A 60,948-nucleotide genomic window follows, 5' to 3' on the forward strand; every position below is an offset into this window, starting at 1 on the left:
GCTAGCTAAAATATGACACTTCTGGTATAACAGACAGGATACTTGACCTGGAGTCTGCTGGAACAGAAATTCTAGTCACCTGGAAGTACAAAATCCTAGACCTCTGTCTCTATATGTCTCTATGGCAAAGCCCATGAAAAATCTGGGGAACTTGGTCTTACATGCAAAATTCTGTCCTATCACTTGTATCTCATTCTGCTCTGAAAACCAAGTGGCGTAAAACTTGGAAGATAGTTGGAATAGTGAATAGAGTACTGGGTCTGAACTAAGGAAGAACTGAATTCAAATATAGCCACTGACTTAAGTGAGTCACTAAAGCTCTGTCTGCCCCAATTTTCCTCAACTGTAAAATGGAGAAAATACAATGCAAAGATATGGGAAACAGCTGATCTAGAACACATCAACAGGGAGATGGGGAATGCATGAAAACAGCTGGTTTAAACCATATAGACAAGAATAGGGTGATCCGGAATGCCAAGACACTTTAAACAGCTGATCTAGAACACCAAGAACATGGGGGAGTGAGCTAGAACATGAAGATCTAGAAGGCGAAGAGAGGCAATCTAGAATGGGAAACTGGTCTTCAACAACAAAACAAGTGGAATAATTGATATAGAACTCCAAGAGTGAGGCAAAGCAATGTAGAATGCCAAGACAGGGAAAGTGACAGATCTAGAACACCAATGTCTAGGAAAACTGGTGATCTAGAACACCAAGACTGGGGAAACTTGTGATCTAGAGCACAAACACATGGAAAAGTGATGTAGACCATGAGACCAAGGAAGCTGGGCTAAGTAGATAGCTAGGCCACGTAAACTGGGCCCTCTAGAAAACCAGGCCACAGAAGTCGGGCCATCTAGAACACCAAGACTAGGGAAATGTGTGATCTAGAACTCTAAGATGTGGGAAAGTGAGCTAGATCACAAGATCACGGAAGCCTAGCCATCTAGACTACTAGGCCACATTAACTGAGCCAAATAGACAGCCAGGCCACAGAAACCAGGCCTTTTAGAAAAGCAGGACACAGAAGAAGGGCCATCTAGGCTACCAAGCCATAGAATAAAGATTGAACAATTTGGAGGGGGAGGTGCAGACTTGGAACTTTAGAGTGTCGGACTAAGGAAATCAAAATGAAAACAGGTTCTTTGGTTCTTGAGGAGGGTGGATCCCAGTAGAGAAAAAGGACAAATCAGATCCAGGGGGATTTAAGACTGAGACTGATTGAGGAAATGTATCAAGAATAGTGTGAGAGTCTTCGACAACGATATTGTATGAGGATGTATTCTGACGGAAGTGGATTTCTATGACAAAGAGACCTAACTGAGTTTCAATGGATAAATGATGGACAGAGACAGCTACACCCAGAGAAGGAACACTGGGAAACGAATGTGAACTATTTGCATTTTTGATTTTCTTCCCGAGTTATTTTTACCTTCTGAATCCAATTCTCCCTGTGCAACAGGAGAACTGTTCAGTTCTGCAAATATGTATTATATCTAGGATATACTGCAACATACTTAACATATATAGGACTGCTTGCCATCTTGGGGGGGGGGGTGTGGAGGGAGGGAGGGGAAAAAACAAAACATAAGAGAGTGCAAGGGATAATGTTGTAAAAAATTACCCTGGCATGGATTCTGTCAATACAAAGTTATTAAATAAAATTAAATTAAAAAAAAAAAGAATAGTGTGAGAGATTTTCAAAGGTTAATCAATAAAGAAGGATTGTATGGGATAAACTGAGTGAAGCCCTCTTACAGGAATATGGCCTTGAGACTTTGCAATAACAAGTTGAGGTAGAGATAAAAAGCTGCAGGTGTTCAATTGTCTTGGATGAATATTTCCTCTCCTGTTACTCCCCACATTTTAATTAGCATTTAAGTACTTCTTTTAGAGGTGATGATGGCTTTGGGAATCCAGGTAACAGAATTCTTTTATTCAAGAATATCTACTTCTACAGCAGTTCTCCTGGGAAATTTGAATTATGAGTTTGTTATTTACTCTTTTGTTTCTTGGTTAGACTTCTGTGTTTAGGGTATAAGCCTGGACTCCCTCAGACTATGGGAGCAAAAGTGAGGGGTGATGGGGGATTCTGGCCTATTTAATCTTGTGTTTTCCAGTTTGTGCTTTGCACTCCTCTATTGACATCTTGTCTATTGGGAGTTGCCCTTTCTTAGAAGACTGTAATAAATCCCTTTTTACTTTTTCTTGCCTCAAGAGTCTCTGATTGTTTTTATGGTCGCTACTGTCCCACACAAATCTATAGATCCCTTCTTGAGTAATATTTTTAAATATGTAAAATATAAAGATTTTTAAAAAATCAATTCTATTTGAAAGTTCTTTTAATTGCAAAGACCACCGTCATCCCAGCCTCACCCTTCCAACCCTTTAAAAATTTCTATTCTATTACCTAGGGGTTGCTCTCAAAAAGAAGGGCCCCGAATCTTAGTTTAGAAGCAGATCCCCTTTTGAAATGCTAATTGACTGACTAGCTTTTCCCACTGTCTGTAAGTCACACTTCCTTAACTAGGACCAGAGGAATTTTTGCATATTTTTTTATGCCTGGTTTCTAAACAGAGGACAACCTCAGATCCTGGCAGATTGTAACTTGTAAAAATGCTAATTTCTGGAAGTCATGAAAGCCCCCAAAAGTAACACTGAGAATTCCATGGCTGGAAAAAAGGAAGACTCATATATTTGTGCAAATTGTAGATGGGATCTTAGCTGTCAGTTGGTTTACCTTCTTATTTTCTTGGTGAAAAAAATTGAATTTATGAAGATCAAATTATTTGTCCAGGGTCACCTGAAAGGAGAGCAGGGAAGGAGTCCTGCATAGCTGAATACTATTAAGCTCATCCAAATAAACTTAAAAATTCACAGTTATTTAGGGCAGAGCCTGGACTAAAATCCAGACTTTTCTAGTCCAGTCTTTTCCCCACTCAACCATGAAAGAGGTGGAAAGAATGAAGATGGTTCAGGTACACAATCCAATTATCAGCTCAGGAAGAGTTCCCATACTGACTCTGTATTGACTAGGTAAGTTTTATTTGTGGAAGCCATGTAGCATAATAGAGGGCTATTAACTTCCGTGCCCTTGGACATCTCTACATGACTATAATACAATTTAGTTACCTTCTTTGCAAGGGTGATCTACACTAAGGGATCCTTGTACAGATGAAACCACATCTAGTTTCTACAAAGTTATTTTTTTTCCTTTTTCCAGTGATTATACAAGTATTTGTTTATTATAAAGTTTTCCTAAAGTCTTTTGGTTTTAGGAGATTCCTTAATCATCAAATCCTAGATTATTAATGCTGGAAGAGATCTGGGAAATCACCTAGTCTAGGTCAATTCAGGCCAGAAATGAGAAAGGATTTGCCGGGAAATTGTTTCTTTTTTGGAGGTTTTTTTTTTTTTAAATAATAGCTTTTTATTTTCAAAATACATGCAAAGATAGTTTTCAACATTCACCCTTAGAAAACCTTGTATTCCAAATTTTTCTCCCTCCCTTTCTCCCACCTCTTTCCCTAGACAACAAGTAATTCAACATATTTTAAACATGTGTAATTCTTCTATAAATATTTCTACATTTATCATGCTACACAAGAAAAATCAAGTCAAAAAGGGAAAAAATGTAAAAAAGCAACAACACAAAAGAGGTGAAAATACTATGTTATGATCCATATTCAGTCTCCACAATCCTCTTTCTGGATGCAGATGACTCTGTCTATCACAATTGGAATTGGCCTGAATCACCTCATTGTTGAAAAGAACCACGGCTGTCAGAGTTGATTATCACATAATCTTCTTGTTGTCATATACAATGTTCTCTTGATTCTACTTACCTCACTTAGCAGTAGTTCACGTAAGTCTCTTCAGACCTCTCTGAAATCATCCTGCTGCTCATTTCTATAAAACAATAATATGCCATAACTTATTCCCAATGGATGGGCATCCACTAAATTTCCAGTTCTTTGCCACTACAAAAAGGATTGCTACAAACATTTTTGCACGTGTGAATCCTTTCCCCCTTTTTTAATGTTCACAACTCCACTAACAATTTATTAGCATCCCAGTTTTTCCTATTCCTTCCATCATTTATCATTATCTTTTTCTGTAATCTTATCCACTATGAGAGGTGTGTAGTTGTAACTCAGGACTTTCTTAATTTGCATTTCTCTGATTAATAGTGATTTAGAGCATTTTTTTTTCATATGACTAGAAATGGTTTTAATTTCTTCATCTGAAAATTATGGTCATATCCTCTGACCATTTATCAATTGGAGAATGGCTTGTATTCTTTTAAAATTTGAATCAATCCTCTATATATTTAAAAAATGAGACCTTTATCGGAACCCTTGATTATAAATTTTTGCCCCAGTTTTCTGATTCCCTTCTAATCTTGGCTGCATTAGTTTTGTTTGTACAAAGCCATTTTAATTTAATATGATCAAATATCCATTTTTGCATTTCAAAATGTTCTCTAGTTCTTTGGCTATAAATTTCTTCCTTCTCCACAGATCTGAGAGGTAGACTATTCCTTGTTCTCCTAATTTGCTTATAGTATCACCTTTTATGTGTAAATCATGAACCCATTTTGACCCTATTTTGGTATAAGGTGTTAGATGTTGGTCAATGCCTAGTTTCTGCCATACTATTTTACAATTTTTCCAGCAATTTTTGTCAAATAGCAAATTCTTTTCCCAGAAGCTAGAGCCTTGACCTTTTGTTCTTCCATATGAATTTTGTTATTTTTTCTAGTTTTATAATTTCTTTGCAGTTTAATTGGTATGGCATTGAATTAGTAGATTTAGGCAGAATTGTCATTTTTATTATATTAGCTTGGCCTACCCATGAGCACTTGATATTCTTCTAATTGTTTAGCTCTGACTTTATTTGTGTGGCAAATGTTTTGTAGTTTTGCTTATATAGTTCCTGACTTTCCCTTGGCAAATAGATTCCCAAATATTTTATATTATCTACAGATATTTCAAGTGGAATTTCTCTTTGTATCTCTTGCTGCTAGATTTTATTGATGATATATAAAAATGTTGATGATTTATGTAGATTTATTTTGTATCCTGCAACTTTACTAAAGTTGTTGTTTCCAGCAGTTTTGGAACAGATCTAGGATTCTCTGAGTATACCATCAATCACATGCAAAGAGTGATAATTTTGTTTCCTTATCTACTCTAATTCCCTTTTCTTCTCATTGCTAAAGCTAACATTTCTAATGCAGTAATGGTGATAGTGGGCAACCTTGTTTCACTCCTGAACTTACTGGGAATGCTTTTAGTTATCCCATTTACATATATTGCTTGCTGTAGTCAATTGTTTCTTTATCTACTGGTTGGTAAAGAAACCAATCTTTTGTTTCTTTATAAATACAAAGCTAGGTAATTCATTCATCCCTCTGAATTTCACGGGTTAATTATTTCTCATGTTCATTCAAGCAAACAGTTTACATCTGTTTGCCTATACAGTATAAGAACATATATGTGTGTGTACATACACGCACACACAGAGATACGGTTATCTCTTTACATCTTTTCCCCTAATAGAATGTAAGCCTCTAGGGTCTTAATTCATGTTACACTGAATTGTATTAATGAAGATGAGAGCAAGTAGTGAGCCTTTCTACTATGGGAAGAAGAGCTTCTCTTCTTGCTTATTCTTAGTGTCCTATAGGTTCTTTGTGGCCCAGGGATTTCATGCTGTCCTGTGCAATTCTACTTTAGCATCCTACACAGGGTCTACCATTTCTAAACATGGAACTCTTCACTATTTTCATCCCACACTCACATGAAAACATGCAAATTACATGCTTCATTCCTGAATGGATCTGGTCTTACTTATGTGTCACTGAAAATAATCTGAAAGCTAATTTACACTAGGATTTCGATGATTAAGATTATCCTTTAAATTTACATTTTTATATTTCCACTTTAATAAGAAATAATGCCTTAGCTAGAAGAAATGAGGCAGACAGTAAATCTCCATGGTTCCAAGCCCACTTGTCCCTCCCAGATCAGAGTGTCCAACACATGGCCTGGCCACAAATAGCCCACAACAATGTCCTCTAAAACAGATCAAAATGTAATTGGGAAACATTTAACAAACTAAACAAAGAAAAAATAAAATACAGATAATATCTCATCTTAAAACTAAGTCAACATGCAGTTCCTGTAGCAGAGGTACCGGATAGAGACCCTGTCTATTCCCACTAAAGGAGACCATACTGCTTATTGAAAGTTAACTCTAACACCTGAGAATCCCCAAGACTCTCATGAGCCAGGACTGTTCCTTGGTGGAGTTTGGGCAGGAAGGCTGATTACCACAAACCCCAGGGTCTTTTATCCACATATAGCATAGGGAGTCTACCTGTCTCCCTGCCTAAGAAAAATCATTAGACTAGCATTAAAAAACAAAATCCCAAAGCTCCGGGAGTATTTTATCCCTCATTTTTTTTCTTCTCATTAATTTTCCTTTATGCTTCTCTTTTCAAATGACTCTTCCTGTATACTCTCTTCCCCCCTCCCCTATCCAAGTCCACCCTCCTTTCTCTAGCGCTACATTAGTTCAAGTACAGGATGCTTTCCCCAAGCTCCAGTCTAGCTGAGTCAACATTCTTCCTTCCTCTCTTAGCCTGGCTCTGGTATGATCATGCTGCCCTCCACATGTTCCTTTCTGCCACTAGCTCCAATGCAAAACCCTCTTTACCCATTCTACCCATAACCTTTCTGTCTTATCTAGGAAAGCCTCCAAGCACTCCCAGCTTTTTATAAGATAACATCTATTTGATCAAAGATTGCATTTTTGCTACCAAAAGTTTTGTTTGGGGGGAAATGAATAATAGTATAGTATACCATAGACTGTGTAAATTGGTTTCCTGAACAGATTGCCTGTATTTCTATTATCTATATCTATAGCTATATCTATACCTGTATAGCTAATATCTATTAGGAGCACTGATAGGTCAGAGGATCATCGATTTAAAGTTGTAGATGACTTTAGAAGTCATCTAGACACCTTGCACTCCCCAGCCTCCAAATCTTATAAATCCATTTTAGGATAATCAGTATAATAGCAACACAAGAAAAAGAAATGGATTTAGGACTCATTTCTTCCCACAACATTATTCCCATTTCCAACTGAGCAATTTAGTAGACCTTTAAACTAACTTCCTAGAACTCAAAGATAAGGAAAAGATGTCAATACTTAAATAGTAAACCATTAACATAGGGTGGAGCTGTGCTGAACACTTTTAATTGAGAAATTAATTTAAGACCTGACTACTTATGGAAATACTATCCAACATAACTCAAATTTCAATGAACTATCCAGAGATTGTATTCTTGACTCTTTTTTTTTTCTCTCTCCTAAAAATCTATGCAATCACTGTTATCAAGGAGAACAGCATTTTAAGGGAAATTGCTATATACAATACAAATTTTCCATTAGTGGGAAAGAGACATTATAGAATATGCATCACTTACAGAGGGAACGAGATATGCTTCAGTTGGCAAGAAGTCAGATAATTAGGGGCTCTGCAGCAAGACATTTGATAATCAATTTGTAAAGTGTTTCATATCATGCTGAATAAAAAATACTATAAATTCAACATCTTTAAATTATTTAAATGAGAAATCTGTGATCAAATTGAGAACTGCGGATCAAGGATGCCAGGGAGCTCATTTTTTAAATGAGGGGCAGGTGTAGGGTACGCTTGAATCATAGAAAAGAAACTCAAATTCAAATTAGGTTGGTCATGAATTACAGAGTTAGCTGTTCCAAAAAACCAGTCAAGTTTCCTTTCTTTGTAAGGCAGACTAATCAATATGTTTCTGGCCTTTCATACTTCAAACTATACATTATCCCAAAGCAGGTCGGTTCTAAAGATCATTTTGGGTTAATGTGATTTCAAATGTTTATCATTATAGATAACTGGACTAGACTGAAAAGCTGTATTTCTGCTAATAATGGAGGAGGAAGTTAGAAAGCAGGCAGTGAAATTGACTGGGAGTGTAGGTCATTGCACGATTTTAATGTCACTCAGAGTAGATATAGTCAGAAGCTAATCTCCCTGTCACCAAGCTCACCTCCTGCTTAGACCCTAAATGAGCTAGGCTGCCCTTAGAAAACATGTCCTACATTTGCTAGGTCTTTACAGGTTGGTAGAACTAGTCGGGGCTTGTAGTCTCCGTCTAGCCTTTGATAACCTTGGGTTACTGCCATGCCAGCATGAAGCAATCGAACACAGCTTTAGTGAAGGAATGAATTCTTTTAAACCAAAGATTAACTTCAAGTCCATGGACAGATTTCAGGAGGTTCATGTACTTTTACGGGAAAATATTTACCTATTTATTTTCACCAACTTCTAACTAGGATTGAGCATTTCTTTCATTCATTTAAAAACATTATTCTGAAGAATCCAGAGAAATGGTTAAGAACATCTGCTCCCTAGCCTCCACCTACTCTGGGAACTCCTCCACTTTTGTTTCCTGATCCCAATCTAGCAATGACCTTTTCTCAATCTAACTTCCCTAACCTTACGTAGTATTTTGTTTTATATGATTGATTAATTTCTTTAATAATTGTTTCTATGTTAAAGCATAATATGGTTTTAGCACTTAGTACTGGTTCACTGAGCCAGACAGGCTAAATATAGACTTTAGGGTGCCTTCACGCTGAGGGACTGGGGTGTCTTTTCTCTTCTGCCATTGCTTCGAGTCCCCATTGGTTGTTATTAAAGAAAAAAGTTTTTTTAAAAATCTACCAAAACTTTGCTCTTTTCAATAATGAGTGATTCGGGCCAATTCCAATACTCGTGATGGAGCTTGCCATCTGCATCTAGAGAAACACTTTGGGGACTGAATGTGGATTACCACATGGTATTTCCATCTTTTTTGTTGTTTTTTTCCTTGGTTTTTGTCATTTTTTTCCCTTTTGATCTATTTTCTCTTGTGCAATATAGATTTAAAATATGCAATTCTTCTAAGCATATTTTAAATCTGAATTGAATTACTTTGCTGTCTATGAGAAAGGAGAGATGGGGAGGGAGGGAAAAAAATTTGCAACACTAGGTTTTGCAGGGTGAATGTTAAAAATATTGTTGCATGCATTTTGAAAAATAAAAAGTTATTATAAATTTTTTAAAAGACCAAAAAATCTAAAAAGTCCAACAGAGACAGCTTGGTTAATAGAACATGAGACCTGGAATAGGAAAGCGCTAAGTTCAAATCCTCAGACATTTTATGAGGTGTATGGCCATGGACAAGGCACTTAACCTCAATTTTCTCAACAGTAAAATGGGGATAACATTACCCAATATTAGGAGCACTAAGTGAATGTAAAGTGTCTAGAATGTAGTAGACTCTTGATAAAAGCTTGTTTCCTTGCTTCTTCTTTGTGACTCCATGGACTACAACATACCAGGACTTTCAATCCTCCACTATCTCAAGTTCAGGTTGTTTCCATGACACTATCCATTTCATCCCATGCTGTCCTATTTTCCATTTGCCTTTAATCTTCCACATCAGGGCAAGCTTAGCATTATCTCAATGCTGATGGTTGTACTAATTTTGAGCAACCACTTTTCTCTGAGACAGTTTCCTTATCCACAAAATGGGTATATTTGCTTTGTCTATTTCACGGAGTTGCTGGAAAAATCTGTGCACAATATATAATCACATAAATGTGAGCTATGATTATCTTAATTTAGTGGAATAGGAAGGATGATACTGAACCAACCATGGGGCTAAGGCAGATAAAAACTAAGAAAAATGACAAGTATTCTAATTTTATATATGTATTGATAGTATCAGAGGATCCTGGAAGGGACCTCAGAGACCATTTAGCTCAGCCCTTTTTACCCAGGTTTTGGAGGTCCAAGGTCAAGTAGGTAATGCCAGAAGTTAAATTTGAATTAAGGTTGATTCATGATTAACATTCCAGTCTGAATTTTCATTGTGGGTAGTGGTTACTTTAGGTCCTCAAACAGATTCACAAGTCATCAAACTAGAAAGGCTTCAAATGTAGACCAGACTGTACAGTCTATATTTGTATCATTTTAGTAGATTATTTTAAAGAGGCTCATTACCAGAATGTTGGCTATCAGATGATTACTTTTTGTGGTCACAGTAATTCAAGATGTGAACTACATCAAAGCTTCTTAAACTGTGGGTCACAATCTCACGTGGGGTTATATGACAATGTGGAAAGTCACAAAATTATGATTATCAGTAAATGATTTATATACATATTTTATATATCTGGAGTTGAGTAAAAACTTAAGCCAAAAGGGGTCAGAAATGTTAAAATTTTAAGAAGCCCTGATCTACATCAATGGAGAACATATGCACAAGGTGAAGTTATGTGTCCTGAAGTACTTTATATGAAATGTATTAGCCCTTCTGTCACTAATTGGAGGAACTGGAGATTATGACAAAGGAGTAGCCAGCAGTCAGCCCTACAAGTAGTAAGGTACTTATTTTAGTGTACCTATACTTTTACCTGTTATTAGGTGAGTTTCTTTGGCCTATTAACTGGTTAAAGAGATGGAGAAGTACATAGAAACGATTGCATAAGGTAGGCTGGGAGACAATGATTCAATTAAATTAAGCTTTACTGATAAATTTTAGATACTGATGGTATGAAAGATAGTCTTACAAATCAGTTCGATACAATAGATGTGAGATACAATATAAACAATTAAAATGGAAAACTAGAAAGCTAACTGCATAAGAAATAACTTTTGTTTGGGAACATCGCAAGTCTTCATGGAAGTAGGTAGACAGGAATTTCAATAAGCAAAATGCCTCCTATGTGCCAAGCATTGTGTTAGTACAGTTTTCTCCCTGAAGCTTGATCAAAGATTAACAATGTACTGGAGTATTGATAAATTGGCCTTTAAAAGCTACTATACAGAGTAGGGGCCTAGAATTCAGATGGTCATTTTGGGGAACTGCACTCCCCCCATTAAAAAATGTGCCTTTTAAACATTCTTTAAGGCAAAGTACTAATAATGTGGAGTAATTTTTTCTCTTTGAGGATAGCACCCCAATCCTGATCTCCTTCCTCTCACACTTGGATTACAATAGCCTGTCTACTAGTCTTCCTGCCCACAATCTCTGACTCTACAAGATCCCACTGGAATTTAAAAAAATCCTTCCATCATCTCACAATCTGTACAAAAAATGTTTAATAACCTATTTTCCAAAGATTAAAGATTAAATTCCACAAAACCTGGCCTTCTAGGTACTTAGCAATTTCTCCTCTCCTCTGGAAAATTTAGAGGATGCATTAGATGATCCCTAAAGTCCAGATCCTGGAGATACTTCTGTGGCATATTAAGTTTTGCTAAGCACTTTTCATCCATTATCTCATTTGAGCCTAGCTACAATCCTGTGAAGTATGTGCTATCATCACTCCCATTTTGCAAATGATCAAACTGAGCTTCAGAGGAATTAGGTCACTTGTTCAAAGTCATGCAATGTGACCTTGAGGTGAGAGTCAAACCCACCTGATTCCAGGTTTAGAGGATAGTCATTAAACCAGGCTGCTTATCATCCTATACCATCATATCTCCCTGCTATTACCCAATCCCGACTCCCGAGCAATTGCCTGTGAGGGATTTTAGCCAAACCAGCTTCTCTAGAATCTTTATGGTCACTTCCTGCCTTTGTTCAGGCTCTTCTCCCCACCGGTAGTGCTGTTCCTGTGTTTCTAAATTATACTTATTTGGGGGGGCCTATCTCAAGGCCCATTTCTTCCATATTTCCTGTGATTGCAGATCTTGTTAAGTCTCATTTCTGAACTATAGTAAATTGTCAGTAGTGGCACTTCTTCACAGATTCTCATTTTATGTTCCTCTTGCTCTTTTCAGTGAGATTGCCAAACTTAAAGGGTAGGGAGAATATGCTTTTCTGAATTATCTTTTGAGTGCCTAGCACTTCGTAAATGCACAATCTATCCAAGAAACCTTTGGGAATAACCGGTTACACTCCCTAACACGGGCAGCTGGTGTGTGAATAGAATTGTTGCATAATTCTTCCCTTTTCTCATGCCGCTAATGCTTTATTCCGGGAGGTTCCCAGGCTCTCACTTGGGATTCTTCCATCACCTTACTACCTGGACACCTTGCTTTATTCTCTCCAACCCATCCAACCACTGACTTTATATAAAAATAATCTTCCTAAAGCACTGGTCTGATACCTGTCTTCAGTATTCAGTCTTCAGTAGCTCCCAACGGGACTGGTGCTAAAGACCCTCCACAATCTAGCTCCCAGTTAGCGTCCCCCCCAAACTCCACACTCCCATCTCTCCCCTTCGGAGTAACCACAAGATATTTTTCATTGCTCTCCCTTATCTCCCCACCCCCGAGTCCGTGTTTTTCCTTTCCAAGACCAAACTGCTGGTTCCATTCTTCCTCCGCATGGCCTTCCTCCTGCCCCTGCTACTGCTTTCCCTGCTCCAATTATCTTGAATCCCACTTCTTGGCCAGCTCCACCCTACAGCAAAGCCCCTCGAGGATAGGATTGACCCATCGCCTACAAGTGCCAGTCTGTCTCACGTTGGTCGCGAGGCCTTTCTCGGTCCCTTAGGAGAAGAGCCCCTCCCCCCAGTTAATTGTGTTTGTTTTTGGCTACATAGCTTCCCCCAGGATCGCGGCTCTTCAGGGGAAGGGCTCTTTCAGATTCGGCACAAGGACCGGCAAACAGCAGGCGCTTCGCGATGCTCGCTTCTTCCTGTGCTAAGTCCCATTTTGCATACTCTTGGTGTCTGGTTCTTGCTGCCCACTAGGAAGAAGGCTGGCGGAGCCACGTTCTTTGGGAACATTTAGAGCGCGCAGAAGGGCTCCTCAGTACAAATCCCGAGTCTCGCTGCCCCGGCTAGTCCGAGCTTTCAGCGCCCTGCTAGGCACGCTTCATCAGCTACAGGCCTGGGGCATAGGTGGGGTGGAGATGGCGGGCGGGGGGAGAGGGGCGGGGTGATTTGGGGGGTGCCGCTAACCCCAGCTCCGCAGCCCCGCCCCTCCATATAAGGGATGTGCCCAAGCCTCCCCTCCCCCGGCCGCTAGACACCTATTGTCCCCAGCCAGGCAGCCCCCGGGTTCGCCTGAAGGACCCTCATCGGCCTAAAAGTCCAGAGCGCCGTCGCCCGCTCCGCCGCAAGCCCCACCGCCGGCGCCCGGCGCTGCTCGGCCAGAGGGCGCGGCGGTCGAGCGGCGCGGGCCCCGGGCCCCGGCGGCGGGCGGGCGGCCGGGCAGGCATTCGCGGCGGGCAGTCCGCGGCGCCGCGCAGGCCCCCGGTTCGCTCCGCTCGTCGGCGCCCTCCCCTCCCTCCTAGCTCCTTCCCCTCCCCTCGCCGGGCTCCCCTCCCCCCGGGCTGGCTAAGTCCCTCCCGCTCGCCTCCCTCTGCCTCACTAGCGGCAGCTCTCGGTGCAGCAGCAGGGACGGGGCAGAGCGGCGCGGCGCGGCCTGAGCCCACCGGCAGACAGTACAATACAGCCCGGCACACACCGCCACCCTCCCCCCAGCTCGGCCGCCCCATTCCGGATCCTTAGCGGCCTCCGCGCACGCACGGTGAGCCTGGCCCCGGCGCGGCGGCGGGGTCAGCGGCCTCGGCTTGGGGAGGGGGCGGCCGCGGCTGCCTGCCCCGGCCAGTCCGGCCGTCCAGCCGTCCGGCCCGGTCCCGCTCCCTCCCGAAGCCGCGGCGGAGGGCCGGCAGGGACCGTTGCTCGGCGGCCGTTGGCGGCGGGCGCTGCGAGGCCCCGCCCCCGGCGCGAGCTGCGGGCCCCGGGGCGACCGAGGCCGAGGGAAGAGGCTCGCGTGGGGGGTGGGGGAGGGATGGGTCCGGGGAGCGGGCCCGGCGCGCGCCTCGTTCCTGGCCTGCGCACGCGCGTCCCCCGCGCTCGCTCCCCAGCGCGCGCGCCCCCCGCCCCGACCCCCGAGCGTCGCGCGCGCGCCCCCAGTAGGGCGGGCTCGGCGGCCCGCCCGGTGCGTCGCGTTTTGTCCCGCGCCTGCCCCCGTCCGGCCTCGGGTCGCTCGCTCTCGCTCTCCCTCCTAACCCGGCCCTCTTGTCTTCTCGCCCCTCTCGGTGTCGAAGATGCCCTCGGCCACCAACACCACCAGCAGCGGCAAGGCGTCCGGGCCGCCGCCGGGCTCCTCCTCCTCTGGGGCCGAGGCGGCGGCGGCAGGCGGCGCCTCGGGGCCCGCGGGCGCGGCGGCGGCGGGGTCGCAGCAGCAGGCCGCGAGCGGCGGTGGCACCAGCTCGGTGCAGACCGAGGCCATGAAGCAGATCCTGGGCGTGATCGACAAGAAGCTCCGCAACCTGGAGAAGAAAAAGGTGCCTGGGAGGCGGGGAGGGGGAGGGGGCCCAACGGGCCGAGCCGGCCCCTCCTAACTGCTGCCGGCCCTTTTGTCTCGGGCCCGTGACCCCCGGGGCCGGCGAGGGGGCGCTGGGGGGGGGGAGGGGCCGCCGGGGCACATGGGCAACGAGGCGAATATGGCGGCTGCGGCTGCGAAGCGCTTCCCTGAGGCCGCGCCGCATTGTGAGCACAAAGCGAAAGCGGGCCCGGGAGCCTGGGGGGAGGTGGGGGGGCGCACCACACCCACGGGGAGGGGGCCCGGATTCTGCTGCTCGGCCTTTTGTCTCCCGTCCGCCCCCGAGGCTGTCGGCCTCGGACCGAAGCCCGTCTCGCGGGGCCGTGGGCAGCTCCCAGCCCCCCGGGGTCACGGCGAACATGGACTCCCCATGCTGAGCGCTTTACTGCTATTCTCCCTGCCCCCTCCCCCCGGGAGGTGGGGGCTATTAATTATTGTCCCCATTTTACAGGTGAGGCCACTGAGGCAGATAAGAGGCCAGGGGACTTAGCCGGGGTCACCCGCCCACCCGGTGCCTGAGGCCTTCCAGACTCCCCGCCCAGCACCCACTGAACCTAGGCAATTAACGTTTTTTATTTACCGATAGTCCCAGTGTCCCCAGGGCCCGGGTAAGCCCTTCCACACAGAAACCGGGTACGCCGAGCCGAGGACACCCCTTCTGCCCCCAGTGCCGGGACAGGAGTGCTCTTGTTTAGGCTGGAATCCAGTGGAAGCGGCCTGTAGTCCCCTGAGGGCCTCGGGGAACCTTGAGCAAGTGGAGGCCCCGGGCTTTCCGGGTCAGACTGAGTGGAAAGCTTCTACAACCACAGGACTCGAGATGAGTAGCGGGTAGACATCAATATTTTGGTTGAGAGAGGAAAAAATGCACATCCTGAGGCTATTCTCCTTGTCCAAAAGAGAACGACGGTTATTTGGGATCTCATAGTTTTCATTTAGCATCGGATTCAGGGAATAGCTGGATTTTAGAGCACTGACTCCATTGGTGTAGATGCATTGAAAAAAGCCATCAGAAAATTTGGGTTTTTTAAAGTCTTTTAATTTCTGTGTCTTTTGTGTTGTGTAGTGAATTATATTCCACCCTTTTAAAATATTTTGAAGTATTTTATGTTCTAATTGAAAACCCAGATATGCCATCGTAATAGTAAAGGGAAGTACTCAAAAGTCGATACCAAAAGTAGTAAAAATTGATGAGCAAGCTAGTGGCCGATTATGCTCTTCCCTTCATTCCTTTAATGAGCCTTCTTAATAGTTTACATACTGTAAAACTGGATCATTGTTTAGAATTAGTTTATAATACGTATAGGGATTTGTACTCCTTGTGTCCTGACCTAGGCTTGAGAATTCTAGTTAAGGGGAAGAACAGTAGTGTACAAAAAAATTTAAACAAAAAACAAACACATTTGGTGTAAAATTGAGTGTATTGTTATTGGACCCTGTGTACTGTGGTTAGTGGCATTTCTGTATTAGTAAAAGTACAGCTTTTCTTTCTATGCAGGAATATTCCAGCTAAAAGAAAAACCGATTATATAATCTGAACTAAATTCAATTTAGATTAGGTTATTCTACATATAGCTCATCCTGAAATTTCCTTAAAATTAATGAGCATCACTCAGTTTGCCCTCTAGTTTTTAGGAACTGTTCATTGTAGCAAATGATACTTACATCTCTAAAATTTGCAATTGCTGTTGCAGTTTATTTTCCCCCTGAAGTTTACTTGACATCCAAATTCTTAGTTATGCCCACTCATTGGACCTTTTCAGTGATATATTGTTTTTATGTGTGGACTATAATAAAGGTAACATGGTGATACAAATTACATTGGAAAATGTATGACTAGTAGAAAATACTGTATCACTTGTAAATAAATCATTGGAGATTGAGATTATGTATATGATAGGTTTTTAAAAATCAAACAAGAATTATAGGGAAAACATTGGTCCTAACTTTTTGGAGTTCTGAATTAATAGCTTATTGTGGAACGTTCCAAAGCATTGTGCACAAATAACTTTACAATTTGGGTAAATTGGACATTACTCATTTTCCCCCTAAATGATCTGGCCAGGGCTAAAAAAAAAATTCTTATCTTTTTCATAAGTTTTATGAGTTTACTAGTGTAGAATTAGGAAAACTGATGAAATAAAATTAACTCCCTGGGTGGAGTTGTTGATGATTTTGAAATAAAATAAAGAACAAAATCATTTTTTGTATGAAAAAAATCAATATTTAGATTCTTCTTATTTTTACTATTAAAAACTCCAGGTAAAGGAGCTCTTCCACATGGCCTAAGAACTTTTCCTTACATTTTGATCAGTCTTTGTTCCTGTGTAACTAGTTCCCATGGTGAACTTTTTTTTCTCCCTCTTAAGGGATCCTCTAATTTCAGTTCTAGGAAAATTAAGAGTTTGTTAGATAAAAGTTTCGCCTAGTTGGATGAAAGAATTTTTTTTCCTTTAAGTTGTTTGGTTTTTGGGTATGACATAATAGTTCGGCCTTTGAAATACCTCTTTGTAAAAGATGAATTTAAAAATACCTGAGAACTGAAACTAGAAGTTTTATTATTTTAAAGTTCTGCCAAGCTCAGAGGTGAGGAGAAATAAATAGAAATAACATTTTGAAATGTTTTTTATCTTAAATTTGGGGATAACACTGAATCAGTCTAACTTAGGGAGACTTGGCAGTGACTGTAGTAAGTAAAACATTAGCCAATCTTACCTTTCTGGAAAAGCAGAAACTGATAGCTTTGTAATTAAGATGAAACCCTTTCTGCAAATCACTGCACAGTATAGTTGTTGAGAATTTCATGTTTCATTAAATATTTCTGTTATTGAAGTCTTTTATATTATAGTTAGCACTAATGGGGGAGGGGGTGATTTGGTTGTAATGTAGGCCCTTCTTTAGAAACCAGAATATGATGGGGTACTGCATTTTTTTTTTAGTGGGGCCCTCTCATTTGTTAGGTGAGACAAAATAAAATCATGAATGTGCTTTACTTTTTCCTTGTAGCCATGTTATAGGATAATCAATTCTTGAGGCCAAGAGATGAAATTTTTTGCTCATATAAGTGTTTGCTTTGTTAACACGTGCGTTTAGTTAGTATAGCTTTTTTCACTGCATTGCAGAGGACAAGGTGGCTTCATGTTGTGCATTCACCTTGGCAAAAAGGAAAGAAGCTTTAATACTGATTTTTTAAAGTAGACCAAGTGATCCTTTTCAAATAATTCAGAGTGATGATTTTAGTATGAGAAATATGTTTTTATATATTTGACCAAGGATTAACATGAAATTTTTGTATCTCCTATTAAAGTTTTCATGACTTAGTAGAAAAAGAGTATATCACAGAAACAAATAATTACTAGCATTTACATGAGGTTTTAAGATTGGCAAGGTGCTTTATACTACATTTTTTATTGGTAGATAAGAAGTAGATATAGATGAGGAAACGGCCCCAAAGTGGTTACAGACTTGTTCAAGGTCACTCATATAAAGGGATAAAACCAGATATAGGATTTGAACCCTTCAGGTTATTTGACCCCCAAGTCCAATCTTTTTTTTTTTTTTTTTTTTTTTTTTTTTTAAATATATCACTCTCTCATCAGAATACAATTTAAAATCCCAGATTTTTTCCAAAACATATTCTGAAATGGGGAGTTAGACTTCTTTTCAAGTCTTACGATGTTTGAGTCCTTTCCTGAATTCCCAACAAGTACCAAATCTCTTTCTCTGGAAGGGAGTGGGAGTGATAGCAGTTCTCAGACACTTGAGTTTTTAGAAGCATTTCTGTAGTCGTAGCGCAGCTGCCCTGGTTTTTCTCATGCATGACAGTGACTCTTCTACAGCCTAGGACCTTGGATTTCAAATCCAGTTTTTCCCCCCTCACAGTGAGCACTGCCTATGGTTAGTTTTGTAACAGTCTTAAAGTTGGCTAACTTGTAAAAAACATGAGTATGATAGATTTCTAAAATTTTAGAAATGGCATGCCACAAATCTTTCATCTTTTAGCTCAAGGTTGTTAAGTAATTTAATTTCTGTGGGAACATCTAGGTCTAAAAGTTTCTTGATCTTTTGACTAATTCACTTCATTATGGAGTTTAGTGTCCACCTGCATGATGAACAGACAACATAAAGTTCTATAGAAGTTGGATAATATCTACCTGCTTTTTTTAGCTAGAAGTAAATTTTATTTTATGGGGAATTTTTAATATTAGATTTCAAACCATGGAAACAACAGTGTTGTATAAATAATCCTCATAGGGCTCATTTTGCATCAGTTCTTTTGGATCTTCAGAAGGTTTCTCTGCATTTGTCCCTCGAGTCATTTTTTAAATAGTGCAATAATCCATTACATTAATATGCATTGTTTGAAGCCAAACATTGGGAATAACGAGTGGAAAACATCTCTAGAGGTCATTTAGTCCAAACTGTGGATTGTGTCTTTATATGGGGTCACATAATTGAATGTAGAGATTGTGAAATTGATTTATTAGAGTAAATAATTGATTCATATGCTTACTTTATATACTTAAATATCCAGGGTCTCTTAAAAATTTGTTGAGCGAAAAGGGATCACAAGTGCAAAAAAGTTTGATACCATTTGCAGAAGCCTATCTTCAATCCCCTTGACAATTGATCTCCAGGGATCTCTTGGCCAGTCCATTCCTCTGGAGATTTTTCATTTTGCAGTTTCTGCTCACTGCTCATAGTTTTGCTTACTGGGGCTAAACAGAACAGGTGAATCTCTTTTACATATTGCTCCCTTGTCTTTTTTGAGCCAAATATTCTGTCTCTTGAACTAATCCCCATATGGCATAATTATATAGGTCTTTGATTTTGCTTGCTCCCCTGAATTCCCTGTCTTACCATTGTCCTTACTAATATGCAACTATTAATAATATCCTATATGTCTGTCCAGGGCAGAGTATAGTGCTTCTCTGGCATCCTTAAATAAGAATATTCTACCTTGATGTGTTTTTAAGTTTATATTAGCTTCCTATTGTTTCTGTATCATTCTCTTGATTTAATTTTTTTCTTTTTTATAACTGATTTGAAACATACAGACCTTTTTTATATAAAGAAAAATGATTATATATGAAACTGAAAGTTTTTGAAGAGCACATTAAAAATTTAATGGTAACAAAACTTATATTTGTGTGCTTTCTGAATTTGATTCTGTTCTCTTTTGTGTATTAAAAAAAATTTTTTTTTTTTTTTGGTGTCACTATCAGTATTTCCCCCTCCTTCTTTCTCACTATGACTGACAATCTAGAATTCATTTCATATTTCTCCATCTTTTTCTCCTAAGGTCGGAGTGATTATTGGTCATTGCATCGGCAAGAGTTTTTCTTTACAGTGTTGGAGGTATTGTATTAATAAGCCTCCTGGTTATATTTTCTTTGCATCAGTTCTTTCTGGACTTTTTAAGGTTTTCCTGCTTCTGCCCTTTTATTTTTTCTTAGGATGCGATAATCGATTAGATTCATATTTTTTCACTGTCTATCTGTTCTGCAGCTTATGGTGGTTCACTTTGTGTCCATTTATTTGCTGCTACAACATCTTTTTTGTATGTAGGAGATCTTTCCTTCTGTGTTATTGATCTCTTTGGGTTATGTGCATAGTGGTAGTAGTATCACTGGGCTAAAGAGTATGCAGTATGGTGACTTTTTGGTAGATTACAAATTGCTTTTCAGAATGATTTCAGAAGAATTGGAACACAAATTCACAAACCCATCAACATCAAAATAATAGGCCCATCCTCCTACAGTTCACTAAGCTTGCAGATCACTAAAATACCTAGTGGAAAGGACTATCTAAATATGTCTCCCTCACCTTATACTCATTTTTTGTATTTTGAAGCTAAATGTAAGATTCACATCATATTCTTATATCACTTTTAGCATCTCAAGATATTTTTTGAATCTTGATTTTATCTAATTTGATAATATGCCATCTGTACCTATATCTAAATTTGAATTAAAAAGTAATGGCTAAGCACAGTTCCTTGGAGAAATTGATAGAGTGCTCACTAAGCAAATGATTCTTTATATCTAGCCCTTTAACTAATTTAGACAGAATACATGTATCTATTTGTCAGGCAAATAGGACTGTGGAAAGACATGAAAGACTTGGTAAGCTACCTGTAGCTGTAGCATTACTGCTATTAATCCCGTAACTAATGAAAAAGGAAATAACGGTTAGTCTGCTTAGACTTGTTTTCAGTAGAGTCATGTTGGTTGACTGTTACCACTGCATCCTTTTTAAAATATATTCTAACTCACTGTTATAACTATTGTAAATAAAGGAATCGCTAATGGAAATATATTGATAACTCATTGAAACATCAGTGTTTTGTAATGGAGTTGCTAGGAATGACAACTTTTTAAAGTTTCAGATAGACACTTTCTCAGTAGTGTACAAATGACAGAAAAGAGTTGTTAAGTCAGGGAATACGGATGTGTGAATTTTCTCTGCTCAGTTTTGAGTCTTTTGATTCATATTGTCCTTTTGGGGAATTGTTTGGATTTTTCTCTTGGCAGTGAATAAAAGAGGCTGTTTTTTATAGGGCATATTCAGGATGGGTCATCTCCTAACTTAAAAAAAAAAAATCACTTTCAGCTGTTTTTGAAAGTGTGTGAACCCAGAAAGAGAACACTTGCTTCTTTAGGTTTTATCAGGACTAATCTCTTTACTGAGAAAGATGAAGCTTTTCATTCCACTGTCTCAACCAGAATGATTTTCACTTTTTCTGCTTTCATAGCAATTTTACCATTCAATTTAATACTTAGACTTAAGAATACAAAAGAATAATGATTTCTTTGTGGCTTCTCCCCAAGCTTGTAATGTTCGGGTTAGGACCAGAGATCCTGTCCATATATCCCCTACAATGCCTTGTACCCAGAAATATTGAATATACATTCAATTGATTCAATGTGAAATTTTATTTTGATAATTGGATCAAGAAAGTATGTAGATGATTTCTGAAGTAGCAAAGTTCTGTTGTAAAGAACTGCTCTTAGTAGAATTTATTAGAACAGAATTCAATGTAATGGAATTTTTCTATCTCAGTTTTGAGATCAGATGAGTAGGCCAAATGATTTTAAATGTTTAATGGTATGTTTGAAAGGTTAGCAGTGGAAAAGAAATGAATAAGCATTTATTTGGCATCTAGTTGTTAGGTAATGTGCTAAAGACTTCCAAAAAAAAAAAAAACCTCATTTGATCCTGGGAGATAGATAGGCACAGTTAACATACCCCTTTTATAGTTGAAGAAACTGAAGCAAGCATGTTGAATGAATTGTCCAGGCTCTAACAACTTAGTATATTAAACTAGTTTTGGATTCTGATTTTCCTGACTCCAGAGTTAGCAGGGCTTATTACATAGAATCACCTAGAATTCTTATTAACATAAACAAATTTCTTAAATTGTTCTTAGAAACATTTTGGAAATTGAATTATACTCTGTTATTGTTAAGCAAAGAATGGATCCAAATTTTGAAACTGACTCAAGCTTTGCTAATTCTAAATTCAAGCTTAACTTTGGTGAGATACTTAGTCTTAGAGATACTTTGGTCTTCATATTTAAATACCCAAATAATTCAGAAGATATATTCATATTAACTACCATCAGTTTGTATCTTTGAAAATGTAGAAATGTTAACAGTTATTTCAGGACAGTAATAATTATTTACTAAAGGGATATATATATAGTCACATCTTTTTCTTGCTAGAATTCCCAGTTCCACTATTTTCAGTTTTTTTTGGTATAGTTATAATCACCTGGGAATGCTATGGAGCTGGAGACCAAGAGAAGTCTCTGCTTGAATGCTTCTAGGTTCTCTATCTCAAGTCAGACCTTTATTGTTGGACAGCTCAAATGGCTTTAAATTTATTTACTTAGCTGAAATTTCCAAATTGACACCATCCATCTCTGGTTTTAGAAAAAGGAAACAATATAAGACCTTGAATTGTTTGTCTATATGCTTATGCTGTTAATCTCTAAACCATGTTTCATTTTCTTCTTCATTTATTATTCTAAATACAGGTTTAAAAAGACATTTTTGTTTTTTTAAATTTTTAGTTCTTTGTTCTAGACTATTTCTTCTGATGATGTTGCCATACATTTGTATTATTCTGTGGTCACCCATGCTTTTCTGCTTATTCTAGTTTTTGTTAATTAATGTACTTTTAAAAACGAGGCTCACTGGCAAGTTTTGTGCTGCCATATCGGATTTTTCCCTGTTTTTTCTGCAAGATTCTTTTATCTTTAAAATGTTGATTGTTTGAATCACAATTAAACAGTCATTTTTATTAAGTATTTACTATGAACAAGATGCTGGAAATAAAATTTATAATTCCTGCCATAAAGGAGTGCACATTCTATTGGATGGGATACCACATTAACACAATTTACAAAGATAAAAATAAGATAATATATTATTAGTGCTTTAACAATTGGAAGATACATGCTTTTTTCTTTTAAGTTCAGGATTATTTTCACTTGTTGGAAATAGGCGAATCTTTTTAATATCAATATTCTACCATAATTTAGCTTTTTGAGTCTTAGAATGAAATAATTGAAAATAACTATCAATCAAAGAGGCACATAGTGGGTGTGAGCAAAGTAGACAACACATTCTAAATAGAGACAGAGTTAGGAAGAAGAATTAGAGTTAAAAATGACATCAAACTTGTGAAGAAGGAAAAAGTGGAATGGGTAAGGGATAACAATTGGATAGGTGAGGATTGGCAACATTCCTATAGCTATGGAGTTGGGTGGGGTCCTCCATGGTAGAGGATGTGGAAGAGGCAACACAGCCTGGGCAGGGAGGGATGGCTTGGAATCTATGCTTGGAGGGAGTATCCAGGTCATCAACAAGCACATTGGCTTAGGCACTCTGCTTCAGGCATTGCCAAGTATTCAGTCACAATAAAATAACAGCAAAGAAGTTGTCTCTTCAGGAACATCATGTACATAAATGTTAGGTACAGAGCAATTGAAAAGTAGTCTTGGAGGGGAAGACATTAGCAAATAGAGGGGATGGCAGAAGAGAAGAGACTGGCACTAGATGGACCAGAAAAGGCCTTCTCTCCTGGAGGAAATAGCACTTGAACTGAATCCTAAAGAAAGAAAGCTAGGGATTTTAAAAGGTGAATATGAGGAGGGTGTACATTTCTAGTGTGTGGGGAAAACTATTGCTAGAGCCATGGAGAGGAAGTCCCTTTTTGAGGAGTAAGAAGTAGAATAAATGGGGCAAGACTGTAGATCACATGAGTAGATGCTATAAAGAAATCACAAAATCTGGCAATAGATTAGGAGAGTAATGAATTGGAGGAGGTTGTGAACCTGGGTGACATTGAAGATGGTCACTTGACAGGAATTGGAAAGATGAGGGAGAGAAAGAATTTGTGTTCTAGTTTGGATGTGTTGAGCTTGAGATGCCCAAGACATCTAGTTTGAAATCTCCAATAGTTGGTGATGTGAAATTGGAGTTCACACTGGATCCGTGGATCTGGGAATTATTTGCATAAAGGTTATAATTGAACTCATGAGAGTTGATGGAAAAAACCCAAGTGAGAGAGTACATAAAGAAAAGGACATGGCATAGGTATCCCTCCCAGTTTGTGGTGGTGGTATGAAGATCTTAAAAGAGAGCTATCACGAAAACTCAAAAAAAAAAATGGTATCCAGATGAAAAAATATGCTCAAAAATGTTAAGTGCTATGATGTTAAGGAACATGAGAACTGGTAAAAGTCTATTAGATTTAACAGTTAAGACATCATTGGTTTAAAAAAAAAAAAAAGTTTGATTTTTTTTTTTTATTCCAAATACCCTTTCTCCTTTTCTACCTCTTGAGAAGCCCCCCCAAATGAGACCCATTATAAATTGTATGATGAGCAAAACAAATTTTTGTATTAGCCACATACATAGAAGGTAAAAGACCAGGAGAAAATATTTGGAGATGGATAGCATTTTATTGTGAATCCTTTAGAATTGTGTTCAGCATTGTGATAAGCAGAGTTACCTTGTCTTTCAGAGTCTTTACATTATTGCTGTTACCATATGGTTCTGTTCATTTTATTTTGTATCAATTTGTATAAGTTTTTCCAGTTTTTTTCTGAAATCACCTCCTTTATTTCTTATAGCACAATAGTATTCCATTGCATTGAAATACCATGACTTGTTCAGGCATTCCCTATCCCCTCAGTTTTCTATTTTTTGCCACCACAGAACTGCTATCAATATTTTTGTACATATGGCTCTTTTTCTTTGAGCTCTTTGGGTTACAGGTTTGGATATAGTTCCAATCAGAAGGATTGAATTAGTTCACAGCTGAATTAATGTCCCTGTTTCCTTAGAGCCCCTACAATATTTGTCTTTGATGATTAGAACAGTTTTTCATTGAAAAAAGATGGCGGTTAGATGACATAGGGTGTAGGAGAGAGTTTGAGTAATGTAAGCATATTTTTTTTTTAAAGAGTTTACAGCTGAGGAGAAGAATTCTAAGGCTGTCATAGGAGAGTCTAGGGAGGGTTTTTTTTTAAATTATAACTTTTTATTTACAAGCTATATGCGTGGATAATTTTACAGCATTGACAGTTGCCAAACCTTTTATTCCAATTTTTCCTCTCCTTCCCCTCATCCCCTCCCCCAGATGGCAGGTTGACCAATACATGTTAAATATGTTGAAGTATAAATTAAATGCAATATAAGTATACATGTCTATACTGTTATTTTACTGTACAAAAAGAATCGGACTTTAAAATAGTGTACTATTAACCTGTGAAGGAAATCAAAAATAGAGGGATTGGGAATTCTATGTAGTGGTTCATAGTCATCTCCCAGAGTTCTTTCGCTGGGTGTAGCTGGTTCAATTCATTGCTGAAGATGGTCATGTCCATCAGAATTGATCATCATATAGTATTGTTGTTGAAGTATATAATGATCTCCTGGTCCTGCTCATGTCACTCAGCATCAGTTCATGTAAGTCTCTCCAGGCCTTTCTGAAATCATCCTGTTTGTCATTTCTTACCAAACAATAATATTCCATAATATTCCTATACCACAATTTATTCAGCCATTCTCTGAGTGATGGACATCCACTCAGTTTCCAATTTCTGGCCACTACAAAGAGGGCTGCCACAAACATTCTTGCACATACAGGTCCCTTTTCCTTCTTTAAGATCTCTTTGGGATATAAGCCCAGTAGTAACACTGCTGGATCAAAGGGTATGCACAGTTTGAGAGCTTTTTAAGCATAGTTGCAAATTGCTGTCCAGAATGGCTGGATGTATTCACAATTCCACCAACAATGTATTAGTGTCCCTGTTTTCCCACATCCCCTGAGGAGCGTTTTTTAAAGAAGGGAGAGTTGGGCCCTTAATTGGTTTGGGAGAATGGAGTTGCTAACAAGAATTGGAAATTGCTGGGAGGAGCAGACTAGAAAAAGAGGAGCAGGGGAAGTATGAAGCTTTTATTTTAAAGTGTCATATGGACATTCTGGTTCTCACATTTCCTGAAGACATTGGAGTCATTCCCCAAGAATTCCCTTGTTATGTCACTTTCATTCTAGTCATTGATAAAGAGACAGACTTTTGCTTACCAGGACATTTAAATTATGACATGCTTTTAAGAGCAAGGTAGGGGACCCTCATAAGAATTTCCTGTAAATCGCCCACCCTCCCCCTTCCTCTGATGTAATACAATTAATGATATTTTAGATCAGGAGTTCTCTAGCCTAGGGGTTTTAATTTGTTTTTAAAATGTTGTGACAGTTGTTTCAGTATACTTGGTTTTGTCAATCTTGAAGCATTTTGAGAGAGGTTCTTAGATGTTAACCAGTTTTCTAAAGAGAAAAGAGAAGGGTCCATGACAAAGAAGGTCAGGACCAACCTTACTTTAGTTAGATACTTTTTATCATCTCTCCTTTGAGTTATAAGTTGCCTCATAACTTGCCTTACTATTTCCCTTTTTTTCCATTCCAGTTTTCATGTAGTTAGATTAATTTGCCCTGGTGTGACTGAGTCCTTAATGTCTATAGAATGCATCATGCAAACTTATGAGTCTGCAAACTTAAGAGTTTCTGTAATCTGGATCCCACCTCTTTTTTCTAGCCTCACCTCATATTACTAAGATTTTCACATACATAACTAACGTGTCCCCAGAATACAATCTATTCTCTCATTTTATGGTTTTCACTCTTATTTAAATATATTTCATCTACCTATTAAAACTCTTTCCAGTCCTAGCTTATGTCACCTCTCACTGATGTCGTCTGCCATTCCCAGCTAAAAGACTTCTCTTTTTAGTCTATTTTTATACTTAGTTATAGGATTATATGTTTTAAGGGCAAGGTTTAATTTTTAATCTTTCGCCATTTCTTTTCACTCAGGTATCTAAATTCAAGAGAATAAAAAATACACTTTGATCGAGTTGTGATTGTTAAGGCAACTTAAGGAGTTTTCAGTAGCGCTTGTAAACATTTCTGAGCTTTAATAAATGTGAGAAAAATGAGAGTACACAGACAATAGAATAGGTTGATTAATGGGACTCTTAGTCTGGAATTCTTTCATTTGGGGCTGCTGCTTTAGGCATGGACTCAACTAGGAACATAGAGTTAGAATTGGCTAAGAATCCCTAGAGGTTATATAGTCCAGATGAAATTTGTTTCTCAGATGAAATAATAAGCCCAGCCTTGCTAAAATTAACTTGTTGTCCAAGGCTCATAGTTTCTTATTCTATATAACATGAAGGAATTAGATTTTATAATCTTTAAGGACAGTGATAGAAACCCCAGTGCTAGCCTAACTTTAAAGCTTCCTGTCATTTTCTCATCTCTACCCCAGTCTAGAAGTAGAAATACTAATCTTACCTCTAATGTAATATATTCCTTTCTTTAACAAATTAATTTTTCCTGTTTTATGGTGGGAGGACTTACATACTTACGTAACTTTGGTTAGGTATTATTTTTTGGTATATACTTATCTGCCCCTTTAAACGTTTATAGGTGCCCTGTTAAAAAATAGACAATCCTTAATTAGATAATCCTCTTGTAACTCACCAGTTCCTTTATATTATCATCACTTTTGTATATTGTTTTCTTGGTTCATGTTTTAAGTCTTCCAAACTTGTGGTGTGATGTGTGGTAGCTCATATTCCACAATTTGTGCAGCCATTCTATAGCATATCAATGCTCACTTTAGTTTTTGATATGACAAAATATTGTGTTTTGTTTTTGTTTTTGTTTTTGTTTTTTTGATGGGGGAGGATGTGGCAGTATATAATTTCTCTTATTTTTGGAGGCATAGAAGGGATCACTAGGTCATAGGGCATAAAATATGCATATATCTCCTTTTCTTCTAGTGTTATGAATATTTACAAGCTTTCTACATATCAGGCTTAAGGAGTTGTCTGAGATTCAGCAAGGTTATAATTTACCTGTCAGAAGTGTGGGATTTGAACTCATTTCTTCCTGCATTCTCTTCCACTGTGCATATCAAACTCTTCCTCTCCCAGCTAACATAATAAATGGCAGAATTGGAATGAAAACTTGTCAGCTAGCATCTATTAAGCATCTACTATATGTACTATGTTTCGTGCTGAGAATACAAAAATTATGCAGGAGGTCATAGTCTAATGGGAAACACTGCATGCTAAAAACTGTAGGAACAGGAAATATCAGGGAAAACAGCAAAATGAAAGAGGATTGGGTGGGGAAGTTTCCTGCAGAAGGTGGAACATTTCATTGGCTGGTAACCATGAGGCCAGGATGACGAAGGAGAGGAGCAAAGTGTGAAAGGAATGAAAAAATGGAGAGGGTTAGGAGCTTAGGAAGAGTTGTGAAAACCCAAACAGAGGATTTTATATTTGATCCTGGAGGTGATAAGAGGGAACTTCAGCAATTGTTGAATAGGGGTGAAATGTTCAGATCTGATTCCAATTCCAACACCATGAATCTCACTGTGCCATTGATAGTATTAGGTATTGGAATGAAATTGTTAGATTTCCCACATCCTTTTCAGCTCAGTTTTGGTAACTTAGAAGTCTGTTAATGGGTTAAACGACCTTCTGTAATCTGGTCCTATTTCAAATGGACATATAGGTGGTCTCACATACTTAGCAGTTGTGGAATTCTGGGCAAGTCACTTTAACTGTATTTGCCTCAGTTTCCTCATCTGTGAAATGAGAAGGAAATATCAAACCCCACTACCTTATCTTTGCCAAGAAAACCTCAAATGGAGGTCAGACACGACTAAACAACTGAAAAACAATCATGACCATTCTGGTCACTTGTGGGCAAATTGGAAAGTTGGGCTCTACATAATTAGAACACTGGTGACAGCAGTGGCAGTGAATTCCATTTGCGACCCATTTATAATGATAATAAGCTGCCCTCAAAACAACTAAGAAATTCAGACCTGGTCTGTCTCTCAGAATTGAAGTTTGAATGGGTATATTACTGTTAATCTTAAATTTAGGTTATAGGAACAAGGCTTGTGTGAATGCTATAGTAGTATCTAAGAGATAAGAATTAATTTTTCATTAATTGTGCCAGATAATTATATTTTATTAATATATATGGAATATATTGTCTAGATCTTTTTTTAAAGAAAATTTGACCTAATTTGTTATTTTTCTTTGTAGTCTTTACTTTTTTTCTCAATTACATGAAAATAGAAATAATTTTTTTTTAAATTTTGAGACCCAAATTGTCTCTCCTTCCATCCTTTCCCCTCACATCTCTTTGAGAAGGCAAGCAATTTGACATGGATTAAACATATGTAGTTATGCAAAACATTTCCATATTATTAATGTTACAAAAGAAAATGCAGGCCAAAAGACCTCAGAATAGTAAACTTTAAAAAGTATAACTGCATTCAGATTCAATCAGTTCTTTCTCTGGAGATGACTAGCCTTTTTCATCATAAATTCTTCCCAATTGTCTTGAATCCATTGTATTGCTGAGAATTACTAATCACTAAGTGGATCATTATATAATATTGCTGTTACTATGTAGAGTGTTCTGTGGTTCTTTTCACTTAGTATGATTTCACGTAAGTCCAGGTTTTTCTGAAATATCTTGCTTCTCATTTCTTATAGCACAATAACATTCCATTACAATCATATACCACAATTTGTTTGGCTCTTCCCCAATTGATTGGGCATGCCTTAAATTTCAGATTCTTTGCCAGCAGAAGAGCTGTTATAAATATTTTTGTACTGATAGGTCTTTCCCCCTTCTTTTGGATCTCTTTGGAATACAGACCTAGGAGTAGTAGTAAAGCTAATCAAAGGGTATGACGTTTAAGCATGGTTCCCACATTTCTCTCTAGAATGGTTGAATCAGTTCACAATACCAACAATGCTTTGGTTTCCCAATTTTCCTACATTCCCCTTAGGAGAATATTTGTAGCTTGAAAGGCTCAAAATATTGTGGGTTATTTCGTGGAGGACCAGGTAGTTAAGCACAGTAGATAAGAGTGCTGGGCCTGGAGTTAGGAAAACTCATGTTCCTGACTTAAAAGCTGGCCTCATATAATGTGACTCTGGGCAAGTCACTTGAATCCTGTTGGCCTCAGTTTTCTTTTTTGTAAAAATAAGCTGGAGAATGGAATGGCCACCCACTCCATTTTCTCTACCAAGAAAACCCTAAATGAGGTCATAACTGAGATTACTGAACAACAAAAATAATTTCATAGGTGGTAAGGAGCTGCTTAGTTATATAAAATTTCACTTTGGACCTGTTACTATAGATTTGAATGTAGCATTAGATCTGTTTTTGGCAGACAGACCTCTTAATTGCACAAAAAATACTGTGCTAGGAGAAAGAGCTTAGATAAGATCTGGATCCTTGATTGCTTACTATTGTGTAGTAGGAACATAGAACTGTATTATAATCATGTGCCTTTACCAGACTAGCTGCATACTGTCTACCTTCAGAGAAAGAACTGATGAACTCTTGAGTGAAGATTGAAGCATATTGTTTTTCACTTTATTGCTTTATTTCTTTCAACATGATCTAGAAATAAGCTTTGCATGACTTCATGTATAATGGGTATCATTGTTTGCCTTCTCAGTAGATGGGGGAGGGATTGAGGAACAGAGAGAATTTGGAACTCAATTTTTAAAATGAAATATTGAATTGTTAGCATACAATTATGCCAATAATTTTCATATGAAACAATAAAAGTGGAAGAGACATACAATACCAGTAAGGTGTAGAGATTAATAAGAATTGGAGGGGTGTTTTCTGGGATTTGCAGATGGAAATATTATTTGAATTAGCCTCCAGAAATAATCTGGGGCAATGGTTAAGGCACTCCACATATTTGTTTTTGATACTCGTTTTTCTGGGAATATTTTTGAATATTGGCATGAAGATGAGTTCAGTCTCTGGTACCTAACTTAGAATTGATGATTATACCGACAACTTTGTGATTTTTGAATTTTAAGGCTTTTTCAAGCCTTAATTTATTTAGTTAATTCTTATTTAGTTAATTCTTAAAGGGATATAATTTTACCATGAAATGATGACTTTTAAGTTGTCAAGCTGTAAATTAGCAATACTTTCAGATTTGTTCATAATTTATCTCTAGGTGGAGGTGGGGGAATCTAAAGCGAGAAACATCTGGTCTTTTTGGGCCACCCAATTGATGAGAGGAAGCTGGAAGGGAGTGCTCTTGTCTCCTGAGAATGACCTGAAGCACATACTTCTCCAATCTTTGGGTCCCAGGAAAAACCAACTAAGTATTATGCAGATTAGAATCAATATGGATACATAGTTTGTTTTGATATTTAATTTTTCACAATTCTTCAAATGTTAGGGCAAACTCTACCTCCATGAAATCTAGTCTGAGAATATCAGTTCATAGAGATTACTCTTCTTTAATTCCTTTTTTATTTAAGTGGCTGTATGGGACAATCAGTTCACTGGCCCTAATAGCTTATACCATACAATTTTGTACTTCACTTTTTTGCTTCTGTATATTAAAAAAAAAGATAAATGAATAAATAAAAAATGTATTTTTAAGCCACAGTAAAACAAATATATTTCTGACTATTCATACTTTAAATGAAACTACTTTTAAGGATTTGTAGCAGCTTATTTGAATTTAGCACTTTATATCAGTACCCCGAGTTATTTATCATATGGGGGCTCCTTTTAGATTATCCTGATCTTTACTGTTCTATAACTATTTTTGCTATTGTAGCAGCCCCACACTACACCAGAAAGTTTCAAAACTTGGTTGCTGGTCCAATTATAGCACCTTATAAAAGTGTTGTGGAACTTACAGCTTTATCCTGTTTTGACTGATTAAGCAGGAGCATTCCTTATGGCTTGTAACCTTGTTGTTGCAGGGGGTTTGTCACTTGTGTCTGTCTTGCTGTTTAAGAATTGTGTTTTCTGTGCTTTTGTACCTTATATAGCTTCCAGGATTTAAAAAAAATACTCAGAAGTTTTTTTTTTAAATTTAAAACAAAGATAAACTTATGAGTGTAATCATTTAATTTTATATTATGTTAAAAGTTGCCATTGTGTCTTTTGGAATATTCTAATATACTTATTGGAAACCTTGTTATTAATGGTTTGGCAAACTCAGCAACAATTACAACTGGGAGAAATCTAAAATATATAAATCAGAGTGAAACTTAATCTACGTTAGTTTTATAGCTTTGTCATGCTTTTAACATGCTTAATTTAACTTTTTCCTGAATTTTTTTAAACTTAGGGCAAGCTTGATGATTACCAGGATCGAATGAACAAGGGGGAAAGACTTAATCAAGATCAACTGGTAAAGAGCTTAAATTTGTTTAAATATTATATTTGTGCTACTATTAATAAGAATATGGTTGTTTTAGTTTTATGTATTTCCAATAAAGACAAACTCTTGTCTTTGTAGGATGCAGTGTCTAAGTACCAGGAAGTCACAAATAACTTGGAGTTTGCAAAGGAGCTGCAGCGGAGTTTCATGGCCTTGAGCCAAGATGTAAGTAGTTAGGGAATGACTAGTGGCAACACGTGAGCTTTTATATGAAGCATTGGAATTTTAACAAAATGACTGTTCACCTTTTAGTCCTGGTTCTCCCACTTTTAATAGTAGTATGACAGTTATACTAACTTGAGGTAATGAGAACAATAAATTTAAAGATGTTATGATAAATATTCTTTAAATTCTTTTCTGCCTTTAAAAGTCTATAATATAGATATGTGGAATAAGAAAAAAGTTTTAGATTCCAAAGGATACATCAGCAGCTCAAGCTTTTAAATATCAGTACATCAGGAATGTTTAATTTAGTCACTATATATATGCTCTGCCACACATCACATCTAAATTCTTTAGTAGGTAGTCTTTGAGAATTTTTGTGGCTAAAAAGCTTATCACCTGTATCCAATGAATATAATGAATGGAAATAATGAATTTCTCTGAGTGTAGGACAGCAGACAACCCAGTCTTTCATTAGGCCTGTATATGAAACCGTTCCAACTTTGTTTAGGATTTGCTCGAGCTGGAAATTCTCTTGGAACCCATGGCCACTTTTGTGCCATAGTGAGGATTGAAATAGGACTCAGAAAATTAGTTTCAAAGGTGTTAAAAATGAGTAAAATCCAACATTTATTTACAGGTCATTTCACCTTGTTATAGTTTAAATACTATAACTTTGAGGAAGGACCTCCTTAGTTAATTTATGTTCTTAAGCTTTATATTATAGCTAGCTATCCCTCTTTCACCAGAGAAATGTCCTTTTTGGGTTTTAGGTAATATAGTATAGAGCAGAGGTGTTAGAGCTTGAGGCTCAGCCTTCTCTTTTCCCTCTTTCCCCCATTTGAGTCTTGCACCGCTGGTGTAGAGAAAAGAATATTTGATTTGGTAAGGAAGGATATTTCAATTGTAGGACCATAAACAAATTATCTAAATCTTTAAACTTCTGTTTTTTTTTTTTTTTCCCATCTGTAACGATACTCAATAGTGTAACTACTTAACAGGATTATTATGAGAAAAATGATTTAGAAAGCTCAAAAATAATGCTTTTTTTAGTCCATATGCAAAGAAAATAGAGGATGACAATTCTTTATTTTAAAGTTAAATATGAAAATTTGATAACTTTTGTGGCAATTGATGAACCTGACCTTTCTAATGTTAAAGGCAGTTAAAGAGTGATACACTGACCTTGAGAATCCACTACTGGATTGAATGGTTTAGTTAGACATATCTTGCATGTATTTTAGTTCAATGTAATGATTTAAAATTTACTGTAGAGTTGAATGTAAGATATCATTGTTGATTATTTAAAATGCTTTTCTTTGGTAGATTCAGAAAACAATAAAAAAGACAGCCCGGCGAGAACAGCTCATGCGAGAGGAAGCAGAACAAAAGCGTTTAAAGACTGTCCTTGAGTTGCAGTTTGTTTTGGACAAGTTAGGCGATGATGATGTCCGCAGCGACTTGAAGCAAGGTGTCAATGGTGTGCCCATACTAAGTGAAAATGAAATGTCAGTTCTGGATGACTTCTACAAACTAGTTCAACCTGAACGGGACATGAGCATGAGGTATGCTAGTGATGGCATTTGGAAAATGCAGAATTTTTACAAGCATTGTTTTGGATTTATTTAGATATACTAAATGAGGCCATCCCCATCTTCCACCCTCCTCTTTTTTTTAAAGGTTGAATGAACAGTATGAACAAGCATCCATTCATCTGTGGGACTTGTTGGAGGGAAAGGAAAAACCAGTATGTGGAACAACCTGTAAGTAGTTCTGATGTCAGTAGTAGGGTTTGTTATACAGAAGAAGAATCATGTTAGAAATGTTCATGAATAATCACTAGATACATTCTTCTGTTGATATGAAAACTTAAGAGTATGCCAATTTCAGATAAAATTTAAGTGAAGAGCAGTTAAATACATTTAGGCTTGTGACTGGCAAACTGCTGGCCCAGCTCTTCTATATGTTACTTGTTCTTGTGCTGCTCTGGGGTCAGTAGTCTATTGTGTTTGTTGCTCAGTCTTTTGTTATATTTAGTAAATGAAATTAGGTCAGCCTTGTAAAAAGGCCACTTAACGAAACACAAGTAAGGGTTTTTGCTGAGGTATAGGGGATAATTCTGTGTTGTACAAGAAAAATCAAAGAAGATCGTGACCTGAGTCCATCTTAGGAGATTGCTGAATCACTCTGAGCCATGTGGCATAATAGCTGTTTATTATATATATATATAGTGGTGTGTGTATATATAGTGGTTTATTAGCTGTGCAATAATTTATATCTTAAAAACATCCTAACTGATGTCTACATTAGAACACTGCTTAAAAACTCTGCTGATTACTTTTGGCTTTGTGAATTCCTTTATTTGTTTCTTAACTCCCAAAATAAGGTCTTTTGTATTCTGGTTTTTCAGAGTCTTACATGACAACGTTTCAGTATTTTTGGACTTGCATTACTGGCTCGTGTATTATGAAATTGATAGCTTAACAGTGAATTTTTAGATTCTGTTTGAAAAAATTAAATTTGATTCTCCTTGTTTTGATATGTCTGAAATGATGTGGAAAGATCTGGAAGTAAATTGGTTTGAAAGATTCAAACCAAGATTATATCTGATACATTATGTATGGTGTTTGGCACTTTGTTGTTAAATACGTAAATATGTAGTGTTTTAATAAAGGATAAGTTGTCCTTATTTACATGAAAACTGGTCAAAGGGAATCTTTGTCTCTATAATATGCTGGAGTAACATCCTAGAAGATAGGATTGAGAATTAGAAGAACTAGAATTTGTGTTCTGCTTCGACATTCAGTAGTTGTAGCACATTAGGCAAGTCATTTGCCCATTTACCTCAGTGTTCTCATCTATAAAATGTAATATTACTAATATTTGTCAACTCTTCTAATGGACTTATGTTAAAAGGCACAGAGAACTTTGTTACATAACATAACTTTGAGCTATTAAAACAAGATTGTGATAAGCTTTGTAACATCTGACAATTGTGTTTCAAGAGAACTATAGCTAGACCTATGGTGTAGCTTTAAGCTATTTATGGTAAGGAGTGGATGTACTGGACCATTTTACTAATGGTAGCATGATAAAGATGTCCACCCTAGCATTTCATTTGCCATTCATTTTTCACAAACAATTGAATTGTGCTCAGAGAAGGGAAATTAAATTTGACCTAAAGGAAGAAGCAAAAAATGGAAGAAAAATAGCAGGGTTTGATCTAAACAGATCAGATCTGAGTAGGCTATTGCCTTTAAGCTTGCTAGCTTTGTAATCTTGAGCAAGGTTACAGTTGAGCCCATTTATCTTTAAAATTGGTGATGCCTGTTAACTCCTTCACCTGGCTACTGTGACTATTAAAAAAAAATGTATCTAAAATGTTTTGTAAACTTGAAAGAATCAGGTAAATGTTAACTCTTAATATCAAGATGGTCTTTAGCAGAATGTCAGAATGACTTTTTGAAATAAAGGGATCTTATTGGGATTTATTTTTGCTCCTTGTTTCTCTTAGACAAAGTCCTAAAGGAGCTGGTTGAACGCATTTTTCAGACCAGTTACTTTGATAGCACTCACAACCACCAAAATGGCTTGTGTGAGGAAGAAGAGACAGCTGCTCTTCCAACAGGGGAAGACCAAGCAGCCGAAGCTGGTAAGTACACAGGAATTATTTTATTTTCATTATAGTTGAGAAGGTTGTTTCAATTAATGGTTGTTAATACTGGTTGTTTAGAGCCATGTACTTAATTATTCGTGTGATCCCCTTATTTTTTTTAAAAGGGCCTTTTAAGTACTAATATAATATAAATTTACTACTTTTTAAATTAGATAAAAGTTACTAAGGGATTACCATGTGATAAGCTCTCCTGAGTTCTAGGATACAAATAGAAGCAAGTTATAAGACAAAATCCCTGCTCTCAAGGAGTTTCCTTTCTAATAAAGACAGCATCTGTGCAGAAATGCAAGTGTGGGGGTGAGGTGGGAGGGGTTTGTGGAATTTGTACCATCAGAATGGTACCTCAAGGCAGAAATTTCTCAGCTGTTACCCAAGGAGGCAATTGTTTTGGTTATATTAATATTAATTCCTTTTTTAAATTCCCTCTCTTTTCCTTTGTCTTAGTATTCCAAGCTCCAGAAATTTATTGCTTTTGTTCTTTTCCTCTTTAATTTAACCCTTCCCTTTTCTAGTTTAGGGGAAAAAAGAGGTATTTAAACTAATAATCTGCCATTTCCATTTTTGTCACTGATATAAATTCCCCTTCCCAAGAAATGTTTTCATTCCACCCACTTTCTAATTTCTTGCTCTTTTTAGAATTCTCTGGACATCATTCCTCAGAATACTGATTTTTGATGACGAACAGGTTCAATAAGAAGCAATCCTTAATCCTACTTTGGGAGTCTAACCATGAATTTTTTTTTTTTCTCTAGATCTAAGCTTGGTCATTCTAATTGTTTTGATTTTTATTTTTTTGGAGAACTCTTTTATGTGTATGTTAGCATTATGTATATTTTCTTGGTTGTACTTACTTCACCAGTGATTGCTTATAAAAGTTTTCCTCTGTTCCACAATTCTCTATATTTGAAATTTCTTTGGGCACATTATTCCTTTATTAATGAATCACAATTTGTTTAACCATTCCCAGTTCTTGAGTTTTTTTTCTTTCAAGTTTTTTGCCATTCCCAAAAAGCACTAGTATGAGTATTTTAGTTCATATGGGACCCATATGTCTTTGGCTTTCTTGGAATATATACATAGAAGTTGGATTTCTGGGTCAGTGGGTATAAAATATACTTGTAACTTTTTAAAAGCATAATTCCAGGTTGCTTCTCAGATTTTGACCAATTAAAGCAACAGAATTGTTATTCAGTGTTCCTAAGCTATCTTGAGGAATATATGGTGCTAGGATAAGGTAAAGATCTTACTACAAGGCTAGCATAATTATAATGTTGAAAATAGCAATTATAATCTGTATGGCATTGGTCCAAACCAGTGATGTTTTGGTGGTAGTATTTAAAATAATAGCTACTCAAGAATTTGAAGTGAATTCAAAAGGCAATCTAATTCAAATCATATCCTTTTTATTCTAAAAAAATTTAGTTATTTTTCCAGTGAATTCTGCCCCTATCATCTCCCTCCATTAAGAAAAGAAAAATTCTTGTAACAACAATGTGTTGTTGACATAAATTCTCACTTTGAACATGTCCTAAAGTATGTGTTTTATTCTACAATCTCAGTCCATCCCTCCTCAGTAGCAGAGTATCCCATGGTCCAGGCTGGTTCTTTGGAATTGTGGTTGGATGTTTTATATTTCAACTCTTGTGCTTAAATAGAAATTTTCTCTTAATTTATTTTTAGATTGTTAAAATTAGTGGGAAGCTTTTACTTATTGCAAGTCAAAATTTGTCCTTCATCATTCTTGGTCTGCTCTTGGGCCAGACAGAATGAAGTCTTAATTATTTGTCTTGGGCAGAATTTTTGAATATTTGAACACATCTATGTTGTTTCCCCACCCCATCTTATCTTCTCCGGCTAAAAGATACCTTTGTTTTACTTCCTCTTTCTCCTTTTCTTTGAATTGCTTGATGGTCACCTTCTTGAACATGCTTAATATTTATGTCCTTTGTGGGGTGTTTTGTGCCAAGGTTGAGGTCTGTTGAGAACATAATGTGATGGGAGTATTTGTTGTCTTTCTCCTTCTGTGCCTACATTCACTTTGGGGGTAGGGGGCTGCCAGATCATTCTGTCTCATTAAGGTTTCCATTTACTCAAAACAGTGGTCTGGTCCCTTTTCTCAACTTTTCACTATTCTCTGTTTATGAAATTAGTTTTTGAGTGTAAATGTGGAACAGTGATATCAGTTAAAATAATTATGAAATTAGGAAACATAATGTTGGATGAAAGGTAGGATGTGGTATAAGGAGGATTGGCTTGGAAGGTGAGAGACACAGATTCAGATTTCTTTTGCTTCTGCTAGTTAGCTTGAGCTGTTAGACCTGGGGCAAGGACTTTTCCCTTCTCTGGATCTTCTTTTTTTTTTTTCCCAAACAGTGCTTTTCTCTGTTTCTTCTTGTCAGTTCTGAATTTATAATCTTGTTTTCATGGTATTAATTGCCCCATTACTGTTGGGTCAGTTGAAAATTGTATAACAAAGTGGGATGAGCCATATGCTCTTGATTAAAGAGAATCATTTTTTGCATCACAATTTACCAGATTTTTAGTTCTAACTTAATTGAATTGATGATAGAAATTTTATAAGATAATAACTTGAAGGTCAGGTAAGTATAATTCCTCTTTAAAGAATATAATAATGAAAAATTGAATTTAAAAGAACCTTAATTTTGGTAAATTAGGTACCTAAACTATTTGATCTTCTAGTTCTTTTTTTGTACCTGAATTTATCATGTGGAGTTTTTAACTTGAAGTAAAATGTGTTCTTAAATGTTTTTGTTGTTGTTTTCTTCTAGAAGTTGAGCCAGCAGAAGAATATGCTGAACAAAATGAAGTTGAATCAACAGAGGTATAGTTTTTATTTGAATGTTGTTTGTGGTGGTTCTTATTTAAAAAAATGCTCAACATGCCTTTTTTTTCCCCAGTATGTAAATAGACAGTTTATGGCAGAGACTCAGTTCAGCAACAGTGAAAAGGAACAGGTAGATGAATGGACAGTTGAAACAGTTGAGGTAAGAAAATGTCTGTGTTGGAAATTGATTTGTAAGTTTAATGGCTGTTTAATCCTCATTGATGGATATTTAATTTTGCCCAGTTACTCTGAATTATCCTAAAATCTGGGCTTGTGAAAAGAAAAGGAAGGGGCAATCAGATGTTTCAGGCAAGGTGTGAATTTGATCTTATGGGGAAGATGAGTATTTCTTAACTTTTAGAATTATTTTCACAATTTTGTAGAGAACTGACAACAAAGTAATTGACACAATTAAGATTCCATTTTAATAAATACCATTAAGAAGAGAGGTGTAGGGGATGAAATGTTTTCCATGTACGTGTGGGTCATCTGTGATAGCAGTTTAAAAAAATCTTTTGTTTCCAGCAAATGCTTCTTTCTAGTCATTCCTTGTGTGCCGACTGTTTCTACCAAGTAGTAGTTACCCTCTATTTCCCCTTCAATCTCTACATCTAAAACATCCTCAGGAGGACCCTCTACAACTTGAAAATGCATATGTTAAAACTGTGCATACCAAAAATGCAAAAAAGAAAAAAGGGGGGCGTGGGGTTGGGGGATATTTTGCTCTCTTGGCTCAAAGCATTTTTAAAATTTGTTCATTTAAAAGTAGAGAGGTGATGGGCCAGCTTTCTTTGATCTCTGTTCAGATTGGGAAAATAGGATTTCTGCTAAAATACTTAATGGAATTTATTATAGTGGATTCTTTGTACTATGAATCAAGTTATTTTATTTTTGAATCATTGTCATGTTTGGTTGTCCCCCTTCTTACTCCAACCTCCTACTCCAGTGTATTGTAGAGTAAGTTAGTAAGGATGGAAGCAAGATAGCAGGAAGTTAAAGAAGAAATAATGGTAAATGGTAGGTATGAAACATGGCATTGACAGGAAACAGAAAAGCTTGGTTCAGTGGTAACATTTTAGGCCCCTGAAATGATTCCGGTTAACAGTTACTTAACAGTTACTTAAGCTCTTAAAGGCTTAGCTGACCATGATCTCAGTCTTCATAAGGGCCCTATTAGACAAAAAGATAAAGGTCTTCTTGTCACAGAACTTTCTTCCTTGTATCTATGATCTCCTCAGTCTGGATCATTTCTTTCCAAGTGGACAAAATGAGACCCATCCATGCTAGGGCCTATGACATGACGTGGATGCTTAATGGAATGTGCAGGTTCTCCGATTGCCAATATGGATAGCGTGTCTCCTTTGGTCACATATTTTTTTTGACTTTCCTCTGGGTTTTTGACTTGACTATCCTTCTGCATAACATTTGGTTGTATCTATCACATAGAGGGAATGTAAGCTTTTTGAAGACAGAGACAACTTTGTTTTCTAAGTCTTTGTGTCTGTGGTAAACTGCAGAAAGCTCAGGATTGGGAGGGGATCAATAAATGCTTGTTGATTGAGAAAGCAAAGTATGGCAATGAAGAAACCAATGTTTTTGGAGTTCTCATGTTGATATCTGAAACTCCAAAGAACTTTTTAGAGAAATCTTCACATCTTTCTCATTTTTCATGTTTTCATAAAGATGACACTTTCCCTTGTTAGGAGAGTAAGAAATCATAATGTAAAAGATGATAATTTAAAGCATCCACATATAATGGTCTAGATTCTATCCTTTTGGGGGAAGGTTTTGTCCATCATGATGACTAATTGTTGCTATTTTACCTATAAAGAAAGACCAGATAAGTGGGTAATAATTTAGTAACCAAGGTCATTCAAATAAGCACAGATAATGAAGCAAGAAATGAAGCAAGACTCTATCTATCTAGATAGAGTCTAAAATAAAGCTGAATAATGATTATGTACTTTTTTTGATATTCTATATATCCTGCCGTATTATACTTGGAATATAGTAGTAATTACTGCATTTTTTTTAGGTGAAATTGTAATGATTGTGTTACAGATATGTAGTTTAGCTAGCCCTCTGCTATTAAATTGCAAAATGAATTTTGTGCTTTTAGGAGGGAGGAGGACCTGATGTGTCCTTCAGGAGCATAGGAACAAGAGGGTGAGACAAATCTGTATTCCAGAGTAGGATACATGGTTGGATGATGATCCACCCCTTAGTATATTTTTTGAACAGATGTTAGCTGTCCGATGAATTGGGTTCAGTATTGAATAGAGGCATAGGCTGAGTCAATTTTGAGAAATTGTATAGTGCTTTTCATGATTTTAAGCTTCAAACAAATGTGAAACAAAGGTCCATCTTCTTAATGAATTATAGTTAAATTCTTCTGGTGCTTTTCTGGTCCTGAGTCCTAGAATTCCATACTCTACCAAAAACTGTGTTGTTTGGGTCACCCAAACACAATGGAGGTCCACAGGCATAAAGAGAAATCAACATGTTTACAGTGGAGTGTTGTACAAAGGGAACGTAAGAGAGATCGACCAGAAAGAGCTAGAAGGGAAATGAAGGCATAACTAGTGGATGCTCCTCGTTTTCCTTGGTTTCTGCATAACATCAGGGGATAGAGAGGGAGGCTTCCATGTCACTGAACTTCTTGTGCTATATTAATGGAAGGACATAGAAGGCGGCTTCATCAGGGTCAATCCCAGGAAGAGAAGAAGATGTAAATTAGTTTTGATCTCACTGGAGATTATAATCATCTCTGATGCCAACATCAGATCTCCTGGAGATCCAGGAAACATTAAAATAACATTTGAATAGGATCCACATTAAAGCCTAGTGATTTACAACACTAAATTGTTACTTAACTTCTGGCTGCTTTATAGCTCCCTGTATAATGATTTTATTACTCCTGCCCTCCCTTTTCTCCTAAGGTGGTAAACTCACTTCAGCAGCAGCCGCCGGCCGCATCCCCCTCTGTGCCAGAGGCCCACTCCTTGGCTCCTGTGGCTCAGGCCGATCCTCTGGTGAGAAGGCAGAGAGTACAGGACCTCATGGCACAAATGCAGGGGCCGTACAATTTCATACAGGTGGGTGAAGAGACAAAACTTTTGAATTAAGATAATTATTTTTTTTATTGAATTATGGTTTTATATTCTGGAAACTCCTCCCAATTCCCTTCTTATTTCTCAACATCTCTACCTCTCATTAATCAAAACATAATTTCTGGATCCTATCCCCTCATGGTTGCCTTTTTCTGTATGCAGAGTACAATGGGAACATGGTTTCTCTGATTTTGGATATAATTCTTGGGTCCAGAGCTGTGATTTTATCAGTCAAGAATGGTAACGGAATTGCATTGGGTTATGCAGGCCTGTCCCTCAGTCTTCTAGTGTCTGGGAGTTGCGTTAGGCCTTGTGCCTGGGTGCAGTCAGACTCTAAAGACCCCCAGGCTCCAGTCCCTCAGTTGTGAGGCTCTGAGGCCTCCAGAGGTCACCACTGTTGCTCTCTCATTTGGGATTTTTCTTGGTGTAGGATTCCATGCTGGACTTTGAAAGTCAGACACTTGATCCTGCGATTGTGTCTGCACAGCCTATGAATCCGTCCCAGAACATGGACATGCCTCAGCTTGTCTGTCCTCCAGGTGAGTGACAGCAACCTGCTTTGGGAATCTTTTCTTCATGTTAAATGTATGAGAGGGAGGAACAGAGACAGAGGCAGACCTTACACTCCCAGATGAGTGATCTTCTCACAGCCTCACTTGTCTGAAGTGGAAAAGTTAGATGATGATGACACTGGAGCTACTATTAGAACCAAAGATAAGATGATAATTGTAAATTCTTTGGAAATATTACATTGTTATTGAAATGTTACCTATCAATATCTTTATTATTATTATTAATTGCTCCAAAAATCTTAGAGGCTATGAATTATGGAAGGCTGCATAGTCAATGTGTCAGAATTGATATTTGAACTACTCATGGCTTCCTGATACCAAGCCTAGCACCTCCATTTTTATGAGATTTTTTTAGAATTTTGAGGGAAGTAGGAGGTGCTGGGGGAATGAGGGGAAATCAAAGCTCATATTAAAATAAAGAAAACTTTTTTCTAAAGTGGTGGTTCTCATATTTGTTGGTCTTAGAACCCCTTTGCACTCTTTAATTATTGAGGACAGAATTAGTTTTGTATTCTTTCTATAGATATCTAATGTGTATTAGAAATAAACTCTCCTGCATTTTATTGTGATATAAGTTTGACGTCATGGATACCCTGAAAGGGTCTGGGGTCTCCCCTTCTCCCCATACAAAACACATATTGGAACTTTTTCTCTAAACATAGTAAACAATCTGGAGAAATTTGAACATGAAATAATGTGGAAGAAGGAAAATGTGAAGAAGAAAGCAAAAGAACCAACTCGTTAATGCCAAATATCCTGCAGCAACATGGGCATTATCTGCTGAATGAAATTAATTCTTCCTTAGACTTCTTTTGGATGCCTTGATGTCTTTAGAATTATTTGGGGGGAGGAAGGGGCAATTAGAAAGAAGTGAAGAAAAGATTGCATATAAAATACGTTTGTAGGAATTGTGATAAATTGTAGATAATGTAATTTTGTATACTTATATTCATTTAATAAATGGTTCAGTGCTTCACAAGCTTACACCTTGATAAAAAAAAAAAAAAAAAAACCACCAGACACCTTAGGTAATTAGAAACTCTAAAGGAAGTAGAAACCCTTTTTGAATTAGCATTTTGTAGTTCTTTTGTCCATCTACTCCAGCTTTAGAAGATGTAGGATTGAATCTGTTAGAAAATATCCAAGGCAGATTTTTCACTATTAGAGTTCTATTTGAAGAATACTATGTGACTTTTCTCATTAAGTTTGATAAAATAACTACCATGAGTGGTGATGTATCCTGAGAGTCTTGCTTCTGAGCTACTCACAAGACTATAACTGTATGGCCCAGGAGAGAATTTCTAGGTGGTCTCTCCTAGTTCTCTCATCTTTTCTTTTTTTTGGTGAGGCAATTGGGGTTAAGTGACTTGCCCAGGGTCTCAAGCTAAGAAGTATTAAGTGTTTGAATCTTGGGTTTGAACTCAGGAGCTCCTGAGTTCAGGGCCAGGGCTCTATCCACTATGCAGTCTAGCTGTCCCTTCACTTATCTTTCAAAGGAAGCAGGCCCACAGCTGTGGAGAGATAGAAACCAAAAGGGGTTCAAATATAATAGGGAGATCAAATGAACCAGCTAGAATTTGAATTGTGGCTCTTTGACTTAAAGGCCACAGCATCTTCCTACCTTTAGAGCCCGAGAGAGCACTCCACAAAAGTGTATTTAATGTGCATTGTCAGAAGTTTTTTGTTTCTGTTGGAATGGAGAGCTTTTGGATTAATTAGCTGGTAATTATATGTATACAGTTTACTTAGTTGTTGAACTTAGTATTTTTATATATACATATGCATTTGGAACAAAATTATTTTCATAAATTTCTGCTGATGATGAAGAAATTGTGAGGGAAATGGCTGTAGTCTTTGGTTTAAGTTTTAGGCAGAAGGATTACTTGAGTGCATCCTGCTCTCTCCCTCTTATCACCATTAGTAACAAAAATCACAAGATGCTAAACCTAAACTTTTTCCAATTTTTAAAAAAGGTATATGATCTTTAGCAATAATACCCCCCCAAAATCTCCGATTTGGGGTGCTTAACCAAAGAAACATGGTTTTTGGTATTATCTGTTGGCAGTATCTCCAACTTTTGACTTTTAGTGTCAATCTTTGCAATATTTCAGCATAATAAATTACATATTTTATGTATATGTTTATATAAATTTGATTACTAAAATTTAGTGTTATCCAATTAAGATCATTTGAATTTTTTTTCAAGGGATCATTTTTGATCTTAGTCATGCTTTTTTTCTAACATATTACTACCATAATGGTTATAAAAGGGACTAGCCTTGTATGGAATAATTGAAATGTAGCTATTTGGAATTGTTTGGAAATTACGTCATATCAACTATCAGTTTTTTGTGAAATTGCAGTTCACACTGAATCTAGACTTGCTCAGCCTAATCCAGTTCCTGTACAGCCAGAAGCTACGCAGGTGAGGGTAATTGTCTATTTTGATTTTTTTTTCCCCACACACACATAATTTCATGTGATCCTAGAGTCATAGATTTAGAGCTGTAGGGTCCTTAGAAAGCTTTGTTACCAGCAGGAGATTTGGTCTCTCGCAGGGGGTGAACTGGTAGAGAGTTGTAATTATTTTTTCAACTGAGTGATTGAGAACACCTGTATTTTGATTAGCATTTGCTTTTAGGCTTAGAAACTCTGAATGTTTTGTTTTAAATCAATGTTAATTTGTATTTTTAGATAACTGTTATCCCTGTGTCAACTGTACCTCTCTCATGGCTTCTTAGTGGGTATAGTTGAGGGATAGAAGAAAAAGATATTCAAAGAAAGTTTTACCAAATGAATTTCACAAGGTCAATTTCTTAATTTTAGGCTTTGTATAGCAGAGACATTATATTAACTTTAAGGAATTGTTGTGACTCTGAAAAAATTAAAACAAACGAGTTAATCCAACCCAAGAATTTCTTTATATACATATACTCTGTGTATATATATGTGTGTGTATATATACATACACACATGTACACTTTATACATATGCTCTTAAAGCCTTTATCTTCAAGTTAATTTTAATATAACTGCTTATCATAAACAGTGTTAACTCTCATCAGTTCTTTCTGAATGAATAAAGAACTTATTAGGCACTTGCTTTTGTGTACTACCCTTGGATACAAACAAAGCTTTTGAAGAACACTCTAATGAGGGGGCCACCCCCCTGGGAGGCTTCAGCTGTTAGGCAAAAGGGTAGGTCCCTCGATGGTCCCCAGACCTCTATAGTAGTTTTGTTTTCATTTGCCAAAAGAGATTTTTCTGCTCTTTGATAAGGAAAAGGGCTCTTTAAGTTCTTCCATTGTAGAGCACTGAGCACTGATTTCCCCCCCTATTTCATAAGTGACCTTGAATGAAATTAATGATTTACTCTCCCTAGGTACCTTTGGTTTCTTCGACTAGCGAGGGATACACAACATCCCAGCCCATGTACCAGCCTTCTCATGCTGGAGACCAGCGACCTCAGAAGGAATCAATTGACCAGATTCAGGTAGGTCTTGCTATTTACAGAATGAATACATAGAACATAAATACATAGAAATCATTATGCAGAAGATGACACTGTTTAAGGTAGAAAAGCACTTTAGAGCAAATGAGTAGTTTTGTTCTAGATTAATCTTACTGTATAAAAGGTACAAATAAAAAAATAATTCATTGTCATGCAGGAATGCACTGACACATTTTGTGCACATTTTTTTAGGCTGCAATATCATTGACTGCAGACCAGGCCCCGGCATCCTCACCCCTTCCTGCTGCCTCTCAGCCCCAGGTATTCCCAGCTGGATCAAGCAAACCTTTACATAGCAGCGGCATCAATGTCAATGCAGCTCCATTCCAGTCCATGCAAACGGTAGGCAAGAGACCATATTCTAGATACTCATGCTTTTATGAGTTTTATAGTATATCTTGTTTCTAAAACTTTTATATTTGATTTAAAAATCAGATTTGGAATTTGGGAAATTGGCTGCCAAATGATATATTAATGATTTTTTTCCCTTATCTTACAGGTATTCAATATGAATGCCCCTGTTCCTCCTGTTAATGAGCCAGAAACTTTAAAGCAACAAAATCAGTACCAGGCTAGTTACAACCAGAGCTTTTCCAATCAGCCTCACCAAGTAGAACAAACAGAACTTCAACAAGAGCAGCTTCAGGCCGGTAGGTAAACATCATGTTTCAATTAAATTCTTTCCTAGGTAGTTTTTGGTGATACCAAGATTATTTACAGAAAGAAGTACTGCTAATACATTAAAAAATGGTTTTAGGATTAAGCATTGCACTAATTGTAGAAATCAGTTGTCTTTTGCTTATGATACATTGAATTAGCTCTTTTATATCTGAAAATTTTGCAAGAAGGTAGGAAATCTGTAGCATTTACTTATTTAAATAAAATAATATGCTATATTTATTGAAATTCATGGGAAACATACTGATATATCTGCCATATTATATGTTGATTTAAAGCTAAATCAGTTTACTTTTGTCATAATAAAGCATTAATCCAAATTATTTATGGAGAAAAGGTTTGGGGTAGAGATGATAAATGGACCGTAAATACTAAGTCCTACAACAGTCTCTAAATAATTCTCTAATTCCAGTCACTCTAATCCAGATAGAAGTTGGAGTCTGTTCAGTTAGAGCCTGTGAGCGTTCGTGTGACAATAATCACATGCTTTAAAGAAACTGAAAGCTTTCTGTGAGACTTATCTTTCAAAATATAACTATGTCCAACAACAGAATTTTAAGGATCATTTCAAGCATTCCATGATTTTCACAATTCAGTTCCATCCCCATGGATTCAAAAGTCTTTTCTTAAGAAGTTGCAGGCACTAAATCTACTTTGGTGTGGGATCTTTACATAAAACGTGTTGTCCAAACAGACACAAAATTTTGTAGGTAGTATAAAATAATGGAAAATGGTCATATCAGTTAAATTGGTCATAACTAGCAAGTCTTTTTATGGTGATCTATTTCCAGACAATACCTGCTGGCCATGATTAATCTATCAGTATGGTATTGTACTCACCTCCCATGGTGTAATAGAAAGAGCACAAGGCAAGGAGATTATTACTAATTAACTACTCCTGTCCCCAGGCCATTCAGTTTACCTCTTGTGTTCATTTGAATCCCTAGTGTGTAAAATAAGAGAATTAGTCAAGGGGATCATCTCTGAAGTCTTTTTCTTACTCTGAATCCTGGGTCTTTGGTTTTATTTTCTTATTTGTGGAATTTCTGAACTGATCATTTTCTACATTTACATCTTAATATGCATTTAGATAACTGTTAGTCATTAAATAAAAGGGCCTGATACAGTCATGAATATAACTACTGTTGTTCATTTGCACTGGTGGCTTCAGAGTTCAGGGTTAAACTGAGCCAAAATTAAAATGGTAGTGGCTTATTGGTTTTATTCGTGTTATGAATTCAGCTTTAAATGGTATCTGAGGTCCAAGATTTATTTTTAAAGATTCCTTATCTTTTCATTACTCTCTTTGAGAGTACTTATAACAGTAAGACTTATTGACCAAAAGCAATAAAATTCTATACTTGAAGATACTAGTACAGTCAAGTACTATGTGTGTGGGGTTTTTGTTGTTATTTTAATAAGATTGGCAATTACTTTTTTTAACTGGTTCATCAGAGGCCAACAGAAATGTGATTTTGAGATACAGTTATGTAGAAAGGTCATGTGGGATTTACTGGTGGTTGTATACCATATTGAAGTTTATCAAAAAAAAGGTAATCAAGGTGGGAAATTTCTGGAATGAAGCAGCAATGAGATGTTGATTCATTCTCATGCAATTTGTGACCTATTAAAGAAGAAACCCAAAGTAATGTATCTTTAAAAAATAAAAAAATGTTAAAAAGCCATTGGAAAATGAATCTCTGCCTATGGCTTTTTTTTTCTTTCCCTGAGGCAATTGGGGTTAAGTGATTTGCTTAGGGTCACACAGCTAGGAAGTGTTAAGTGTGAAAGCATATATGAACTCAGGTTCTCCTGACTTTATATAAGGGTAGTGTGTTATCCACTGCACCATTTAGCTGTCCCTGTGGCATTCATTTTATCATTGTAGAATAGATCATTAGTATATCATAGGGTTGGAAATCACTTGTGGGCAATCAGGAATGTTTCTAGGCAGGCTAAATAATTATAGAGACTTCCTGGCAACTTTGGGCTTATTTATTGAATAGATTGTATGATTGATGGGAATGATAAGCTTCCAGTAAAGTAAGACCTCACTTGCCGCTCCTCTCCCCAACACCCTCCAATGCCCATTTGAAATGGAAGTCTGCTCTTTCTATCCACTTTTCAATCATCACGTTTAAAATTATCAGCAGAATTTGTTTCAATATCAGTTTAAAGACCCAAGCCTAGTTTCCTTAAGGTAGAAGGTAAGGGTAAGGAGAGGAATGATGACTAGTATAATGGATAAGGTAGGCTCTTTGGCACTGAAAAAAAATGAGGTATAGGAATTGACTTTTGGGTATTTCAAGTACCTAAAGGATTTTGGATAATGTGAGTTTACCTGATATGTGTCTCCAACTGCCTCTTATCTTTGCAGATTTATCTTGTATATAATAAATAGCCTTTACTATTCCATAAGACACTGTGTATGCAAAATATTAAGATCAACATAAAAGTAAATCCTTGCCCTTAGAAACAAGTATAAAAAGATACCAGGTTTTACTGATGGGTAATGCTATGATATGAGGCATGTTACTGGACTGTTTTTGCAATCTAAAATCTTTGTAGTATCAGAGTTTTATAGCCATTTCTAACTAATTTTTGAAATTGTGAATTAGTATTACACACTAAAGTATTTATATTGGGTATATTCTGTTTACAAAAGTTGAGTTAATTTTAAATTCTGAGTTCTCCTTACTACTTTATTATATCTGTTCTACTAGATATGAAAAATCATTTTGCTTTGTCATTTTATGTCTGTAGTCTAGAACTGGACTTTTTAGGGTCCCAAGGATTCATATTTTCTCTAGGTAGATTTTGAAGTTGGATTTGGGAGGAGGTGTCAAATTTTTATCTCAATATTACTAATTATTTAATGTATTTTAAAAGCATTTATTTCAAAAAGGATCCATAGGTATTGCCTGACTGCCCCAAGAGGGCCCGCCGCCCCTCCCCCCAAAAAAAAAAAAAATTCCGAGCTTTTACTCTAGAACAAGAATGGTAATGATAAGTTATTTGCATTTGTGCCTTAATAGACTTACTCTAGTATTAGTATTAGTTTGAATATATCTAACTCACTATGGAATACTTTGAAAGATATTATCAAATTATATCAAGCACAATGTTGAAACCATATCAAGAACATTTTGAAGAACTTGGAGTGGTTTAGCTTAGACTTAAATATTTAAAATCATTAGTGATTAGATTTATTTCTGTTACTGCAGAAAGACAGACCTAGTCAGTGAGTAGAAATCACTTGGAATTTGTTTTTGTATTTTGACTTGTTCTAACGAAAAAGTTTCAGTGTGGTTAACCACACACACAAAAAAAATGCTACACAGTGGTAGTGTGGACTCATCCTAATGGAAGTGTTAAAATGTAGGGTAGACGATTTTTAGTTTAGGAAAACCATACCATGAATTCCTACTGTATATTAGTGCACATTACCAGACTCTTTTCAATTTTTAATATCATATAATAAAAATCTTAGATAATTATGTGCAAAATATTTTATAGAATGTAGCATTCCAAATAAATGCAGCATCTTATATTTAATCATACTCTTATATAATTAATTATGTGTACATTTGTAAATGGATATACAAATGGGCTTGTGTGTGTTTGTGTTGTTATATTTCAGTGGTTGGTACCTACCATGGTTCCCAGGACCAGTCTCACCAAGTGGCAGGTAACCACCAGCAACCTCCACAACAGAACACTGGATTTCCACGAAGTAGTCAGCCCTATTATAATAGCCGAGGAGTGTCACGTGGAGGATCTCGTGGCACTAGAGGCTTAATGAATGGATATAGGGGCCCTGCCAATGGATTTAGAGGTAAAAGAAGAGTACCAATGAACTTCTCTTAAATTTTTGCATTGGATTTTTATACTGTTGAAGATTTTTTAAAAAACCTTTTACTCTCAGGTATAAGTTGTGTTTACAAGAGATTTTATTGGTTTAGAAAGTATTTTATTTAGTCAAATAACAAGGATTTTAAAAAGTTCCTGCTTTCAACACTATGGTAGTCACCGGGGTACAGAGACCAAAGAAAAGAGTTACTCCCCTCTCTTAAAGTGCTCGAGCTCTCTTTATGCATCTGTTTGATTTTGTCATTTATTTTCTTTTTAAAAATTTTTATTAGCTTTTTATTTTCAAAACACAAGCAAAGATAATTTTTAACATTCACCATTGTAAAACCTTGTGTTCCAAGTTTTTCTCTCCTACTCCCCTACACTGCAAATAGTCCATTATAGGTTAACTGTGTTGTCATTGATTTTCAGTGATTCTTTATTAACTAATAAATAAAAGTTTTAAGTTCCTGACAAAGCATCATCAATTTTTCACTTGACTATTGCAGTAAGAAAGGATTTGGAAGTCAAAGAATCATATATTTATCACTGGTCTCCTTGCCCACAGTCTTTCCCCTATCTATTCTCTGATTCATAGATGCCAAAGTGATAAAGCATATGCCTGGCATGTTGCTTTCCTGATAACTAGTATAAATTCTATTATTGGTATTTAAAGCCTTTCACAGCCTGCTTTACCTTATATTTCCTAGTCTCCTTAGACATGATACTCATGTATTTGCTGGCTGAAATGTGTTCCTCTTCACGTCTGCCTTTTAGAATTTCTATTTCCTTGAGACCTTAGCTTGGGCTCCACTTCTTCTATAAAACCTTGCTTTGTTCCTCCCCACTAAAATTATTTCATATATATATATATATATATATATGATCTTCTTTGGTAGAATGTAAGTTTTTTGAGGGCAAGGATTGTTTGATGTTCGTCTGTTTTCTCTCCTAGTATCTGATATGTAGATTTTGAACGTATGATTTTTTGACATTCCAAATCCTTTCAAATTTTGGCACCACCTTAATAACTCATACCATTTTATCTCAGAATTTTCCCCTCTCAAGTGTATGAATGAATGATCGCTTTTTGAAAGATATATTTCAAAACAACAGTGAAATTACTGACATATACACTACACTTAGAAGCAAAAGGCCACAAATAGTAGGAAATTGAAAATAACTATTTTCCTTTTCTGGTAAAGAGATGGAGGGGGGCTGGTGGAAGGAAGATGACTGTCTTATCATCAATCATTACCTTACCGTGTCTCCATTTCTCTTTTTCTAATAAATCTTTGGACAAATATTCAAACTCTCTTTTGAATGTTAATATTTTTCTTTATCTTTTTTAGGAGGCTATGATGGCTACCGCCCTTCATTTTCTAACACTCCAAATAGTGGCTACACGCAATCCCAGTTCAGTGCTCCACGAGATTACTCCAATTACCAGCGGGTGAGGAAAACCTAAATTAATTATAATAATAATAATAGAATAGATGCATATAGATGAAAATAATGCTAAATATCTTCTGTTTTGTAATTTATAGAGACAAATTGTAATTTTTTTTAAATGCAAAGAAAACAATTGCAAGCACCAGTTTATTTTGACACACAGTATTTTTGTATAACATAATACCACCAGTTGATGAATTAGTTTTAGAGAACCAATTTCTGAATCTTTTTAGTATTTAGTCTCTTCAGTGAATTTCTAAAAGATCTTAAGACTAAAGTAGAAGGCAGGCTTAAAGATGTGTTTTGAATAAAAATTTTAGTAACCTCTTTTGTAAACACAAGAAACATTTTCAACTTTTTTTTTTTTTTTAATGGACAGACTTTAAAGGGGTTGAGGGGGAGATGAATCTTGAAAATAATAAGGAAACATGTTTTTTTTGGAAAGGGACTTGTATTTCTGTGTTTGATTTTTGCCTTACATTTTGAGTGTTATATCAGTAGAAATTGGCTTGTTTTCATGTTTTGGATTTTGGGGGGTTTTGTTTTGTTTTTGACATTTAGGATGGATATCAACAAAACTTCAAGAGAGGTTCTGGGCAGAGTGGACCACGGGGAGCCCCAAGAGGTAATATTAGAATGTTCGAAAAGTAGACATGTAGCAGTTTTCTGCTGGACTATGTTGTCTGTTCCTTATCTGCAGTTAAATTTGTTTTCCGAATAAAATCCATCCTCACTGATGATAGGATTATGTTATTTATAAAAAGGTCATGGCGTTTATTACTTTGAGTTAGAAGTGATTTTCAAGATTAAAACCCACCTGGTTATTTTGAAGATAAGAAAACTGATTACCATAGGGTCAGTATCACAGATTTCAGTCCTATAGTTGCAATGGAATAAATTGTTTGGCTATAATGGAATGGGTGCCATTAAGTAAAAAGCTAGATTGTATGTTCATTTATCAAGCCAAGCATTATATAATATGTAAAGTGTTTTCACATAAATGTTTTCATTTGGTTTGTTTCTTTTTTAAAAATAGTGAGAAGGGAAATAGAAATATTGTTCTAATTTTACTGATGAATAAAATGAGGCTTTCGAATAGCATAGATCAATTTGGTTTCTAGTAGGAATATAACATTTTATTTAAAAAATGCACCAAAGGATCTCTTTAAAGAATGAACTACAGAAGTGTGTTATAATAAGTGTAGGATTTGCTTTCTTTTAATAATAAAAAAAAATTTTACATGCATACCTTTTAATAGCTATAGACTGACTTTTAAAGTTGGAGCAGTGGGTGAATAGAATATATGCTACCTGGGGAAGTAAGTGAATTCTCCCTCTAGATATCTTTAAGCAAAAGGATGGTTTAATGCAAATGCTGTAAAAAGATTTTTGTGCTATATGAGCTCTAGATAGCTTATAACTCAAGATTTTCTGACAAGCTACACATATAGGATATTGGTCAAGGGCTCCCAAGATAGTGGGATCCTAAAGATAGGTTAAAGAAACTGGTATTGTTTGATCTAGAGGAAAGACTGCAAAGATAATCTTGGAGGGCAAGGAACTATCTTTTGCCTTTTTTGGGGGGTATAACCAACACTTAGCACAATGTAGTGTAACATAGTAATCACTTAATAAATGTTTATTGATTGATTATTTCCAACTATTTGGAAAGAAATCTCTTATTCATAATAAAGTGATTTAACATGGCCTACTTGGATGAGAACTAGGACATCATGTTGAATCTGGGTTGGTGAGTATATATTACTCTGGTCTTCATTCCCTGCTTGACAACATATCCTGCAGGAACAAAAATGTTGAAAAGTGAGGACTGTAAAACTTGAATAATCCAAAAGAGTGTCCCTTTTCCAGGGAACAAGTGGTAAATTCTTCTGTACATAAAGTATTCAGACTTAGTGTAGATGACATGTCACAGGGTTTTGTTTTTCTCCATTGGTGAGCTGACCTTCATTTTGGAAATTCTGTGATAAGGATCCAAATCTTGAACATTTTCTTTTCCCTCCAATCAGTTTTTTTTTTTTTTTTAACTAATGATGCACCTGGTTAAAAATATTTTTTTTGATTCTTAAAAGTGTGTATGAGGAATTTTTAATATTAAGAACATTTTAATATACATAATATCACTTCCAGCTACACAGTCACGTAATCATTTTGTATGTGTGACTTCTTAAATGTTGCTACTCTTGATCTTAGCACCCCTATGAGGTGCCTTCTTTACTAAAGAAGGCATGTTGCCAACTCTTTAGAATATGGTGAGTTCTTTTTACTGAAACCAAGCTATTGCCAAAAGTTCCTTTATACTTTGTTGGTTTGGAACTTGGGAATATATTTTCTCATGGAAACCATCTTTTACCTATGGCTAGGTTTTCCTAAAATAGTCTTAAAACTGTAATACCACTAAAGCTTGAAGCATATGGAATCAAAAATAATGATGTAATATTATTACCATATTTTAATAAAGATGGAGGGGAGAATCAAATGTGTCCCGGCTCTAGTGCCATTCCTCTTCTCTCTCCCCAAATGACTGTATTATCTAAATTTATGTAGTGTATTATCTAAATTTATGTAGTTCCTAATCTCTAATCTCTATAATAATTGATTTGATAAATGAACATATAATTTAGCTTTTTATTTATAATGGCACCCATTACATTATAGCCAAACAATTTATTCCTTAGCAACTCTAATCTACAGTGTTTCTGTGCATTGTAGGATGTTTTATCATTTTGAAACTGTTTCCCTTTTCCTTTGTCAATCAGAAGCAAACAGTTGAGGAGATTCTTTTTAAATTACCCCAGTCCCACTTGACCTTTGTACTCTGCTTACCATTTTGGTGCTTCAGTTGTTTTCTGTTTTGGCTGTTCCCCAGTTTTTCCAGTCAGTGATATTGAAGACACTTCTGTCTTTTTTAAATCAAGTTTTGGTATATTGCTTAAATATTCATTTTTCTAAAGGTGAGTGATTTTAAGAATGGATTTTTTTTTAAAGTGTGAAATGCTTTTTTTTTCCTGTGGGGTCATGGTTCTTGTGTTCTCTTCATTTATCTCTTCCATTTTAATTCATAAAGAAAGCCTGGAGCATTAAGGACTCAATAAATACACTTAAATCAGAAGTGGAATGGCCAGAGAATTGTCAAAGACTCTTAAGCTTGGAAGAGATCTCAAAGGCCAGACCAGCCAAGTACCTTGGAATAAGCAACATCCCTCTTCTATCTTCTCTTAACCATTAACTCAAGCACTTGGCAGTTTGGGATATGTATAGTTGTTAGGAGGTTTTTCTTCATTGACCCAGAATCCACCTTTTTTAAATCTTTTTTCCTTTGAGACCACATTGAATATATCTTTTCCGTATTGTCATCCTTCTAGACCTTAACTGCCATCCTATTTCCCCTTTTCCAGCTGAACTGCTTCAATCCTTCTGTGACATATTCTCTAGTGCTTTCATCATTCTTTTTTGCCTTTGCTTTGAACTAATTTAGTTTGTTTACAGTTTTTATGAGAAACGGCCTAAACATGGCAGAGTTTATCACAACACTAATACTTTCCCTGTTCTGGGACATTAGTTATTTTTTTTTTTATCCCAGAATATTGCAGTTTTTTAATTGGCTAACCTGTCTCACTTTAAATTTTTCTAATAGCCCTCAGCAAGATTTGTTGAGCTTTAACTTCATTGAAGAATTGTTTATTATTACAGCATTTTTTATACTTAAAAGTCTATAATCATATAAACTTAGCTAATTTCTCCTGACAAGGTAGTTTAACATTCTTATGTGGAATTTTTATGTCAAATATTTATGAACAGAACTACCCTTTTATCTGTATGTTAGTTTTATAAAAATTCTGAGAATCATTTAGGATAGTTATAATTATTTATTTTTAAAGAACTCAGTTTTAATAGCTACTAATAGTACAAATCTTGAGCGTAGTTAGCCCTAACTTTTTAAGGATAGATTCTCATGTAAAACATGCCACCTTATTTTTAAATTTTTTATTTTCTCAGTTACATGGTGAAATTTTTTTTTGTTTATACATGTACATTATCTCTCTTTTACATATTTATTTGTGAATCGTGGTGGGAGAGAAAAAACAGAATAAAAAGGAAAAACCATGAATGGAGGAAAAAAATGAACATAGCATAATGTGTTGATTTACATTCAGTTTCCAGATTTCTTTCTTTGGATGAGGATGGCATTTTCCATCTAGAGTTTTTGGGATTGCCTTGGATTACTGAACTAAGTCTATCATCGTTGATCATCATGCAATCTTGCTGTTGCTGTTTTCCTGATTCTCCTTGCTTTGCTCAGCATCAGTTCATATAATTCTTTACAGGCCTTTCTAAAATCAGCCTGTTGGTCATTTTTTATAGAACAATAATATTACATTACTTTTATATGCCATAGCTTATTCAGCCATTCCTCAGTGATGGACATCTACTCATTTTCCAATTCTTTGCCATCACAAAGAGAGCTTCTGGAAACATTTTTGCACATATGGTCCTTTTCCCTCTTTTATGATTTTCTTGGAATACAGACCCAGTAGTGGCACTGCTGATCAAAGTTTGATAGTTATTTGTGCATAGTTCTAAATTGCTCTCCAGAATGGTTGGATCATTTCACAACATCCTAACAATGCAGTAGTATCCCAGGTTTCCCACATCCCTTTTGACAATTATCATCTTTTCCTGTCATTTTAGTCAGTCTGAGAGATGTGAGTTGATACCTCAGAATTGTTTTAATTTGCATTTTTCTAATTGTGATTTAGAGCATTTTTATATGATTTTATATAGTTTTAATTTTTTCATCTGAAAATTGTCTGTTTATGTCTTTTGACCATTTATAAAGGGGGATATCACTTGTATTCTTATAATTTTGACTCAGTTCTTTATAAATTTTAGAAATGAGACCTTTATCATAAATACTACCTGTAAAATTTTTTTCTCAGCTTTGTTCTTCCCTTTTAACCTTGTTTCTGTTGATTTTGTTTGTGCAAAAGCTTTTTAGTTTAATGTAAAAAAAGTTGTTCGTTTTGCATTTCATAATATTCTCTAGTTCTTCTTTAGCCATAAATCCTCCCTTTTCCAAAGATCTGATAGATATACTATCCCTTGCTTTTATTATAATTTGCTTATAGTAGTTCTTAAATTGTGTACTTATTTTGGTATGGAGTATAAGATGGTACATCTCTGCTGAGTTTCTGACATACTATTTTCCAGTTTGCCCAGCAATTTTTGTCAAATAGTTCTTATCCCAGAAGATGAAGTTTTGGGATTTATCAAACACTAGATTAATACAGTCATTGATTATTGGGTCATGTATATCTAATCTATTTCACTGGTCCACAGTCTTAGGCTATAAGACTATTTCTTATAGTCAATACCAAATGTTTTTAATGGTTGTTGCTTTTTAATAGAGTTTTAGGTCTGGTACTACTAGACCACTATGCTTTGCCAGGTCTTTTTATTTTCTTTTTTCTTAATTCCTTTGATATTTTTGACCTTTTGTTCTTCCAAATTAATTAATTTTTTGGCTCTGTAAGATGGCACTTGTAAAAAAATTTGGGTAGAATTTTCTTTATTATATTAGCTCAGTCTACCTATGAACAATTGATATTTTTTCAGTTGCTTACATCTGACTTTATTTGTGGGAAAATTGTTTCTTAATTGTATTTATAAAAGTCCTGGATTTGTCTTGGCAGGTAGATACCAAATATTTTACTTTGTCTATAATTATTTTAAGTAGAATTTATCTCTTGCTGCTGGGCTTTGTTAGTAACATAGAGATGCTTGATGATCTGTGTGGATTTATTTTATATTCTGTAACTTTGCTAATTGTTTTTCTAAGTATACCATCATATCTACAGAGAGTGATAGTTTTATCTCCTTATTGCCTCCTCTTAATTCTTTTAATTTCTTTGTCCTCTCTTATTGCTAAAGCTAACATTTCAAGTATAATCCTGAATTTTACTGGTTTCAGTGGGTATCTCTGCTTCACCTTGTTCTTACTGGGAATGTGTCTAGCTTCTTCCCATTACAATGTAAGCTTGCTTGTGATTTTAGATAGAAGCTGCTTACCATTTTAAGGAAAAATCCATTTATTCCTATGCTCTTTAATGTTTTTAAATAAGAATGGCTGCTGTATTTTGTCAAAAAGCTTTTTCTGCATTTATTGAGTTTATTATATGATTAATTTCTCCCCCCCCTTAAATTAAAGCTTTTTATTTTCAAAACATGTGCACAGATAATTTTTCAACATTGACCCTTGCAAAACCCTGTGTTCCACATTTTCCCCTCCTTTCCCCCATTCCCTTCCCTGTATGGCAGGTAATCCAATATATGTTACACATGTTAAAATATATGTTAAATTCAATATATGTATACATATTTATACAATTATCTTGCTGCACAAGAAAAATCAGATCAAAGAGGGAAAAAATTGAGAAAGAAAACAAAGTGCAAGCAAACAACACAAAGAGTGAGAATGTTATGTTGTGATCCACACTCAGATCCTACAGTCCTCTTTTGGGTGTAGATGGAATTGGTAAAATGTCACCAGGGAGAATTGGAGTAGGATTGGTCTAGAGAATTACAGAATGAGTGAGAGTAAGAGTTTGGAAAAGGGAAAGAAGGTAATCATACTCCAGTTTGACTGAGATGTGCCAAGCATGTACAGAAGAATGGGATAGTCATTGGAGAAAAGATTCAGTTCTGTTCTAAAATACTTTTTGGAAAGAAGAGCTGAGTTGAGAATTACTGGGCTACCCATGCCACATGGATGAGTGTGCCACAGAATATTTATTACTTGCAAATGAATTATTTTCTTTTTCTGTGCTTTGGGGTGTTAATAACTGGTAGCTAAATAATTTAAAGGGAACTTTAAATATTCCTGGTGTTGGTTGTAGTAGCAGGTAACCTAAATATTGCAGCCTTGTTGTAAAGCAAACATAATCCTACTTTAAGTAAGCAGTGTTTTTTTTCTTAAGAGGGAATATTGCTTCTTTTAATTTTTTGGTGGAGCATAATCAGTAATGGATCAGTGGGGCTGAAGAGCTTTAAGTAATAAACATGGACAGGGCAATCTCTAAAAGAGGAATCCTCATTACATGGAGAAGGGCTTTCTAGCTCTAGGCCTGGCAGTTCATGGCTTTGTCTGTCCTTGCAATTTTGTCTTGAAGAAGAAACTGAATTACAAATGTGTGTGAGAGACCTAAACCCCTATTTTTGTTTTGCTTACAGGTCGTGGAGGGCCCCCAAGACCCAACCGAGGGATGCCGCCAATGAACACTCAGCAAGTGAATTAAACCGGTTCACAGGATTACGTTTAAACGCCAAAAACACACTGGCCAGTGTCCCATAACATGTTACCAGAAGAGTTATTATCTATTTGTTCTCCCTTTCAGGAAACTCATTGGTAAAGGGACTGTTTTCACCCCATAAAGACAGGACTAGAGTTGTCAGCTTTATGTTACCTGGATATGGAAGGAAACGATCTTTACTCTGCATGTTCTGTCCTAAGCGTCATCTTGAGCCTTGCACATGATACTCAGATTCCTCACCCTTGCTTAGGAGCAAAGCAAAACACACACACTTTCGGGGTGATCAGATCTCCAAGGTTATTTGATTGAAGTGGCTTGGAAAAAAAAAAAAAAAAGCAAGATTGACTCATTTTTGACATTGGATAAAATCAGCAAATCAGCCCTAGAGTTGTTTTGATGGTAATTGACAAAAACTAAAATATTTCCCATGAAAGGAAGATGGAAAGAGTGGAGTGTGGTTTGGCAGAGCGACTGCATTTCACAGCTTTTTCTGGTTTAAATTGGAGCAATGAACGATTAGATGCATACTAAAAGATGCATGGGTCCCTAATTCCACAAATAAGGCTGACTACCAGCTTTGATTACAGCACTATTCATCACCAGGCCAAACTACTGTGGTTAAAAAATATATACATATAAATTGCTTTGTAACAGCTGATATTGTACAAGACAAAGCCAAAATGCAAAATTGGGCTTTGATTGGCACTTTAAAAAAAAATCCGCAACAAATATGGGATGTAATCTGGATGGCCGCTTCTGTATTTAATGTGAAGTATTTAGATACCTTTTGGAACACATTTAACAGTTTCTTTGATAGCAATGACTTTTGTAAGGATTGGTACTATATATTTATCATTCCTTATGACATGCACATTGTCTGTCACTAATACTTGACCTTGCTGTATTGTCATCTAAATAATTGGTACAGGTACTGATGAAAATCTCTAATGGATAATCATAACACTTTTGGTCACATGTCTCTTTCTGCAGCCTGGAGGTTTTTAAAAGAAAAAGATATCAAATGCCTGCCGCTGCCGCCCTTTTAATTGCTATCTTTTGAAAAGCACCAGTATGTGTTTGGATCGATTTCCCCTTTTAAGGGAAATGACAGCCAGCAGTTTCAGTTCTAATGGTATAATTCAAACAAATAAAACATGTTTATAAAAATTGTATCCTTGGAACACTGGTGTTGAGCAGCTAACATACATGATTGAGATCCTACAGTTGTTCATTGTCTCTCTGAAATTTCACTCATCTTTTCCACTGAGGTTTTCCTACAGCTTTTGGTATGTGTACCTGAATTTATCCCCACTCTCTTGAACGGAGTTCAACTTTTTCCATCTCAAGGTATTGGTCTTACCCACAATAGTGATCTCTTCTGTTACATGAGGAATAATTCCACAGGCTTTCTGGAGGTGCCCAGTTCAGTAGTGACTTAGCCTTTCTCACACCATGTTGGTGGATCTCGTGTGTGCAGTTGGAGTGCTAGCTGTACTTCGACGTGCCTATGGACTTCTCTGCTGCTTGCCGTTGCATCCTACTTTGGCTTCATGTTGAATTAACCCCAT

At 36.6% G+C, this 60,948-nt stretch overlaps 1 protein-coding gene across 3 annotated transcripts; it reads left to right on the forward strand.

Annotated features, from left to right (window-relative positions):
* Positions 1-13,379: 13,379 nt before the first annotated feature.
* CAPRIN1 (cell cycle associated protein 1) lies at positions 13,380-60,550 on the forward strand. Of its 3 annotated transcripts, none has more exons than XM_051966069.1 (19): positions 13,380-13,582; positions 14,106-14,345; positions 32,106-32,168; positions 32,277-32,363; positions 33,687-33,925; positions 34,041-34,123; positions 35,875-36,012; positions 38,826-38,878; positions 38,955-39,041; positions 41,821-41,976; positions 42,422-42,530; positions 44,927-44,994; positions 45,945-46,055; positions 46,266-46,415; positions 46,573-46,723; positions 50,392-50,586; positions 51,953-52,053; positions 52,614-52,677; positions 59,301-60,550. In XM_051966069.1, exons 2-19 carry the CDS (start codon positions 14,106-14,108, stop codon positions 59,363-59,365), a joined length of 2,160 nt encoding a protein of 719 aa, XP_051822029.1. In that variant the 5' UTR covers positions 13,380-13,582; the 3' UTR covers positions 59,366-60,550. The 3 variants fall into 3 exon arrangements, with proteins under 3 accessions (XP_051822029.1, XP_051822031.1, XP_051822030.1); XM_051966070.1 differs by having other exon boundaries at positions 13,381-13,582; positions 44,927-44,988; XM_051966071.1 differs by lacking the exon at positions 38,955-39,041.
* Positions 60,551-60,948: the final 398 nt, after the last annotated feature.

This window comes from Antechinus flavipes, chromosome 6 (genome assembly GCF_016432865.1).
Source record: "Antechinus flavipes isolate AdamAnt ecotype Samford, QLD, Australia chromosome 6, AdamAnt_v2, whole genome shotgun sequence".
NCBI classification, from domain to species: domain Eukaryota; kingdom Metazoa; phylum Chordata; class Mammalia; order Dasyuromorphia; family Dasyuridae; genus Antechinus; species Antechinus flavipes.

Coding starts and splice junctions, on each gene's coding strand:
- CAPRIN1 (XM_051966069.1), top strand. CDS start 14,106: ATGCCCTCGGCCACCAACACCACCAGCAGCGGCAAGGCGTCCGGGCCG. Junction 14,346..32,105: donor GCAACCTGGAGAAGAAAAAG/GTGCCTGGGAGG, acceptor TTTTAAACTTAG/GGCAAGCTTGATGATTACCA. Junction 41,977..42,421: donor GGCCGTACAATTTCATACAG/GTGGGTGAAGAG, acceptor TTCTTGGTGTAG/GATTCCATGCTGGACTTTGA.